This window comes from Rhinoderma darwinii, chromosome 5, assembly GCF_050947455.1.
Source record: "Rhinoderma darwinii isolate aRhiDar2 chromosome 5, aRhiDar2.hap1, whole genome shotgun sequence".
NCBI lineage: Eukaryota > Metazoa > Chordata > Amphibia > Anura > Rhinodermatidae > Rhinoderma > Rhinoderma darwinii.
In genome coordinates this window covers 6,175,890-6,247,978 of record NC_134691.1, presented here as the reverse complement: position 1 = coordinate 6,247,978, position 72,089 = coordinate 6,175,890, and positions in this window count along the sequence as shown.

The following is a 72,089-nucleotide window of genomic DNA, read 5'->3' as shown; positions in this document are numbered from 1 at the left end:
AAAAAACAGTCCCTCGGTATGTCTACACCCACCAAATGCCCCTCTAGTACCCCAATCCTACAATCAGGGGGCAGTTTGTTTTCCTGCATTTTAAGAGTAGAAATTTCTTCCAGACGAGCCCTCTTGGTGCATCTGATTGGTCGATGGGCTTTTCCAGGGTAATTTGCATATGGAATCCATATACAATATACCCCTATTTGGAGGATTGGGGAGGCCTTTGGTGTGTTCAGCTGCCTTCACAGACTTGTAGACGTCTCATAGATGCCATAACAAGAAGAAGTCTGTTTGGTGACCAATGCCCTTTAATTGTTCACAATGACCGCTATCCGCCTTCTAGTGCTAGAAGATGATGAATGTGCAGTGCCCACAACCCACCTGGCATCAAAACCCTGCATCTTCTATATGGGTTCTAGCTTTACATTACAATGCCCCTCGTCTGTGAAATTTTCACCTTGGAATTAGACTCGACCTGTCTTGACCACTTCTATGCCTTTAACCCTTTCCCATCACTAATATGACTATTTGCGTTGGGAAAAAGTATTTAAAAATGGGGCCCGCTCAGAAGCCGAATGGGCGCCATTCCCGCCTGGTCTCTGCTTTGTTGCACAGCAGGGGCCCAGCGGCAATGCTTGTCTGATTGCAAGCATTTAACCCAAAAGATGCCGGTATCAGATGTGACCACTGGCATCTGAGGAGTTTTTACTGCCCATTTTACTTTGGGCCGGTCATTGACTCCCGTGCCGTTATATAGCGATGTACTAATTTTGCCATAGACTGCAATATTGTGATATTGCAGTATATGGCATAAGCAATTTAATGATCGCAGGTTCAAGCCCCCTAGGGGGGACTAAATAAAAATAAAAATAAATTAAAAAAGATTTTAAAAAATATAATAAAATAATTAAAAAAAATATCTAAAAATTAAAATCTCCCCCCTTTCCCTTGATCGCATATAAAAATAAACAAACAAAAATAAATATAAACATATTAGGTAACCCCGCGTCCAAAAATGTCCGAACTATAAAAATATATAAATATTTTTCCAATATGATGAACACTAGCGGGAAAAAAGGTCAAAATAGCTGAATCGCAGTTTCTTTGTCATTTCAACCCCAAAAAAAATTTCATAAAAAGTGATCAAAATGCCAGACATTCCCCAAAACTACATCTTTCCACGTACAAAAAGAGGCCTCACACAGCTCTGTACAAAGAAATATAAAAAAGTTACGGGGGTCACAATATGTTTTTTTTTTCAAACTTTTCCATTTTTATTTAAAAACTAGATAAATTTGGTATCACCGTGATCGTGCTGACCCACAGAATAAAGATAACGTGTCATTATCACCGTAAAGTGCACACCGTAAAAACTAAACGCATAAGAAAATGGTGGGACCGCTGTTAATTTCCAGCTTCCCAGCACGTACATTGCACATAATATTACATAATACCATCAGAAAGTACAATTTGTCCTGTAAAAATTAAGCCCTCGTATGACCGTGTCAACTAAAACATAAAAAAGTTATGACTTTTGAAGGCAGGGAGGAAAAAACAAAAGCATAAAAACGGAAATGAGTCTGGTCATGAAAGGGTTAAGGCCTGGCTAGCTGGCATTTTGGGCTTATCCACAGGATATACCATATAGGTCTTTTTTTTTTGTGGGTCCCATGTGCTCGGCTGTTTCTGTAACTCCCATAGAAGTGATTGAAGAGCCACCTCTCAATTTATTCTTTGCCTGGATGCCACAGATGCCTCACCAGCCGGGACGGGGTCGGGTGCTCCCTCTATCACTCCCAGAGTCCGGGAGGGGAATGGCATGATATACCAGCCCTATTTTTAAATTGATTAATACAGAAATTTGAATTAAATGTGACAGATACTCCTGAATTCTGTAAATAAACTGCATTAAATGCAAAGTCGACGTCTCAGGGTGTTGAGGGAAGATGTGAGTCATCCGTTTCTACAAGCGATCGCAGCGCCAATGGTTTTCTACATGACCCCACCGCCTCCTCTTCTGTCTCCCCCGTCCTTACAGTCTAATGTACTGTTTGCTCTCTCCTCCGCTTTCCTTTAAGTCACCTGAAATAATGACTCCCTGATCTCTTCCCTAATTAGGTGACATTCTGCGGCTATTACTTCTGTATCGCACCTTTGAGTTTTTAAGACTCCAGTGAGATCCTCTGTACTTTTAACCATTAAAGTGTAATTGATGGACTCATGTTAAACCCTTTAATAAACTTAATGGATATTGCTTTCCAACAGGGAAAAAAGCCGAAGAAAGTCATTGTCACGACTAACTGTTAACCACTGAGCAGACAGGACAGATGTGAGAACGTTACGAGATGTTATTATACAGAATATACCGTATTTTTCGGACTATAAGACGCACCCAGGTTTTAGACAACAGAAAATAGGAAAAAAATTAATTTGTTAAAAAATAATTTATTCTGTTTCACCGCAAAACTTTTTTTTCTATATTTTTCATCGTGTGAGGGCTTATTTTTTGCAGGACGAGCTGTAGTTTTATTGGCACATTTTTTTGGTACATAGGATTTTTTTGATCACTTTTTTATTTTATTTCATTTTTTAAGCGCTAAGGTGACCAAAAAACTATTTTGATGTTTTACACTTTTAAACTCACCGTGCGAGTTAAATAATGGTATATTGTAATAGATACGACTTTTACGGACACGGCGATACCAAATAATTTTATTTTTTACATTGTGCTTGGGGAAAAAGTTGTATTTTTTTGAACTTTTAATATTTTTTTTTTTTTACACTCCTGAGAATTTAGCTAAGGTTTTTTTTTTACAGATCTTATTAGTTCCCCTAGGGGACTTGAACCAGCAGCTACTTGGTTACATGTGGAGTTACTGGAAAAGCGTAACGCGCTGAGCTACGCTGTTTCCCTAACTCCAGTAGTAGTGAATGAAGCATGCGAGCTATGCTGTTTCCGTAACTACTGTTCAGTTCTATGGGAGATACAGAAACAGCGTAGCTCAGCGAGAAAGCTAGAACGGGGTTTAGGGGGCCACGTTCTAGAGAAAGGTGCGGGTCTCAGAGGTGGGACCCGCATCTATCTGACATTTATGACATATCCTGTGGATATGTCATAAATGTCCTTCATAGAAAAACCCCTATAAATGCCGCAGTCGCTATTGACCGCGGCATTTAACTAGTTAAAGGGGTTTGCCATAAAACACATGTATCCCCTATCCACAGGATAGGGGCTACATGTGGGATCACTGGGGGTCCGATCGCTGGGACCCCCAGCTATAAGGAGAACAGGGGACTGAAAGTCACCCAGAGCGTTACAGGAGAAGCCTGGACTTCCGGGTTCTGTGTCCGGCTTATCTGTTCCGCAGCTCCATAGAGATCAATGCAGAGCAGCTCGCGCATGCGCAGAACAATCCCATTCATCTCTATGAAGCTGCCGGACACAACGCGGATGTCACAGCTTCTCATGCAGCGCTCCTGGTAACTTTCGGTCCCCGTTCTCCTTATCGATCACACATGTATCCCCCATCCTGTGGATAGGGGATACATGTGTTTTATGGCACAAGCCATTTAAAATGCCAGGAACAGCGAAATTGCTATTTCTGGCCGTTATAGCAGCGTGTCAGTAGCCGACACCTGCAGTGTATGGAGCGGGCTCAGTGCGTGAGCCCGCTCCATACATCACCCCCCCCCCCGCACTCCATGATGTGCCGGCACGTCAAGGGTCGGGAAGGGGTTAAGTAATGAAACGGTCATCGTCGGGCCCCTTGACTGCGGACTATAAGACGCAGGAACTTTTTAGCAAGATTTATTCTTGCTAAAAACTGCGTCTTATAGTCCAAAAAATACGGTACTAATCATATCACAGTATGAACCGCCTGAAGTCCTATTTCGCTGACAGATTCGTTGTGTACTTACATGACATTACCTATCATGTACTGATCCTGAGTTACATCCTGTATTATACCCCAGAGCTGCACTCACTATTCTGCTGGTGGAGTCACTGTGTACATATATTACATTACTTATCCTGTACTGATCCTGAGTTACATCCTGTATCTCTTTATTTTATATAAATTTACAAAACATAAACTGAAAAACAAATACATAACTAATTCCATATAACCAAAAAGTCACAACCCAATTCTTATAAACAAATTTTCTTATATACATCTCTGTATATGAGAAGAGAAAACGATACCAGACCCGGCCACATACACCCCACTCTTATATACTTACATCTACACTTCATCCGAAGCGAAACAATAACTAGAATATATACAAACATCATATAAACGTAATCCAAAGTACTAACAGAAAATCCCCCGACCCGCGTCAACCAAGGGCCTAAAGAAACAACATAATAATGATGATAATAATAATAAAACAACAACATAATAATAATAAAATAATAATAATAATAACCCCAAAAATCCCAAATATAATAATACTAATCCCAATTTTTTTTTTTTTTTTTTTTTATATATATATATTTTTTAATCACACTATACACATCCTGACTTTCCCTAACCTTACCCTTCTTACCTAAACGCCACCACCCCAGCCAGCATCACGCCTCATGTCCTCTCACGTCCGCATAGTCCAGATGCTGGCCCCCACCACCACACCCAACACCCCAGCCCAGCCCCCCGCCCCATGTCCTCCCATGTCCGCATAGTCCGGGGCTGGGTCAGGCAAACCCCCCCCCCCCCGACCCCCTCCCAACCTATCTATTAACCCCCTTAAGTCTATCCCTATTCTAACAACATTTCTACATTATAATACAATACACGTCACCAACCTGTCCAAATACCAAACCATATACAAAATACACCGTACCCGAAAGCACCAAGTTCGGTCGCTTGTAAACCTTTTTCCTGCCATTTCAATCCTAAACAAAACAAAAATCTTCCAGTGCTTACCTAGCCCATCACCAGATAGAGAGAAGGGAAAGCCCCCCCCAGCTCCCCCCCAGAGGCCAAGGTACCACGTCCACCGCTGCACCCTCCCTATCGCTTGCCCTATCTCCTTACCCTATTACTAACCCTTTCTTGACCCTATTGAAAGCTGACCCTATGCTGACCCTCACCTTTCCCTTATTCCGAGTCCTATCGCTATATTTTTTATTGGTGCCTCAGCGGAACGCAGACCCCCACCTCCAGTTGAGCACCGGTGACGACTCCCCCTCCCTCATGAAGGCAGACACATTAAGGCACCCAAAAGGAAAAGCCCCTCCAAAGACGAGAGGCTTTGGATGCTCCCAATCTGCCAACCTCCAAAGAATGCACCTTCACCAGGTCACCCATGATATTGCTAACAACCTCATCCACTAGGAGGATTTTCTTCTGGGTAGAAACTAGACATCGTGCATTCCACATAAAGTGCCTGACCACTATACTGACTAGAAACAAGGTGCAATGGTCCCTACCACCGAGGTCTCCGAACACTCCATAGGCCCACCCAGCATAGGAGAGGCTGGTTAGGCCTGGCCAACCAATGGAGGCTCCCACCCTTTTGTATACCTCTGTATTGAAAGGGCAATGAAGCAGGAAATGCTCCATGCTTTCCAGCACTCCGCCACACTCCTCCCGGGGGCAATCCCGATCATCAGAGCTTCTGCACTTTAGATTGTCCCTCACATACAGTCTCCCATGGAAGCAACGCCAAGCCAGATCCCAAAACTTCTGGGGAATCCTCGCTGAATTTAAAAGTTTTAATCCCACCCCGAGGTCACTACTTGGGCAGTCTTTGAGCGCCAGGGGCTTCTGGAAGTGGGTCATCAGGACCCTCCTGTCAAGAAATTTTCTCGACATGGTCCTGATCTCCCACACCTCCAGACCCCACCGGCGAACAATCTTCAGCGCCAGGGTGGCATAAGCCGGGAGATGTCCGTGAGGTGTACGCAGGTCTTTCACTTGCCCTCCTCTCTCCCATTCCTGGAAGAAAGGCCGAAACCACCCCCTGCAGGAGGATATCCACCAAGGAGCCCTCTCTTGCCAGAGGTTTGCCAGGTTGATCTTAACAAAGGTGTTCACTAGGAACACCACCGGGTTAACCATACCTAACCCGCCTAGTGTCCTTGGTAGGTAAGTAACCTCCCTCTTGATTAGGTTGAGCCTGTTCCCCCATAACAGCTGGAAGAACAGGCTATAGACCCGAGTCCAGAGAGGTTCTGGCAAGATGCACACACTGCCCAGGTAAAGCAACATGGGCACCAGGTAGGCCTTGGCCAAGTGAACCCTTTCCCTCAGGGTTAAGGACCAACCCTTCCATTGGTCGACCTTCTGGGCAACTAGATTCAGCCTATCCTCCCAGTTCTTCTTGGGGTAATCACCCGGGCCAAATTCGACTCCTAAGATCTTAGCAGACCCCTGAGGCTCTGGAAGGGTGTCCGGGAGATCAAAACCAGGATCTCCTCCTCCCAGCCAGAGACTTTTGCACTTATCCCGGTTGATCTTGGACCCAGATGCCAATGAGTAACGCTCCACTTCCGACATCACCCACTCTGCCTCCCCTCTCGAGGAGACAAAAATGGAGACGTCGTCTGCGTACGCAACCACCCTCTGAGTGGCCTCCGGCCCCTCCAGGCCGGCCCCGACTCCCGCCAATGGCCCACGATCGATCCTTTTAAGAAAAGGATCAATTGCGAACGCATATAGCAAAGGGCTCAAGGGACAACCCTGGCGGACACCAGACCCAACCTCAAAGGGGGTTCCAACCCAACCGTTCACCAGCGCAAAAGTCTCAGCCCCAGTGTATAAGGTCTGTAGCCAATTGACAAACCCCCCCGGTAGGCCGTACCTCAGAAGGACCAACCAGAGGTACTCGTGGTCCACCCGGTCAAAAGCCTTGGCCTGGTACAAGGACAGGATGTACCCCTCCCACCGACCAGAATTTCCCTGCTCCACTGCCTCTCTGACACTGAGGACAGCACTAAATGTGCTGCGGCCTGGAACAGAGCAATGCTGGACCGGCGAAAGGAGCCGGGATGCAAACTTCACCAGCCGATTAAACAGCACCTTTGCGAGAACCTTTCTGTCCGTATTGAGCAGCGCTATGGGACGCCAATTCTCAATACGGGTCGAGTCTTTACCCTTCGATAAAACGATCAAGGCCGACCTCCTCATTGACATTGGCAAAGTACCCGAGGAAAGGCACTCATTAAACACCTCAGTCAAGAGGGGAACTAGGGTTCCTTTAAAAGTCTTATAAAACTCGGATGTTAAGCCATCCGGCCCTGGCGATTTTTTGAGGGCAAGCCCATCAATCGCCAATCCCACTTCCTCTTCCTTGATCGAGTCTATCAAAACACTGAGAGAGGGGTCTACCCCTGGCTCAGGGATGGTTTCAGCCAGGAAAGCCGACATCTCGTCTCGGTTTGGATCTTGCTTCCCCAAGAGGTGCGAGTAGAAGGATCTGACGACCTCCAAGATCCCTGATTTGGATCTCTTCAGAGATCCTGTACTATCAATCAGTCCTGTCACTACCTTACGACTCACTGACATCTTACAGTTCCTGTAGGGGTCGGGCGAGCGGTACTTCCCGAAATCCCTCTCAAGAACTAAAGATGTGTGCCTATCATACTGACACCTCCTGAGCAAAGCTTTCACCACGGAGATCTCCTCCCCACTACCCCCGGTTGAGACCAGATCTTCGAGTTTCCTCCTCAGTTCCTGATATAGGCGGTACCTACTCATGGACCTGAGGCTCGAGAGCCTGCGGAAAAATCCTGCCACCCGGACTTTAAACAACTCCCACCACTCAGACTTAGTACCACTGAGATCCAACAAAGGTACCTGGCTCTGAAGAAAATCCTCAAAGGCCTGTCTTATCTCCGCTTCTTCCAAGAGAGTAGAATTCAGCCTCTATATACCTCTTCCCATCTGGAGGGACTCTGCAATGTTCAAAGAGAAAATAATCATACAGTGATCGGAGAACTCCACCTCAACAACGGACACTGGTGAAGAGATGGCTTCCTCCTTCAAAAAAAACCTGTCTATCCTTGACCTACAACTACCTCTACGATAGGTGAAACCCGAGTGGCCTGGGGTATGCCTGATGTGGATATCCACCAGGCGAGCATCGCTAACTATATTTTTTAATGCTACACTATCATAGGTCAATTTTTTATCTCCGGAACCTCCTCTATCTCGGGGCCTCACGACAGTATTGAAGTCCCCTCCAAAGATAACTTGTCGACCTGAAAAAAGGAAAGGCTTAATCCTCATGAAGAGACTTTTACGGTCCCATTTGCTCTGGGGTCCGTATATATTGATTAGTCTTAATTCCTGTCCCCTCATGAGGACATCTAAGATCAAGCACCTCCCCATTTCTAACTCAATCATCCGTCGGCATGTTACCAATGCGGTGAAAAGGACCGCCACTCCGCTATAGGGCTCAGCCGCAAGAAACCAGTAGGAGGGCCCGCGTCGCCACTCCCTCCTAGATTTAACGACGTCTGCCAAAAGTGACAGCCTGGTCTCCTGCAAAAACAAAATGTCGGCTTCAACTCGGCCAAGAAAATCAAAGGCTGCAAATCTCGCCCTATCTGACTTAATGCTGGCAACGTTAATTGATGCCAGCGTCAACGGAGTGGGTGCCGCCATCATGGATGTTTGAGTTAGACGGCTTTCTTCTCCCCACCCCCCCTCTATCTGATGAGGACCCCCCTTCTTTGCCTCGCTTCTTGCAAACTGAGGAGTCCATACTCACCACCCTATTCCCATCTTCATCCCCAAGTTCCGGGTCAACCTCCCCCTCTGGGGGCAACGGCCCCTGCAGCAGGGGAGGCTCAACGACTCTAGGGTGCCCTACCATGCCCTCCCTCTTAGTATGAGAGGCTGGAATGTCCACGAGAGCATGGTATTGATCAGTAGAGCGCACCAGGGGGGTACAGGATTTACCTTCCTGGGCCAGGGCGGGGCCAGATGTATTTGGCCCTTGGGTTTTGCCCGGTGTCCCTTTTGCTGTAGGCTGAGTCCTCTCTTCCTCTCCCACACTTTCATAGTGGGAGGACTGAGAGTCCTCAGCCCTCTGCTCCCTTTGGATCCTCCTCATCTCCCCGTTCAATTCGGCCTCCCCAGGGGCATCAGCTTCAGGGGGGGGCATCCAGATCCGAATCAGAGGTCGTCCCAGGTTCCTGGAGCGCCCTCCAAATCCTCTCCTTCCTCCGCTTCTCCGCCCTTCTCTGGCGAGAAGGGGGACACTTCTTTGCATTCTTCCCTTGCCCCTGTGCCCCATCGTCCCTGCCCGCACCCTCACCCACGGAGGCCTCCCTCCTTTCATCCTCCACAGGTTTGGAACAAGCATTGACCACAAAGCGAGGACACCGACTGAACGGGTGACCTAAGTCACCACACAGGTTTCAGCGAATACGGTCACACGATGCGGCTAGATGACCAATCCCCCCACAATGAGCACACTTCTGCACCTTGCAGCCTGCACTCAAATGTGAGGGGTCGCCACACCGGTGACACAACTTCGGCTGCCCCTGGTAGAAGACAAGGATCCGATCTCTTCCCAGGAAAGCAGACGATGGTATGTGGGACACCGTCTGTCCCAGACGCTTTAATTTAACCATGAACGTCCAGGCCCCTGACCAGATGCCAAACTCATCCATGTTCTTCCGTGGCATCTCTACTACCTCTCCGTACCTTCCCAACCAGGTCATGATATCAATACAAGAGAGTGACTCATTACGGGTAAGAACGGTCACTCTCTATGGACCACTTTGGCGAGAAATTGCTTGTGCAGCAAAGTCTCGCCAGCCAGGCTCGTCCTTCATCAGCTCGTAGTTCCCCCAGAAGACCCCAAGGCCCCCTAGGTGAACAAAGCTGATGTCAAACTCGACCGAGCCATGAGGATGTATCAAGGCAAAGATGTCACTCGCCTTGAAGCCCATCCCCAGCAGCAGCTCCACAACCCTCTTTCTGGGAGGGCACGCATCATTGCCACGCCACCGGAGACGGACCACATTCCTTCTGGCTACAGCCTGCCCGGCTGTTGGGAGCGACCACTGATCTCCTCGTTGCTCTCGGAAGGCATTTAGACTATATCTGTCTATCCAGAAAGACAGGTCCTTCTGCACTCCCCCTATGGTTAGGGTTTGCTTTCCCTCTCTTAAAGCGTCCAAGAGACGTTGTTGCAAGTTACCGTCCCCGGACCTTGAGGATGAAGATGGGTGGGCCCGCTGTCCCCCCGCTGCCACACCAGCATAAGACCGCTGTCACAGCAAGAGGAGCGCCAGGCCCATTGACCCTGGTTGATACCCCATCCCCACCACTCACCACCTCACCACCTACAGACACAGCACTCAACACCCCATTACCAGCAGACACTCCAGCAACTTTATTTACACACACCTGCATACCCCCAGCAGTTCCCACATCCACAGCCGCAACTTTTTTATTTAACCCACCAGGTCCCCCTGCAGTCATCCTTCTGGCCAGGCCTGGTCCTATGTTATGTATTTTTTCTGTACATTTTGTGTGGGTAGACACTGCTTCAGTCTCCGCATCATCAGGCACCTTTGCAGGGACGCCACCAGATGTTATAAGCGATGTCCCCGCTGTGCCCTCCGCCTCATTAACCTCCATCTGTTCTATGCGCAGAACGTTTTTGGGAAAGGGGCCACCGTCGCCCCCGACGCCAGCAGCCCCCTTCTCGCCTACACCACTTTTCAGCGATGCGGACGAAGGAGCCACTGACGTCACTGGAGCCGCCTCCGGCGCCGGACCACTCCCCCCTCCCACAGAGGAGTGGCCAACAGAGACGGAGCCCCCTCTGTGACCGCCCTTGTCCGGAACGTCTGACGGCTTTACTGCGACACCGACAGACTTCCGGCTTTCAGACACCACATCCGGTTTCTGGTTTACCCGTTCTCCCGACCCCTGACTCGCATCAAAGACCAGTTTCCCGGGCTCGCCATTCACCGGACACGGGGACACACCCCCTGGCGTCACCAGGCCACCAGTACCGCCCCCTTTGCAGGGGTTGGCGTCCGGCGCCATTTTGACCACCACGTGTTCTAATGCCGGACCCGTAACACTCTCCCCGCATTCCCGCTCCAGCCCCACTGCAGAGGCTTGAGCTGGGGTCTTGCGGGACCTGCGCCCTGATCCTGACTTTCATCAGGCTCAGAGCACAGGAAGGATCTTGCTGTATACACAAGTTTAAATGAACCTGTAGCAGATTTTTTTTCCTTTTCCTTTTTTTTCTTCTTAAATTCTTTTTTCTTTTCCTTTTCCTCCTCTGCGGGTAACTCCGCACCGAAACGAAATCCCTGGAAGGATACCGGCGACTCCACATTACGGATCTGAGTGAGTATACATGGAGGCCGCTCACTGTCAGTTTCAAAACACTCCTGATTATTCCCAGCTGTGAGTCCACCCTCCTCCTCCTCACTGCTCCTGGGTGCCTCAGAATCTGTGCCTTCTCTGGACTTTACATTTTCATGCTCCATTGCCTAGACCACATTTTCCTTTGCTGTGTCTTCCTCCATACATTCTATTTTTATAGGTGCTGCCATCTCGGCAAACCTCTCTTCGTTTTTTAATTTTTCTCCAAAACACCCCTCCGCCTGCCACAATCTCATCACGTCTTTCTTCCACTTCTTTTATTTCCTCCAACAAGGATTTCACATTAAAACGGTATCGGGACCTCTTACCTCCTGAGGCCTTTGCAGCCCTTCCTCTGGCGACCGCCAAGTCCGCACTGAGCCGTTGCAGCGACTTCCTGAGGTCCCGATACTCCTCTAACCGCATAGCCATACGGGAGCTGAAGTTCTCCACCGTCTCTCCGGTCCTCAGCTGTCCCTATTCCTCCACATGACCGTCATCCAAATGTCCGGACAATGCTGGTCCTTCTCCAGACGACAACACCTCTATCACCATGCCGGACCGCGTCTCCATACCCTTATCCAGGATTCCAGCCACGGGGGGAGCCAGGATAGCCTTGCCCCGAGATGATCTCCTCACCCCCGCGACCGTTTGCATATTCCCAGCCAGCTGGGATGACCCTCTACCCCCCGCTGGCATGCTCCGGGAGGTAGAGGTCTGAGGCTCCATCCTAGGATGGAACCCCCCTCAGGGTACTTTCCAAGCCCAGGCAGATGGTATGAGGCCTGGGCAGATAGGATAAGGAAAGTCCCTGGATCCAAGGCCTGCACGGAAGTCTCAGCAGCTCTCTCCACACGTCCTACTCCACCCACTCCAGAGCTGCACTGACTATTCTGCTGGGTGAGTCACTGTGTACATACATTACATTACTGATCCTGTACTGATCCTGAGTTATATCCTGTATTATACTCCAGAGCTGCACTCACTATTCTGCTGGTGGAGTCACTGTGTACATACATTACATTACTTATCCTGTACTGATCCTGAGTGACATCCTGTATTATACTCCAGAGCTGCACTCACTATTCTGCTGGTGGAATCACTGTACATACATTACATTACTTATCCTGTACTGATCCTGAGTTACATCCTGTATCTCTTTATTTTATATAAATTTACAAAACATAAACTGAAAAACAAATACATAACTAATTCCATATAACCAAAAAGTCACAACCCAATTCTTATAAACAAATTTTCTTATATACATCTCTGTATATGAGAAGAGAAAACGATACCAGACCCGGCCACATACACCCCACTCTTATATACTTACATCTACACTTCATCCGAAACTAAACAATAACTAGAATATATACAAACATCATATAAACGTAATCCAAAGTACCAACAGAAAATCCCCCGACCCGCGTCAACCAAGGGCCTAAAGAAACAACATAATAATGATGATAATAATAATAAAACAACAACATAATAATAATAAAATAATAATAATAATAACCCCAAAAATCAAAAATATAATAATACTAATCCCAATTTTTTTTTTTTTTTATATATATATATTTTTTAATCACACTATACACATCCTGACTTTCCCTAACCTTACCCTTCTTACCTAAACGCCACCACCCCAGCCAGCATCACGCCTCATGTCCTCTCACGTCCGCATAGTCCAGATGCTGGCCCCCACCACCACACCCAACACCCCAGCCCAGCCCCCCGCCCCATGTCCTCCCATGTCCGCATAGTCCGGGGCTGGGTCAGGCAAACCCCCCCCCCCGACCCCCTCCCAACCTATCTATTAACCCCCTTAAGTCTATCCCTATTCTAACAACATTTCTACATTATAATACAATACACGTCACCAACCTGTCCAAATACCAAACCATATACAAAATACACCGTACCCGAAAGCACCAAGTTCGGTCGCTTGTAAACCTTTTTCCTGCCATTTCAATCCTAAACAAAACAAAAATCTTCCAGTGCTTACCTAGCCCATCACCAGATAGAGAGAAGGGAAAGCCCCCCCCAGCTCCCCCCCAGAGGCCAAGGTACCACGTCCACCGCTGCACCCTCCCTATCGCTTGCCCTATCTCCTTACCCTATTACTAACCCTTTCTTGACCCTATTGAAAGCTGACCCTATGCTGACCCTCACCTTTCCCTTATTCCGAGTCCTATCGCTATATTTTTTATTGGTGCCTCAGCGGAACGCAGACCCCCACCTCCAGTTGAGCACCGGTGACGACTCCCCCTCCCTCATGAAGGCAGACACATTAAGGCACCCAAAAGGAAAAGCCCCTCCAAAGACGAGAGGCTTTGGATGCTCCCAATCTGCCAACCTCCAAAGAATGCACCTTCACCAGGTCACCCATGATATTGCTAACAACCTCATCCACTAGGAGGATTTTCTTCTGGGTAGAAACTAGACATCGTGCATTCCACATAAAGTGCCTGACCACTATACTGACTAGAAACAAGGTGCAATGGTCCCTACCACCGAGGTCTCCGAACACTCCATAGGCCCACCCAGCATAGGAGAGGCTGGTTAGGCCTGGCCAACCAATGGAGGCTCCCACCCTTTTGTATACCTCTGTATTGAAAGGGCAATGAAGCAGGAAATGCTCCATGCTTTCCAGCACTCCGCCACACTCCTCCCGGGGGCAATCCCGATCATCAGAGCTTCTGCACTTTAGATTGTCCCTCACATACAGTCTCCCATGGAAGCAACGCCAAGCCAGATCCCAAAACTTCTGGGGAATCCTCGCTGAATTTAAAAGTTTTAATCCCACCCCGAGGTCACTACTTGGGCAGTCTTTGAGCGCCAGGGGCTTCTGGAAGTGGGTCATCAGGACCCTCCTGTCAAGAAATTTTCTCGACATGGTCCTGATCTCCCACACCTCCAGACCCCACCGGCGAACAATCTTCAGCGCCAGGGTGGCATAAGCCGGGAGATGTCCGTGAGGTGTACGCAGGTCTTTCACTTGCCCTCCTCTCTCCCATTCCTGGAAGAAAGGCCGAAACCACCCCCTGCAGGAGGATATCCACCAAGGAGCCCTCTCTTGCCAGAGGTTTGCCAGGTTGATCTTAACAAAGGTGTTCACTAGGAACACCACCGGGTTAACCATACCTAACCCGCCTAGTGTCCTTGGTAGGTAAGTAACCTCCCTCTTGATTAGGTTGAGCCTGTTCCCCCATAACAGCTGGAAGAACAGGCTATAGACCCGAGTCCAGAGAGGTTCTGGCAAGATGCACACACTGCCCAGGTAAAGCAACATGGGCACCAGGTAGGCCTTGGCCAAGTGAACCCTTTCCCTCAGGGTTAAGGACCAACCCTTCCATTGGTCGACCTTCTGGGCAACTAGATTCAGCCTATCCTCCCAGTTCTTCTTGGGGTAATCACCCGGGCCAAATTCGACTCCTAAGATCTTAGCAGACCCCTGAGGCTCTGGAAGGGTGTCCGGGAGATCAAAACCAGGATCTCCTCCTCCCAGCCAGAGACTTTTGCACTTATCCCGGTTGATCTTGGACCCAGATGCCAATGAGTAACGCTCCACTTCCGACATCACCCACTCTGCCTCCCCTCTCGAGGAGACAAAAATGGAGACGTCGTCTGCGTACGCAACCACCCTCTGAGTGGCCTCCGGCCCCTCCAGGCCGGCCCCGACTCCCGCCAATGGCCCACGATCGATCCTTTTAAGAAAAGGATCAATTGCGAACGCATATAGCAAAGGGCTCAAGGGACAACCCTGGCGGACACCAGACCCAACCTCAAAGGGGGTTCCAACCCAACCGTTCACCAGCGCAAAAGTCTCAGCCCCAGTGTATAAGGTCTGTAGCCAATTGACAAACCCCCCCGGTAGGCCGTACCTCAGAAGGACCAACCAGAGGTACTCGTGGTCCACCCGGTCAAAAGCCTTGGCCTGGTACAAGGACAGGATGTACCCCTCCCACCGACCAGAATTTCCCTGCTCCACTGCCTCTCTGACACTGAGGACAGCACTAAATGTGCTGCGGCCTGGAACAGAGCAATGCTGGACCGGCGAAAGGAGCCGGGATGCAAACTTCACCAGCCGATTAAACAGCACCTTTGCGAGAACCTTTCTGTCCGTATTGAGCAGCGCTATGGGACGCCAATTCTCAATACGGGTCGAGTCTTTACCCTTCGATAAAACGATCAAGGCCGACCTCCTCATTGACATTGGCAAAGTACCCGAGGAAAGGCACTCATTAAACACCTCAGTCAAGAGGGGAACTAGGGTTCCTTTAAAAGTCTTATAAAACTCGGATGTTAAGCCATCCGGCCCTGGCGATTTTTTGAGGGCAAGCCCATCAATCGCCAATCCCACTTCCTCTTCCTTGATCGAGTCTATCAAAACACCGAGAGAGGGGTCTACCCCTGGCTCAGGGATGGTTTCAGCCAGGAAAGCCGACATCTCGTCTCGGTTTGGATCTTGCTTCCCCAAGAGGTGCGAGTAGAAGGATCTGACGACCTCCAAGATCCCTGATTTGGATCTCTTCAGAGATCCTGTACTATCAATCAGTCCTGTCACTACCTTACGACTCACTGACATCTTACAGTTCCTGTAGGGGTCGGGCGAGCGGTACTTCCCGAAATCCCTCTCAAGAACTAAAGATGTGTGCCTATCATACTGACACCTCCTGAGCAAAGCTTTCACCACGGAGATCTCCTCCCCACTACACCCGGTTGAGACCAGATCTTCGAGTTTCCTCCTCAGTTCCTGATATAGGCGGTACCTACTCATGGACCTGAGGCTCGAGAGCCTGCGGAAAAATCCTGCCACCCGGACTTTAAACAACTCCCACCACTCAGACTTAGTACCACTGAGATCCAACAAAGGTACCTGGCTCTGAAGAAAATCCTCAAAGGCCTGTCTTATCTCCGCTTCTTCCAAGAGAGTAGAATTCAGCCTCTATATACCTCTTCCCATCTGGAGGGACTCTGCAATGTTCAAAGAGAAAATAATCATACAGTGATCGGAGAACTCCACCTCAACAACGGACACTGGTGAAGAGATGGCTTCCTCCTTCAAAAAAAACCTGTCTATCCTTGACCTACAACTACCTCTACGATAGGTGAAACCCGAGTGGCCTGGGGTATGCCTGATGTGGATATCCACCAGGCGAGCATCGCTAACTATATTTTTTAATGCTACACTATCATAGGTCAATTTTTTATCTCCGGAACCTCCTCTATCTCGGGGCCTCACGACAGTATTGAAGTCCCCTCCAAAGATAACTTGTCGACCTGAAAAAAGGAAAGGCTTAATCCTCATGAAGAGACTTTTACGGTCCCATTTGCTCTGGGGTCCGTATATATTGATTAGTCTTAATTCCTGTCCCCTCATGAGGACATCTAAGATCAAGCACCTCCCCATTTCTAACTCAATCATCCGTCGGCATGTTACCAATGCGGTGAAAAGGACCGCCACTCCGCTATAGGGCTCAGCCGCAAGAGACCAGTAGGAGAGCCCGCGTCGCCACTCCCTCCTAGATTTAACGACGTCTGCCAAAAGTGACAGCCTGGTCTCCTGCAAAAATAAAATGTCGGCTTCAACTCGGCCAAGAAAATCAAAGGCTGCAAATCTCGCCCTATCTGACTTAATGCTGGCAACGTTAATTGATGCCAGCGTCAACGGAGTGGGTGCCGCCATCATGGATGTTTGAGTTAGACGGCTTTCTTCTCCCCACCCCCCCTCTATCTGATGAGGACCCCCCTTCTTTGCCTCGCTTCTTGCAAACTGAGGAGTCCATACTCACCACCCTATTCCCATCTTCATCCCCAAGTTCCGGGTCAACCTCCCCCTCTGGGGGCAACGGCCCCTGCAGCAGGGGAGGCTCAACGACTCTAGGGTGCCCTACCATGCCCTCCCTCTTAGTATGAGAGGCTGGAATGTCCACGAGAGCATGGTATTGATCAGTAGAGCGCACCAGGGGGGTACAGGATTTACCTTCCTGGGCCAGGGCGGGGCCAGATGTATTTGGCCCTTGGGTTTTGCCCGGTGTCCCTTTTGCTGTAGGCTGAGTCCTCTCTTCCTCTCCCACACTTTCATAGTGGGAGGACTGAGAGTCCTCAGCCCTCTGCTCCCTTTGGATCCTCCTCATCTCCCCGTTCAATTCGGCCTCCCCAGGGGCATCAGCTTCAGGGGGGGCATCCAGATCCGAATCAGAGGTCGTCCCAGGTTCCTGGAGCGCCCTCCAAATCCTCTCCTTCCTCCGCTTCTCCGCCCTTCTCTGGCGAGAAGGGGGACACTTCTTTGCATTCTTCCCTTGCCCCTGTGCCCCATCGTCCCTGCCCGCACCCTCACCCACGGAGGCCTCCCTCCTTTCATCCTCCACAGGTTTGGAACAAGCATTGACCACAAAGCGAGGACACCGACTGAACGGGAGACCTAAGTCACCACACAGGTTTCAGCGAATACGGTCACACGATGCGGCTAGATGACCAATCCCCCCACAATGAGCACACTTCTGCACCTTGCAGCCTGCACTCAAATGTGAGGGGTCGCCACACCGGTGACACAACTTCGGCTGCCCCTGGTAGAAGACAAGGATCCGATCTCTTCCCAGGAAAGCAGACGATGGTATGTGGGACACCGTCTGTCCCAGACGCTTTAATTTAACCATGAATGTCCAGGCCCCTGACCAGATGCCAAACTCATCCATGTTCTTCCGTGGCATCTCTACTACCTCTCCGTACCTTCCCAACCAGGTCATGATATCAATACAAGAGAGTGACTCATTACGGGTAAGAACGGTCACTCTCTATGGACCACTTTGGCGAGAAATTGCTTGTGCAGCAAAGTCTCGCCAGCCAGGCTCGTCCTTCATCAGCTCGTAGTTCCCCCAGAAGACCCCAAGGCCCCCTAGGTGAACAAAGCTGATGTCAAACTCGACCGAGCCATGAGGATGTATCAAGGCAAAGATGTCACTCGCCTTGAAGCCCATCCCCAGCAGCAGCTCCACAACCCTCTTTCTGGGAGGGCACGCATCATTGCCACGCCACCGGAGACGGACCACATTCCTTCTGGCTACAGCCTGCCCGGCTGTTGGGAGCGACCACTGATCTCCTCGTTGCTCTCGGAAGGCATTTAGACTATATCTGTCTATCCAGAAAGACAGGTCCTTCTGCACTCCCCCTATGGTTAGGGTTTGCTTTCCCTCTCTTAAAGCGTCCAAGAGACGTTGTTGCAAGTTACCGTCCCCGGACCTTGAGGATGAAGATGGGTGGGCCCGCTGTCCCCCCGCTGCCACACCAGCATAAGACCGCTGTCACAGCAAGAGGAGCGCCAGGCCCATTGACCCTGGTTGATACCCCATCCCCACCACTCACCACCTCACCACCTACAGACACAGCACTCAACACCCCATTACCAGCAGACACTCCAGCAACTTTATTTACACACACCTGCATACCCCCAGCAGTTCCCACATCCACAGCCGCAACTTTTTTATTTAACCCACCAGGTCCCCCTGCAGTCATCCTTCTGGCCAGGCCTGGTCCTATGTTATGTATTTTTTCTGTACATTTTGTGTGGGTAGACACTGCTTCAGTCTCCGCATCATCAGGCACCTTTGCAGGGACGCCACCAGATGTTATAAGCGATGTCCCCGCTGTGCCCTCCGCCTCATTAACCTCCATCTGTTCTATGCGCAGAACGTTTTTGGGAAAGGGGCCACCGTCGCCCCCGACGCCAGCAGCCCCCTTCTCGCCTACACCACTTTTCAGCGATGCGGACGAAGGAGCCACTGACGTCACTGGAGCCGCCTCCGGCGCCGGACCACTCCCCCCTCCCACAGAGGAGTGGCCAACAGAGACGGAGCCCCCTCTGTGACCGCCCTTGTCCGGAACGTCTGACGGCTTTACTGCGACACCGACAGACTTCCGGCTTTCAGACACCACATCCGGTTTCTGGTTTACCCGTTCTCCCGACCCCTGACTCGCATCAAAGACCAGTTTCCCGGGCTCGCCATTCACCGGACACGGGGACACACCCCCTGGCGTCACCAGGCCACCAGTACCGCCCCCTTTGCAGGGGTTGGCGTCCGGCGCCATTTTGACCACCACGTGTTCTAATGCCGGACCCGTAACACTCTCCCCGCATTCCCGCTCCAGCCCCACTGCAGAGGCTTGAGCTGGGGTCTTGCGGGACCTGCGCCCTGATCCTGACTTTCATCAGGCTCAGAGCACAGGAAGGATCTTGCTGTATACACAAGTTTAAATGAACCTGTAGCAGATTTTTTTTCCTTTTCCTTTTTTTTCTTCTTAAATTCTTTTTTCTTTTCCTTTTCCTCCTCTGCGGGTAACTCCGCACCGAAACAAAATCCCTGGAAGGATACCGGCGACTCCACATTACGGATCTGAGTGAGTATACATGGAGGCCGCTCACTGTCAGTTTCAAAACACTCCTGATTATTCCCAGCTGTGAGTCCACCCTCCTCCTCCTCACTGCTCCTGGGTGCCTCAGAATCTGTGCCTTCTCTGGACTTTACATTTTCATGCTCCATTGCCTAGACCACATTTTCCTTTGCTGTGTCTTCCTCCATACATTCTATTTTTATAGGTGCTGCCATCTCGGCAAACCTCTCTTCGTTTTTTAATTTTTCTCCAAAACACCCCTCCGCCTGCCACAATCTCATCACGTCTTTCTTCCACTTCTTTTATTTCCTCCAACAAGGATTTCACATTAAAACGGTATCGGGACCTCTTACCTCCTGAGGCCTTTGCAGCCCTTCCTCTGGCGACCGCCAAGTCCGCACTGAGCCGTTGCAGCGACTTCCTGAGGTCCCGATACTCCTCTAACCGCATAGCCATACGGGAGCTGAAGTTCTCCACCGTCTCTCCGGTCCTCAGCTGTCCCTATTCCTCCACATGACCGTCATCCAAATGTCCGGACAATGCTGGTCCTTCTCCAGACGACAACACCTCTATCACCATGCCGGACCGCGTCTCCATACCCTTATCCAGGATTCCAGCCACGGGGGGAGCCAGGATAGCCTTGCCCCGAGATGATCTCCTCACCCCCGCGACCGTTTGCATATTCCCAGCCAGCTGGGATGACCCTCTACCCCCCGCTGGCATGCTCCGGGAGGTAGAGGTCTGAGGCTCCATCCTAGGATGGAACCCCCCTCAGGGTACTTTCCAAGCCCAGGCAGATGGTATGAGGCCTGGGCAGATAGGATAAGGAAAGTCCCTGGATCCAAGGCCTGCACGGAAGTCTCAGCAGCTCTCTCCACACGTCCTACTCCACCCACTCCAGAGCTGCACTGACTATTCTGCTGGGTGAGTCACTGTGTACATACATTACATTACTGATCCTGTACTGATCCTGAGTTATATCCTGTATTATACTCCAGAGCTGCACTCACTATTCTGCTGGTGGAGTCACTGTGTACATACATTACATTACTTATCCTGTACTGATCCTGAGTGACATCCTGTATTATACTCCAGAGCTGCACTCACTATTCTGCTGGTGGAATCACTGTACATACATTACATTACTTATCCTGTACTGATCCTGAGTTACATCCTGTATCTCTTTATTTTATATAAATTTACAAAACATAAACTGAAAAACAAATACATAACTAATTCCATATAACCAAAAAGTCACAACCCAATTCTTATAAACAAATTTTCTTATATACATCTCTGTATATGAGAAGAGAAAACGATACCAGACCCGGCCACATACACCCCACTCTTATATACTTACATCTACACTTCATCCGAAACTAAACAATAACTAGAATATATACAAACATCATATAAACGTAATCCAAAGTACCAACAGAAAATCCCCCGACCCGCGTCAACCAAGGGCCTAAAGAAACAACATAATAATGATGATAATAATAATAAAACAACAACATAATAATAATAAAATAATAATAATAATAACCCCAAAAATCAAAAATATAATAATACTAATCCCAATTTTTTTTTTATCCTTTTTTTTTTTTTTTATATATATATATTTTTTAATCACACTATACACATCCTGACTTTCCCTAACCTTACCCTTCTTACCTAAACTCCACCACCCCAGCCAGCATCTCGCCTCATGTCCTCTCACGTCCGCATAGTCCAGATGCTGGCCCCCACCACCACACCCAACACCCCAGCCCAGCCCCCCGCCCCATGTCCTCCCATGTCCGCATAGTCCGGGGCTGGGTCAGGCAAACCCCCCCGACCCCCTCCCAACCTATCTATTAACCCCCTTAAGTCTATCCCTATTCTAACAACATTTCTACATTATAATACAATACACGTCACCAACCTGTCCAAATACCAAACCATATACAAAATACACCGTACCCGAAAGCACCAAGTTCGGTCGCTTGTAAACCTTTTTCCTGCCATTTCAATCCTAAACAAAACAAAAATCTTCCAGTGCTTACCTAGCCCATCACCAGATAGAGAGAAGGGAAAGCCCCCCCCAGCTCCCCCCCAGAGGCCAAGGTACCACGTCCACCGCTGCACCCTCCCTATCGCTTGCCCTATCTCCTTACCCTATTACTAACCCTTTCTTGACCCTATTGAAAGCTGACCCTATGCTGACCCTCACCTTTCCCTTATTCCGAGTCCTATCGCTATATTTTTTATTGGTGCCTCAGCGGAACGCAGACCCCCACCTCCAGTTGAGCACCGGTGACGACTCCCCCTCCCTCATGAAGGCAGACACATTAAGGCACCCAAAAGGAAAAGCCCCTCCAAAGACGAGAGGCTTTGGATGCTCCCAATCTGCCAACCTCCAAAGAATGCACCTTCACCAGGTCACCCATGATATTGCTAACAACCTCATCCACTAGGAGGATTTTCTTCTGGGTAGAAACTAGACATCGTGCATTCCACATAAAGTGCCTGACCACTATACTGACTAGAAACAAGGTGCAATGGTCCCTACCACCGAGGTCTCCGAACACTCCATAGGCCCACCCAGCATAGGAGAGGCTGGTTAGGCCTGGCCAACCAATGGAGGCTCCCACCCTTTTGTATACCTCTGTATTGAAAGGGCAATGAAGCAGGAAATGCTCCATGCTTTCCAGCACTCCGCCACACTCCTCCCGGGGGCAATCCCGATCATCAGAGCTTCTGCACTTTAGATTGTCCCTCACATACAGTCTCCCATGGAAGCAACGCCAAGCCAGATCCCAAAACTTCTGGGGAATCCTCGCTGAATTTAAAAGTTTTAATCCCACCCCGAGGTCACTACTTGGGCAGTCTTTGAGCGCCAGGGGCTTCTGGAAGTGGGTCATCAGGACCCTCCTGTCAAGAAATTTTCTCGACATGGTCCTGATCTCCCACACCTCCAGACCCCACCGGCGAACAATCTTCAGCGCCAGGGTGGCATAAGCCGGGAGATGTCCGTGAGGTGTACGCAGGTCTTTCACTTGCCCTCCTCTCTCCCATTCCTGGAAGAAAGGCCGAAACCACCCCCTGCAGGAGGATATCCACCAAGGAGCCCTCTCTTGCCAGAGGTTTGCCAGGTTGATCTTAACAAAGGTGTTCACTAGGAACACCACCGGGTTAACCATACCTAACCCGCCTAGTGTCCTTGGTAGGTAAGTAACCTCCCTCTTGATTAGGTTGAGCCTGTTCCCCCATAACAGCTGGAAGAAAAGGCTATAGACCCGAGTCCAGAGAGGTTCTGGCAAGATGCACACACTGCCCAGGTAAAGCAACATGGGCACCAGGTAGGCCTTGGCCAAGTGAACCCTTTCCCTCAGGGTTAAGGACCAACCCTTCCATTGGTCGACCTTCTGGGCAACTAGATTCAGCCTATCCTCCCAGTTCTTCTTGGGGTAATCACCCGGGCCAAATTCGACCCCTAAGATCTTAGCAGACCCCTGAGGCTCTGGAAGGGTGTCCGGGAGATCAAAACCAGGATCTCCTCCTCCCAGCCAGAGACTTTTGCACTTATCCCGGTTGATCTTGGACCCAGATGCCAATGAGTAACGCTCCACTTCCGACATCACCCACTCTGCCTCCCCTCTCGAGGAGACAAAAATGGAGACGTCGTCTGCGTACGCAACCACCCTCTGAGTGGCCTCCGGCCCCTCCAGGCCGGCCCCGACTCCCGCCAATGGCCCACGATCGATCCTTTTAAGAAAAGGATCAATTGCGAACGCATATAGCAAAGGGCTCAAGGGACAACCCTGGCGGACACCAGACCCAACCTCAAAGGGGGTTCCAACCCAACCGTTCACCAGCGCAAAAGTCTCAGCCCCAGTGTATAAGGTCTGTAGCCAATTGACAAACCCCCCCGGTAGGCCGTACCTCAGAAGGACCGACCAGAGGTACTCGTGGTCCACCCGGTCAAAAGCCTTGGCCTGGTCCAAGGACAGGATGTACCCCTCCCACCGACCAGAATTTCCCTGCTCCACTGCCTCTCTGACACTGAGGACAGCACTAAATGTGCTGCGGCCTGGAACAGAGCAATGCTGGACCGGCGAAAGGAGCCGGGATGCAAACTTCACCAGCCGATTAAACAGCACCTTTGCGAGAACCTTTCTGTCCGTATTGAGCAGCGCTATGGGACGCCAATTCTCAATACGGGTCGAGTCTTTACCCTTCGATAAAACGATCAAGGCTGACCTCCTCATTGACATTGGCAAAGTACCCGAGGAAAGGCACTCATTAAACACCTCAGTCAAGAGGGGAACTAGGGTTCCTTTAAAAGTCTTATAAAACTCGGATGTTAAGCCATCCGGCCCTGGCGATTTTTTGAGGGCAAGCCCATCAATCGCCAATCCCACTTCCTCTTCCTTGATCGAATCTATCAAAACACCGAGAGAGGGGTCTACCCCTGGCTCAGGGATGGTTTCAGCCAGGAAAGCCGACATCTCGTCTCGGTTTGGATCTTGCTTCCCCAAGAGGTGCGAGTAGAAGGATCTGACGACCTCCAAGATCCCTGATTTGGATCTCTTCAGAGATCCTGTACTATCAATCAGTCCTGTCACAACCTTACGACTCACTGACATCTTACAGTTCCTGTAGGGGTCGGGCGAGCGGTACCTCCCGAAATCCCTCTCAAGAACTAAAGATGTGTGCCTATCATACTGACACCTCCTGAGCAAAGCTTTCACCACGGAGATCTCCTCCCCACTACCCCCGGTTGAGACCAGATGTTCGAGTTTCCTCCTCAGTTCCTGATATAGGCGGTACCTACTCATGGACCTGAGGCTCGAGAGCCTGCGGAAAAATCCTGCCACCCGGACTTTAAACAACTCCCACCACTCAGACTTAGTACCACTGAGATCCAACAAAGGTACCTGGCTCTGAAGAAAATCCTCAAAGGCCTGTCTTATCTCCGCTTCTTCCAAGAGAGTAGAATTCAGCCTCCATATACCTCTTCCCATCTGGAGGGACTCTGCAATGTTCAAAGAGAAAATAATCATACAGTGATCGGAGAACTCCACCTCAACAACGGACACTGGTGAAGAGATGGCTTCCTCCTTCAAAAAAAACCTGTCTATCCTAGACCTACAACTACCTCTACGATAGGTGAAACCCGAGTGGCCTGGGGTATGCCTGATGTGGATATCCACCAGGCGAGCATCGCTAACTATATTTTTTAATGCTACACTATCGTAGGTCAATTTTTTATCTCCGGAACTTCCTCTATCTCGGGGTCTCATGACAGTATTGAAGTCCCCTCCAAAGATAACTTGTCGACCTGAAAAAAGGAAAGGCTTAATCCTCATGAAGAGACTTTTACGGTCCCATTTGCTCTGGGGTCCGTATATATTGATTAGTCTTAATTCCTGTCCCCTCATGAGGACATCTAAGATCAAGCACCTCCCCATTTCTAACTCAATCATCCGTCGGCATGTTACCGGTGCGGTGAAAAGGACCGCCACTCCGCTATAGGGCTCAGCCGCAAGAGACCAGTAGGAGGGCCCGCGTCGCCACTCCCTCCTAGATTTAACGACGTCTGCCAAAAGTGACAGCCTGGTCTCCTGCAAAAACAAAATGTCGGCTTCAACTCGGCCAAGAAAATCAAAGGCTGCAAATCTCGCCCTATCTCACTTAATGCTGGCAACGTTAATTGATGCCAGCGTCAACGGAGTGGGTGCCGCCATCATGGATGTTTGAGTTAGACGGCTTTCTTCTTCCCACCCCCCCCTCTATCTGATGAGGACCCCCCTTCTTTGCCTCGCTTCTTGCAAACTGAGGAGTCCATATTCACCACCCTATTCCCATCTTCATCCCCAAGTACCGGGTCAACCTCCCCCTCTGGGGGCAACGGCCCCTGCAGCAGGGGAGGCTCAACGACTCTAGGGTGCCCTACCATGCCCTCCATCTTAGTATGAGAGGCTGGAATGTCCACGAGAGCATGGTATCGATCAGTAGAGCGCACCAGGGGGGTACAGGATTTACCTTCCTGGGCCAGGGCGGGGCCAGATGTATTTGGCCCTTGGGTTTTGCCCGGTGTCCCTTTTGCTGTAGGCTGAGTCCTCTCTTCCTCTCCCACACTTTCATAGTGGGAGGACTGAGAGTCCTCAGCCCTCTGCTCCCTTTGGATCCTCCTCATCTCCCCATTCAATTCGGCCTCCCCAGGGGCATCAGATTCAGGGGGGGCATCCAGATCCGAATCAGAGGTTGTCCCAGTTTCCTGGAGCGCCCTCCAAATCCTCTCCTTCCTTCGCTTCTCCGCCCTTCTCTGGCGAGAAGGGGGACCCTTCTTTGCATTCTTCCCTTGCCCCTGTGCCCCATCGTCCCTGCCCGCACCCTCACCCACGGAGGCCTCCCTCCTTTCATCCTCCGCAGGTTTGGAACAAGCATTGACAACAGAGCGAGGACACCGACTGAACGGGTGACCTAAGTCACCACACAGGTTGCACCGAATACGGTCACACGATGCGGCTAGATGACCAATCCCCCCACAATGAGCACACTTCTGCACCTTGCAGCCTGCACTCAAATGTGAGGGGTCGCCACACCGGTGACACAACTTCGGCTGCCCCTGGTAGAAGACAAGGATCCGATCTCTTCCCAGGAAAGCAGACGATGGTATGTGGGACACCGTCTGTCCCAGACGCTTTAATTTAACCATGAACGTCCAGGCCCCTGACCAGATGCCAAACTCATCCATGTTCTTCCGTGGCATCTCTACTACCTCTCCGTACCTTCCCAACCAGGTCATGATATCAATACAAGAGAGTGACTCATTACGGGTAAGAACGGTCACTCTCTTGGGACCACTTTGGCGAGAAATTGCTTGTGCAGCAAAGTCTCGCCAGCCAGGCTCGTCCTTCATCAGCTCGTAGTTCCCCCAGAAGACCTCAAGGCCCCCTAGGTGAACAAAGCTGATGTCAAACTCGACCGAGCCATGAGGATGTATCAAGGCAAAGATGTCACTCGCCTTGAAGCCCATCCCCAGCAGCAGCTCCACCACCCTCTTTCTGGGAGGGCATGCATCATTGCCACGCCACCGGAGACGGACCACATTCCTCCTGGCTACAGCCTGCCCGGCTGTTGGGAGCGACCACTGATCTCCTCGTTGCTCTCGGAAGGCATTTAGACCATATCTGTCTATCCAGAAAGACAGGTCCTTCTGCACTCCCCCTATGGTTAGGGTTTGCTTTCCCTCTCTTAAAGCGTCCAAGAGACGTTGTTGCAAGTTACCGTCCCCGGACCTTGAGGATGAAGATGGGTGGGCCCGCTGTCCCCCCGCTGCCACACCAGCATAAGACCTGCCGGATGTCACAGCAAGAGGAGCGCCAGGCCCATTGCCCCTGGTTGATACCCCATCCCCACCACCCACCACCTCACCACCTACAGACACAGCACTCAACACCCCATTACCAGCAGACACTCCAGCAACTTTATTTACAGACACCTGCATACCCCCAGCAGTTCCCACATCCACAGCCGCAACTTTTTTATTTAACCCACCAGGTCCCCCTGCAGTCATCCTTCTGGCCAGGCCTGGTCCTATGTTATGTATTTTTCCTGTACATTTTGTGTGGGTAGACACTGCTTCAGTCTCCGCATCATCAGGCACCTTTGCAGGGACGCCACCAGATGTTATAAGCGGTGTCCCCGCTGTGCCCTCCGCCTCATTAACCTCCATCTTTTCTATGTGCGGAACATTTTTGGGAAAGGGGCCACCGCCGCCCCCGACGCCAGCAGCCCCCTTCTCGCCTACACCACTTTTCAGTGATGCGGACGAAGGAGCCACTGATGTCACTGGAGCCGCCTCCGGCGCCGGACCACTCCCCCCTCCCACAGAGGAGTGGCCAACAGAGCCGGAGCCCCCTCTGTGACCGCCCTTGTCCGGAACGTCTGACGGCTTGACACCGACAGACTTCCGGCTTTCAGACACCACATCCGGTTTCTGGTTTACCCGTTCTCCCGACCCCTGACTCGCATCAAAGACCAGTTTCCCGGGCTCGCCATTCACCGGACACGGGGACACACCCCCTGGCGTCACCAGGCCACCAGTACCGCCCCCTTTGCAGGGGTTGGCGTCCGGCGCCATTTTGACCACCACGTGTTCTAATGCCGGACCCGTAACACTCTCCCCGCATTCCCGCTCCAGCCCCACTGCAGAGGCTTGAGCTGGGGTCTTGCGGGACCTGCGCCCTGATCCTGACTTTCATCAGGCTCAGAGCACAGGAAGGATCTTGCTGTATACACAAGTTTAAATGAACCTGTAGCAGATTTTTTTTCCTTTTCCTTTTTTTTCTTCTTAAATTCTTTTTTCTTTTCCTTTTCCTCCTCTGCGGGTAACTCCGCACCGAAACAAAATCCCTGGAAGGATACCGGCGACTCCACATTACGGATCTGAGTGAGTATACATGGAGGCCGCTCACTGTCAGTTTCAAAACACTCCTGATTATTCCCAGCTGTGAGTCCACCCTCCTCCTCCTCACTGCTCCTGGGTGCCTCAGAATCTGTGCCTTCTCTGGACTTTACATTTTCATGCTCCATTGCCTAGACCACATTTTCCTTTGCTGTGTCTTCCTCCATACATTCTATTTTTATAGGTGCTGCCATCTCGGCAAACCTCTCTTCGTTTTTTAATTTTTCTCCAAAACACCCCTCCGCCTGCCACAATCTCATCACGTCTTTCTTCCACTTCTTTTATTTCCTCCAACAAGGATTTCACATTAAAACGGTATCGGGACCTCTTACCTCCTGAGGCCTTTGCAGCCCTTCCTCTGGCGACCGCCAAGTCCGCACTGAGCCGTTGCAGCGACTTCCTGAGGTCCCGATACTCCTCTAACCGCATAGCCATACGGGAGCTGAAGTTCTCCACCGTCTCTCCGGTCCTCAGCTGTCCCTATTCCTCCACATGACCGTCATCCAAATGTCCGGACAATGCTGGTCCTTCTCCAGACGACAACACCTCTATCACCATGCCGGACCGCGTCTCCATACCCTTATCCAGGATTCCAGCCACGGGGGGAGCCAGGATAGCCTTGCCCCGAGATGATCTCCTCACCCCCGCGACCGTTTGCATATTCCCAGCCAGCTGGGATGACCCTCTACCCCCCGCTGGCATGCTCCGGGAGGTAGAGGTCTGAGGCTCCATCCTAGGATGGAACCCCCCTCAGGGTACTTTCCAAGCCCAGGCAGATGGTATGAGGCCTGGGCAGATAGGATAAGGAAAGTCCCTGGATCCAAGGCCTGCACGGAAGTCTCAGCAGCTCTCTCCACACGTCCTACTCCACCCACTCCAGAGCTGCACTGACTATTCTGCTGGGTGAGTCACTGTGTACATACATTACATTACTGATCCTGTACTGATCCTGAGTTATATCCTGTATTATACTCCAGAGCTGCACTCACTATTCTGCTGGTGGAGTCACTGTGTACATACATTACATTACTTATCCTGTACTGATCCTGAGTGACATCCTGTATTATACTCCAGAGCTGCACTCACTATTCTGCTGGTGGAATCACTGTACATACATTACATTACTTATCCTGTACTGATCCTGAGTTACATCCTGTATTATACTCCAGAGCTGCAGTCACTATTCTGCTGGTGGAGTCACTGTGTACATACATTACATTACTTATCCTGTACTGATCCTGAGTTACATCCTGTATTATACTCCAGAGCTGTACTCACTATTCTGCTGGTGGAGTCACTGTGTACATACATTACATTACTTATCCTGTACTGATCCTGAGTTACATCCTGTATTATACTCCAGAGCTGCAGTCACTATTCCGCTGTTTGTTATTGGAAGCAGTCCGCAAGCTTGTCACCATATGCCCCTAACAGCTTGGCAGAGCTCCTATAATGCAGGGGTTGTGGGGGAGGGAGAGGGTTATTACTTCAGAATATTGTAAAGTGTTCAGGGTAACAAGGACATTCCCCAAAATACAAACACAAATATGCAGAGACTGAACAACCAGGGAATGCTGGGAGGCTGCGCTTTGAAGCCTGCAGAAATGTAAAAAGGAATGAATTCGTGACTCTCATTTTATATTGAGCACAAATGACCAGATCCAGCTCATTGGGAAAAAAATGATGATAGGATGAGATGAGGGGAAAAGAGGAAGAGGATGACCAGCAACCGGATAGATGGAAACAATCCCGGGAATCGGATTGGGCATATCTGTGATGTTTTTGTGAGTGTTCCTCTGCGTATCAGGTGGGACCTAAAATGTCCCATTAATGGTTATTAAAATGTTGGAATTTATGCAGATGTGGAATACGTAAAATTATAATTATAAATGAGAAATGTATGGATTGGTGGTGGGGTAAGGGGCAATTCAATGAGAGATTGTCTATCAGATATTCTGAACTTCAGGCGCTATTGGTGTGGGGGTGAGGAGAGCAAAATCTAAAATTCCTACCTTTGGCACAAAAATAGTTTTTCTCTCCACTTGGCCTCATGAATAAAAATTATAGTAACCAATAAGGGTCCAGTTTTAACTTTCTAAACAATATGGACTGGTGGACTATGGACAACAAGGCGTCTTTTTCCTTTATATCTATGAGACCTGACAGTGATAGGGAATGATACGCTTTCGTTTTGAGTATCCCTATGAGATTATTCAGTGCATTTTCTATGTATTTTTGCTTTTCCGTCTATGACTCGGTGGCATTACTCATAGAGATTAGATGCGTAGTCATAACTTTAATGTCTTTCTAGAATAATTTCACAAAATGGTAATAATTTCCCTATTATAGCAATAAGCCATGAAAACGTCACGCCAACACGTTCCCTACGGCAAAAATAGCATCCCCAGAAAAGGTTAATGAGATCATTCACATTACAAGCAGCGAAACGCGATGTGACCCAACCAAAAAAACAGCAACACACTGGATCTACTTATCCAGAGTGCAACCAATAACTCGAAAGGTTGTTACCGCCACTTTGAGGGAGACACTTAATTTATTTCTAGTGTAGTTTATTCAGAAATACCAGATTTCTCAAAGGCCTAAAATACCCTCGGGGATCATAATTAAATACAGAAAAAGTCACAAGAATCTCCATCATCATAAGACCGATTACCTAGAACCTTATCAGCCGTGTAGTAAACCATAGAAAAAAACACTTTATGCAGCATTTCAATGCGCAGGTTGAAGCTAGTGGGGTGTTCCCTATTATCTACACCACATGGTCAAAAGTATGTGCACCCCATTCTTTTTAATTATTAAGTTCCAGTATTTCAGTTACACCCATTGCACACAGCCATGCAATGCTCAGTGACTTTACATGTGGCACTATCGTAGAATGCCACCTTTATCACAAGGCAGTCTATGACTTGTGGTAAAGGTGGCATAAGTCAGTTGCTGACATTTCTGATCTGCCCCGGTCACCTGTGAGTGTTATTATTATCTGCTAGATCTGCCCCGGTCACCTGTAAGTGTTATTATTATATGCTAGTTCTGCCTGTTTTACCTGTAAGTGTTATTATTATCTGCTAGATCTGCCCCGGTCAGATATAAGTGCTATTATTATCTGCTAGATCTGCCCCGGCCACTTGTAAGTATTATTATTATCTACTAGATCTGCCCTGCTCACCTGTAAGTGTTATTATTATCTGCTAGATCTGCCCCGGTCACCTGTAAGTGTTATTATTATCTACTAGATCTGCCCGGTCACCTGTAAGTATTATTATTATCTGCTAGATCTGCCCTGCTCACCTGTAAGTGTTATTATTATCTGCTAGATCTGCCCCGGTCACCTGTAAGTGCTAATATTATCATCTGCTGTATTTGCCCTGCTCATCTGTAAGTGTTATTATTATCTGCTAGATCTGCCCCGGTCACCTGTAAGTATTATTATTATCTACTATGTCTGCCAAGGGTCACAAGTGGTGTTATTAAATGCTAGATCTGCCCGGCCACCTATAAGTGTTATTATTATATGCTAGATCTGCCCTGGTCAGCTGTGTTATTATTATCTGCTAGATCTGCCCTGGTCAACTCTAAGTGTTATTATTACCTGATAGATCTGCCCTGGTCACCTGTGTTAGTATTATCGGCTAGATCTGCCCCGGTCACTTGTAAGTGTTTGTCACGACGCGGGGTGTGGACCCACTGGGACGTACCGCGTAGCGGGGTAGCAGCTGGCCAACAAGGTACAAAACAATGTCTATAGTCCAAAACGGGTACCTGAGGAAATGTAGACAGTAGCGGAAGGCACGACTTGACTTTCACAGCAGGTGGCACCGTGGATGCAGCGGAAGACACGACTTGACTTTTACAGTAGATTCGATAGCACGGGATACAGGGTACAGGCAGCAGGAACGGGTACCACTGAGAGCTGGAAAACACTGGGAGACCGTTTGCAAGACAAACTTAGGTATACAACAACGCTCAGGCAAGGATCAAGTGGGTAGAGCCCCTTTTTATAGTCCAGCAGCCATTTGGACTAATTATTGAGCGATGACAGCTGGACGCGTACTGGCCCTTTAAGGCCGTGCACACGCGGGCGCGCGCGCCCTGCGGGAACCAGTCCGAGGACCCAGAAGTGAGTGCCGGCGTCTCCCTGGAGGGATATGTCGTCGGGAAGACAGATGTCCATGGCCGGGAACATCAGTCGTTAAGTCTGAACGATGGCCCTCGGCCATAGACGTTACAGTGTTATTATTATCTGCTAAATCTGCCCTGGTCACCTGTAAGTGTTATTATATGCTAGATCTGCCCTGCTCACCTGTAAGTGTTATTATTATCTGCTAGATCTGCCCTGGTCACCTGTAAGTGTTATTATTATATGCTAGAGCTTCCCTGGTCAGCTATAAGTGTTATTATTATCTGCTAGATCTGCCCATTTTACCTGTAAGTGTTATTATTATCTGCTACATCTGTCTTGGTCACCTGTAAGTGCTATTATTATTTGCTAGGTCTGCCCTGCTCACCTGTAAGTATTATTATTATCTGCTAGCTCTGCCCTGGTCAGCTGTAAGTGTTATTATTGTCTGCTAGATCTGCCTTGGTCACCTGTAAGTGTTATTATTATCTGCTACATCTGTTCTGGTCACCTGTAAGTTCTATTATTATTTGTTAGATCTGCCCTGGTCACCTGTAAGTGTTATTATTGTGAAGTGGAAGCATCTAGGAGTAACACTAGCTTAGCAACGAAGCAGTAGATCACGTACCATACCAAGTGGGACCCAGAGTGCTGAAGTGTGTGGTGTGTAATTATCGACTATCCTCTGTTGTATTACTCACTGCTGAGATCCACATTGCCTCTGGAAGGGACATCAGTACCAAAAATGTGCGTTCAAGGCTTTATAAAGATGAATTTCCACAAGTCTAAGATCTCTATGACAATCAGGGAATGGCACGATTGTGATGGCGTGTTTGCTATTGATCGCAGCATTCCAAAGGTTAAATGGCCAAGATCAGAAATTTCACTAATCTCGACCATTGTCGCAGGGTTTGGCTCTGAATCACGGCCACTCTCTCTCGGTGATGATATGGGCACAATTGCTGTGCCGCCGCGATCACAGAACCTTAAATATACGGCGCTGGGCGTTAAGTGCTAGCAGCCAGCGCTGTACATTTACGTTAGATTGCGCCAAGGGACTACATTTTTATGTTCTGGATGTATTTATCTACTGTGTCCAGTGAAAGCAGAATAAAATTTAGCAGGGTAAATTGCTCAGTAATTGCAGCTAATTTTCTATAATATGATTTTCGTTTGCTTTGAACTTTTGTACAGTTTCTGCGTAGGTGGATTTTTTGTCTTTTTTCTTACATGTCATTCTTGGAATACCTGATGAAGCAGCCACATAAATGTCATTTTGAAGTGACGGCTCATGAAATGTGGCAAATTAAATACTACGGAATTTCGATTTTCAAGAATTTTAATGTGCGGACCTTGTCCATAGCCTTCGAGCCTCTTACAAGCTGAACTGGAATTCTCCACTGTTCACTACTGTGACCTAAGGACATCCAAGCAGCCTATTAATAAAAGGGGTTGTCTGGTTTAGAAAAACTATTTTCAAGTACCCTATTCAGAAATTCTGAGTCAATAGACAAGGGTCCCTCGTTCAGATCCTCCATCATTTGGCAAGAGCAGATGCAAAGAGCGTCTCTTGCACTGGAAGACTCTGTCTGTCAATGCATTACATGGACAGTCCATAGATGTCAATAGGCACTATGTAATACTTAATTTCTCCTGTGGTGGCACTGCAGGAGAAAAGAACAGGTTCCCCTGCAGATTACAGCAATTGCACACGCTTTAATTAGTTTGTTTTTGAGGGGCCCTTCTTACCCAGCATGCCTTGAAGTCAATATATTGACTCATAGATTATATATACAGTAGAGTCCCATTATTATGAGCAGCAGCTAATATCCAGAGTAACCGCCATGTGCAGCACGGGCAGCAGTAGACGGGCGGGCAGTGGTCAATAAGGTGCTGGTCGGTGGTCTCCGGTATCTGGCACCATGCTTACTGCAGAACATCCCACAATTACTGGAGGGTACGTGGGGGAGGATCCATAGAGCCAACAAGACGATCGAGGTCCCACAGTTGCTCAATTTGGTTCCAGTCCGGAGAATTAGGGGGCACGGGAAGTACTTGCAAGTCTCGGTCATCCTCTTCCAGCCACTGTCGGACATTTCTAGTCGTGTGACATGTCGCATTGTCTTGCTGGAAGATTCCATCTGCCCCAGGGAAGACAATCAGCATGTATGGGGGGACGTGATATGTAGCATATATGGGGGGAAGTGATCTGCAACGATGGATATCACACCCAGATCGCTTTGGAACCGTCCACATGGATGAGTGGCCCAGAGAATGCCACCACCGGCTCGTGTTCTTCCAGCAATGGTTGCCGGGTGTTTGTCCTCTGATGTTTCTCGCCTGACACGCCGACGTCCATCCGTTCCATGAAGCAAAAAACGTGATTCTTCGGAGAAGACGACCCTTTAACAATCATCGGTGGTCCAATTCCGATACTGGCCCGCAAATTGAAGCCTTTTTTACAGATGCACCTTCGTTAGCACAGGAGCAGTGACCGTCGGTCGGCTTCGGAGCCCCATATGCAGTCGGATTCGCTGAGCTGTTGCTTTAGACACACGTCTGGTAGCCCCTGGATGATTTTCATGGTGAGCTCCTCCACTGTAGCGTGTCGTTCGGCCCTCGCACACCTTCCTAGCCGACGTTCACCTCTCACATCAATGGCACGTGGTGCTCCGCAGTTTCCATGTCGGTTATTTCCAATGACGCCATTTGTCCACTCACGATACACGGTCACCACAGCAGCACGAGAACAGTTCACAAACTGCGCCTTTGTGAGAAATATCGCCACTCTGGCCTGAAAGCCAAGAATCAGCCCTCTGCAACTGTGATAAATCGCCCCTGTTACCCATGACAACAACGAGTGATATGTGATCAGACAGCCGACCACACCTCTTATATACCCACCCAGCCCGCCACACATCACCGCCTTCATGGCCTACACGCTGCCGACGTAGAAAGTAGGAGGTGGTCATAATAATGTGACTGGACTGTATATATCTAATTATAAAGTCTCTGGTTATTAAGAAATAAATTATTTTGTCCACATAAGACACATTTTGTTGTAGGGTCCTACAGTTCCATAGCCCAAAATCAAAATGGGGTACTATCTTGTTATTTCCCTTCAGTTACCAGACTTTAGAATTAAAAAAATAATAATTCTCAGGCTTCAGAGCTTTTGTTTTTCCTCCAGATACATAGAATATGCCATAAATGTCTGATTGATAAAGTCCGTCTACAGTTGTCATCACACTGGAGACACAAGGTCAATGTGAAGAGCTCAAGCCTTGAAGAAGATGCAGAGTACGGTCAATGAGAGCAGAAGGGCAACGAAACATAGAATTGCCGCCTTACCCTTTTTGTTTTAGTAATTGTGGGGGGTCTCAGACATCTATGGCATTCTATCATTATGCCATAAATGAATATGGTGAGAAAACTCTTTAAAGTCTTGGAACCAGCATTGTACTTGTGACCCAAACCAAAGACATCAGAAAGTGGGATGGGTACAACAAATAATTTACTGAACTTTTATATAATCACCAAGAATGATTGAAAGAAAATAGAACTGGGTGATAGCTTCAGCTTTACTTACCACTTTTTGCCTCTCTTGCTCCTTCCACCATTCTTCTGGCCAGACATATCCCTCTTAAACATTCATGTACCAATGGAGACACCTTTTGTGCATAGTAGTTGTGACCAGGTGATCTCAGGAACCACATGTGTTCTTGCTAGCTGGCACTCTACATAGACCAGACCAGGTGTAACTTAACCTCACCCGTTGGGGTACCTCATAGTCCTCATCCCACTCCATGGCTTTCATCCTCCTGGCCACCATGGTTCTGGTACCTCCAGACACAGAAGACCCTGTTGACTCTTTTTGGCCTCTTTTAGTTTCCTTAAAGGGAACCTGTCACCAGCATTTCACCTATTAAACCAGCAATGGTGGTAGTGAGTGAACAATCATTGTTATGTAGCCTATAATAATCTTCTCAGTAGCTCTGTACCTTCAGGATTAAATTTTTTAATGTTCCCAGGCCGTATGCTAATGAGCATAAAAGTATCATATCTTCATTCCTCAAGCCTTTTGGAGTTAACTCCACCTCCTTAATTTTGATTGACAGCTCGTCCCCTCCCCCAGCACACACAAAATCTAGATTTGGGTCCCAGACGAAGCAGGGAAATTGTATCGGACCATACATGACGAGATTTAAAGGGAAGTGTCCTATATATTGTGTGATGTCCCATGAGCCAGGGCTGTAGAGACACGGCCCTGGTCACAACAAGGCAGGACAATTAGTCATTGTCCTGCTTTGTTTGGAAGCCATGGAGACAGGAGATACTGTTTGATCTCCTGTCTCCATTTCAAACTTCCCGCGCGCACAGGTGGTCTCGCGCGCGGGCGCTCTCGCGCTCATGGGTCGGCCGGTGACGTCACATCACCGCGCCGACCCATGTTAGTGTTAGCCCGGGCGAGGGGCACTCGCTCCCTGATACGAGCGTATCGGCAGGGTTTAAACAGCCCTGCATAGGTAGGCTCAATAGCATGGTCCTGCCACCACACCACCAACGTTACCTCCAGCTGGGACCAGCCCTCACCACTCCACCAACGCCGGCTCACCTGTCCTGCTGCCTGTCTCCTGCCCTGCGGACCTCCGGACCTCTTCTCTCCGGTTCCACCAACGCTAAGTATCATAGTGTAGCCACAGTTACACTTTAAGGGTATGTTCACACACACACACACACACACACTATTTAAGGACGTAATTCGGGCGTTTTTGCCCCGAATTACGTCCGAAATAGCGGATCAATAGCGTCGGCAAACATCTGCCCATTCATTAGAATGGGTCTTACGATGTTCTGTGCAGACGGTCATTTTTTTTATGCCCCGCTGTCAAAAGGCGGGGCGTAAAAAAGACGCCCGCGTCAAAGAAGTGCCTGTCACTTTTTCAGACGTAAATGGAGCCATTTTCCATTGACTCCATGGAAAACCAGCTCCATTTAACATCCGTAATGGACGCAGCAAAAAGCGCCTCAACATGCCATGACGGCTGAAATTACGGTGCTGTTTTCTCCTGAAAACAGCCTCGTAATTTCAGCCGTTACGGACGCTGCCGTGTGAACATACCCTTACTCTATCTCTCTCTTTCTCCCTGTCTGCCCCTGAGTTAACCCTTTCTGCCCCTGAGTCCCTGAGTTGACCCTTGCTGTCCCTGGGTCCCTGAGTTAACCCTTGCTGCCCCTGAGTTAACCCTTGCTGCCCCTGAGTCCCTGAGTTTACCCTTGCTGCCCCTGAGTCCCTGAGTTAAGCCTTGCTGCCCCTGAGTCCCTGTGTTAACCCTTGCTTCCCCTGAGTTCCTAGTTAACCCTTGCTGACCTACACATCCCCTGTCATATCCCTGGTTAACCCTTTCCCACCTGACATATTACCTGCATTTCCCCTGAGTTAACCCCTTTTCCACCTGCCTTCACAGAACCTAAACCCCTGTTCCCATTGTTAACCCTTTACCTGACTTTCCTGGTAACTCTTTATCCTCCACCTCTCTTGTAAACCCTTAGTGTACAGTGTCAGGTATTTAGAAGTGAGTGGGACAGATATAGTGAGCATGTGAGAATTACAACGTAACTTATGTAACGCAACATATATTTGTATGTTTAGGTAAGTGGGTGGTGGTATAGATTAGGATTGTGATACATTGTTTTACCATGTGTAGGGTTAGTGTATTCAGTACACATTAAGTTATTTATGTGCATTGGGATATACTGATATTATACTGTGATTATTTACTGTGTTTGGTGTATTTTTATATCTAAGGGTGATTATTGTTGTATTACTATTGAGGTAGTAATAGTGGGTGACACTAGCAGGTGAACCCCGCTATTACCCCACCCCCTTTTACACGCAGTAACTAGATTTGAGTCCCGGACGAAGCAGGGAAGTGTATCGGACCATACATGATGGGCACATGCGCGCTATCTCAGATGAGATTTTGGACTTCAGGGCGGGAAAGTTTTCCTCAGTGGGTTGGCATAAGTAGAGGAACGAACGAGACTGCTGGATTATTACCATAAAAGGTGCAAAATGTTTGCAGACCGTTATTTACGGTCGGAGGAGTTTAGGAGAGGGGCTAACAGCGATGAACTTTTGACAGCCGTGGCCAGGGAGGGGTGAGGAGAGTTCAATAGGTGAAATGCCGGGGACAGGTTCCCTTAGTGCCCTATAGTATGACAGCCAAATCTATTCCTCTTGACTGGGATCCATGCCAGAAATTCTGTACCTGCAAAGGACTACGCCTTCGTTTGGCCAGTGCCGAATCTAAGTGCCCATTATGGATTCATATACAGAACCATAACTTGAAGCTTCTGGGGCACAAGGCAAAATCTATAACAGCCCCCCCCCCCCTCACCTACATCTATAATAATTCTGTCTGTATTTGGCAGAAGGACATTTGTGACCCCTCTGGCACCAGGGCTGTATACGACTGCTACCTCTGCACCCCCTTTAGCTACGCCCCTGCTCATAAACTATCATATAATACCATGCACTTTATATTACATTACTCCTGTATTATTATAGTTTTCTCAAATAGAAACAATGCAGCAAAGTCCAAGGCTGCGGCAATGAGTAATTTTGTTATTCGGAGACTTTGTTGCTATGACAAATCCAATTGCTACCATTTAGCACCTGCTCTCTTCGATACATCCCTGGATTGCATACCTGGCCTCAGATACCGATAGAAAGATTTGCCAAGCATAGATGACTGCATGGTGTCGCTTTGTCCTGGCCGCCTTTAGATTTGCATTCCGTTACTCTCGTATAATTTGGGTTGATCACAATAAAGCGTTGGAAATGACTGGTGTTATGAATCATCCTGAGCATCACCGATGACTGGGGGGTGATAACAGATTTCTGTGTTTTTCTGGAAAAAACTGCAGGAAATAAAACAAATGCAAAGAGCTGAATGTGACTGATGGGTTATTCTAGAAGCTTTTCCAAAGTGAACTATATAACCAGCACGTCGCCCCAAAAACTTGTTATACTGTCTGTGTCCAGGAGAGCAGTGTAATTATATTGTCACTATGGTTGAGAAAAAGTCACGAGGGGACCATGGCCGGACTGGGACTGATAATCTGCCCTGGCAGACAGGCCAACTAGCTGTGAGGTGAAGGAGAAATATGTTTGTGAGGTGTCCTTGGGCGGCATGAGTATACAGTGAAGGAAATAAGTATTTGATCCCTTGCTGATTTTGTAAGTTTGCCCACTGTCAAAGTCATGAACAGTCTAGAATTTTTAGGCTAGGTTAATTTTACCAGTGAGAGATAGATTATATAAAAAAAAAAGAAAAGAAAATCACATTGTCAAAATGATATATATTTATTTGCATTGTGCACAGAGAAATAAGTATTTGATCCCTTTGGCAAACAAGACTTAATACTTGGTGGCAAAACCCTTGTTGGCAAGCACAGCAGTCAGACGTTTTTTGTAGTTGATGATGAGGTTTGCACACATGTTAGATGGAATTTTGGCCCACTCCTCTTTGCAGATCATCTGTAAATCATTAAGATTTCGAGGCTGTCGCTTGGCAACTCGGATCTTCAGCTCCCTCCATAAGTTTTCGATGGGATTAAGGTCTGGAGACTGGCTAGGCCACTCCATGACCTTAATGTGCTTCTTTTTGAGCCACTCCTTTGTTGCCTTGGCTGTATGTTTCGGGTCATTGTCGTGCTGGAAGACCCAGCCACGAGCCATTTTTAATGTCCTGGTGGAGGGAAGGAGGTTGTCACTCAGGATTTGACGGTACATGGCTCCATCCATTCTCCCATTGATGCGGTGAAGTAGTCCTGTGCCCTTAGCAGAGAAACACCCCCAAAACATAATGTTTCCACCTCCATGCTTGATAGTGGGGACGGTGTTCTTTGGGTCATAGGCAGCATTTCTCTTCCTCCAAACACGGCGAGTTGGGTTAATGCCAAAGAGCTCAATTTTAGTCTCATCTGACCACAGCACCTTCTCCCAATCACTCTCAGAATCATCCAGATGTTCATTTGCAAACTTCAGACTGGCCTGTACATGTGCCTTCTTGAGCAGGGGGACCTTGCGGGCACTGCAGGATTTGAATCCATTACGGCGTAATGTGTTACCAATGGTTTTCTTGGTGACTGTGGTCCCAGCTGCCTTGAGATCATTAACAAGTTCCCCCCGTGTAGTTTTCGGCTGAGCTCTCACCTTCTTCAGGATCAAGGATACCCCACGAGGTGAGATTTTGCATGGAGCCCCAGATCGATGTCGATTGACAGTCATTTTGTATGTCTTCCATTTTCTTACTATTGCACCAACAGTTGTCTCCTTCTCACCCAGCGTCTTACTTATGGTTTTGTAGCCCATTCCAGCCTTTTGCAGGTCTATGATCTTGTCCCTGACATCCTTAGAAAGCTCTTTGGTCTTGCCCATGTTGTAGAGGTTAGAGTCAGACTGATTCATTGAGTCTGTGGACAGGAGTCTTTTATACAGGTGACCATGTAAGAGCTGTCTATAATGCAGACACCAAGTTGATTTGGAGCGTGTAACTGGTCTGGAGGAGGCTGAACTCTTAATGGTTCACATGGGGTCACATACTTATTTCTCTGTGCACAATGCAAATAAATACATATAATTTTGACAATGTGATTTTCTTTATTTTTTTTTATATAATCTATCTCTCACTGGTAAAATTAACCTAGCCTAAAAATTCTAGACTGTTCATGACTTTGACAGTGGGCAAACTTACAAAATCAGCAAGTCATCAAATACTTATTTCCTTCACTGTATATCATATATGCATATACACTAAATAGAAAAAAGTATTGGGACACCTCCAAATTAGGGGCCGTTCACATATGTCCGTTGCTCCTGTCAGTTTCCCTCCGGCGTGTTGCAGAAACGCCGGAGGGAAACTGATGCTAGAACGGATCCCATAGTTTTCTATGGCATCTGTTCTGGCACATGGGACATAAGTTGTGGGGCCGTACGGCGCTGGACCGGTGCAGGAGCCGGATCCAAAAACTTTACCTGCAGCGTTTTTGGGTCCGGCTCCCAGGGATGTCCGATGCCGTATCGTATCTTAATTCACTGCAGCTGGATGAACGCTGGGTGCTGCCGCATCCACCTTCCGGCAGGACCCGGCATGAGAATCCCCGCCCAGAGCATCGCCGACACTCTGGTTGGGGAGCAGGAGTGGATTTTATTTCCACCCATACCCCTGTAGATAGCACCCCCCCTCTGTATAGCGATACCGCCCCTGTAGATAGCACCACTGTAACTCCCTCTAGCAGTGGAATCCCTGGTCAGAGCATTGCCAACGCTGTGGCCGGGGTAGCGCTATATACAGTGGGGGTGGCGCCATCTGTAGGGGCGCTGGTGGTGCTACCTAAAAGGGGGGCACTGGTGGTGCTATCTACATGGGGCTCTGGTGGTTAAAAATTAGTCAAAAGCGGAAACACAGACAAAAAACGGAAAACAAAACAGATACAAAACGGACGTAAAAATGGACCGAGACAGCTGTTTTTAATGGCTGACACCCAGACCCTGTTGTGTGAATAGAAAAAAAAGCAATCCCTGCGTGGTCTGGGGTGGGTAGGAGATGCGGGTGGGATTGGGTAGCTGTAAAAGCACCAACAACTATCTACTCCCTGAAGTTAGGGCGAGTGTTTGGCATCTTTTCACAAGGCTGCGTCGAAGTTCTGATCTGAGGTCAGGGGACAGCAGCCGCCTTCTGGGCGGTGTCTCTCTCCGCCGGCCTTGGCGCTACTCTGAATATGACAGATGTGACATTACAACGTGTATGCCAGAATTCAGGGTAGCGCTGAGGTCGGAGCAGAGAAGAACCCTGACATGGTACACAACATGTATCTAATCTATCATGTATCCAATGTATCGCAAAGATATTCAGACCCTACACTACTGGACCATTGTGGTAAAAACTGATGTTAAAAAGGGATGGAAAAACTGATGACAACTAACGACAACCGATGACAACTGATGGTTCTGTAGTAAAAAAAATTTAAAAAATCCTGATGGCCACTGATACATTTTTGCATCAGTTGTAATCACTTGAGAGATAAAAAAAACTGATGCTGATGCAACTGATATATGTGAACGCACCTACAGGAGCTTTTTGACGACCATTATAAATTCATAGACATTAATATGGAGCTGGTTCCCCCTTTTGCAGTAAAACATCTTCCACTCTTCTTGGCTATTTACAAAATTTTGGGGTCTGTGGGAATTTTTGCCCCTTCATCCAGAAGATCATTTGTGAGGTCAGACACTGATGTTGGGGGAGGGGGGCCAGGCTCATAATCTCCATTCCAGTTTATCCCAAATGTGTTGGAAGGAGTTGAGGTCAGGACTCTGTGCGGCCGGTCAAGTAATTCCACACCAAACTCCCCAACCAGTCAACCAACCAACAAACTGACCGATCGATCAACCAGCCATGTCTTTATGGACCTTGTGCACTGGGGCGCAGTCATGGGGAGCAGAAAAGGCCAAACCCCAAACTGTTCCCACAAAGTTGGGATCTACAATTGCCCTAAATGTCTTGCATGCTGAAGTATTAAAATTGCCTTTCACTGGAACTAAGGAGCCGACCCCTGAAAAACACCTCATTGTATTACCCCTCGCCCACCAAACTTTACAGCGGGCACAATGCAGTCAGGCGATTAAAGTTCTCCTGGCATCACAAAACCCAGACTCATCATCGGACCCCCAGATAGAGAAGCGTCACTCCACAGAACACGCTTCCGCGGCTTTGCACCCCTCCATCTGACGCTTGGCATTGTGCTTGGTGATGTAAGGCTGGATTGCAGCTGATCGGCCCCATGCCATGAAGCTCCTGGGCACAGTGTGCAGATGTTAATACCAGAGGAGGTCTGTACTCTGCAGTTATGGAGTCAGTAGAACGTTGGCGACTTTTTTGCACTTGATCCTCAGCACTCGGCCCCCCGCTCTGTAACTTTACGTGGTCTGCACTTCGTTTTTGAGTTGCTGCAGTTTTTTCCACATTACAATAATATCGCCCTCAGGTGATGGTCGAATATCTAGAAGGGAACACATTTCTGGAACAGACTTGTTACACCGGTGACATCTTATTACAGGACCGCGCTGGAATTCCGTGATCTCTTTACCACGACCCGTTCTATCACTAATGTCTGTAAAGTGACTGCAGGGCGAGTGCCGGATGTTATACACCAGGGGGGACTGAAGGAAACACCGGAATTCAATGATTCAGAGAGGGGAGCTTAGTTTTCACCATGTAATGCATATCATACGTGACATGGAATGCCCCCACAAGCATATATATATATATATACATTGCCTGAAAAAGTCAGCAATTCACTCCCCTCCATGCGTCAATGAGCCTTGGGTGCCCATGATCCTGTTGTTGGTCCAACGGTTGTTCCTTCCTTGCAGCACTTTTGGTAGATACTAATCACTACATACCGGGAACACCTCACATGACCGGGAACACCCCACAAGACTGGGAACGCCCCACATGACCGAGAACAGCCCACAAGACCGGGAACACCCCACATGACCGAGAACACCCCACAAGACCGGGAACACCACACATGACGAGAACACCCCACATGACCGAGAACACCCCACAAGACCGGAGACACCCCACATGACCGAGAACACCCGATATGACTGGGAACACCACACATGACCGAGAACACCCCACATGACTGGGAACACCCCACATGACTGGGAACACCCCACATGAACGAGAACACCCCACATGACTGGGAACACCCCACATGACTGGGAACACCACACATGACCGAGAACACCCCACATGACTGGGAACACCCCACATGACTAGGGGCACCACACATGACCGAGAACACCCCACAAGACCGGCCGTTCCGGAGATGCTCTGACCCAGTTGTCTACACATCACAATTTGGCCCTTGTCTCACATCCTTACACTTCTCCATTTTTCCTTCTTCCAACATCAACTTCAAGTACTGACTGATCACTTGCTTCAGAATACCCCCCCCGCCCCCCCCCCCTACTCCCCTTGTCAGGCGCCATTGTTACCAGATCATCAATATTCTTCACTTCATCTGTTTTAATGTTATGGCTGATTTCCCATTAATAGAATACAAACTACTGTAAACTGCATTGTGTCATCTGTACACAAAACCAGAGTGACATTATGTGGAATTGGAATCTCCCTCCAGTAAAATGTTGATTTCTCATGAGGGGAGTGGCATGGGGGTGGCCTTGTTTCTCTTCAAGAGCAATGGAAAACGTTGATCCACAGAGACTCATCCGCGCTCAAACTCTACTTCAGTCTCTCCACACCGGCAGCTGCTCTTCCCGATAACTGATGTGGGTGACACAATTTTAAAAAATATTGCAAACCTGTTTAATTTAGACTCCGGTCGAGAGGCTGCCCTTCATATTCAGTTATTTTTTAGTATATCTACTCTTCAATTTTTATATGGGGTTGATGCGGCGGGCAGGCTGTAATAGGAGCTCCTCGCTCTACTCCCTGCTGTCGGAATCTTTCTGCAGGAATAAGAATGGTGAGTCCCCTGCACAGTTCCTGAGAGTCCCAGTGATGGCAGAGATCGTGCAGACTGAAGAGGTCATCCGATCCCTGCACAGTCTATAACAGTTATTCTTCAGCAGGTGTAGGCTGATTTTCGGATCCCGAGCCAACCATCTGGGATTTGCCAGAAGAGCCGGCTGGGTACTGGCCCTGATATATAAACTGTGTTGTCATTATTGTCATGATTCCCTAGCTCCGGTTTATAGTATACTCTTTGTGAGGGATTGTCCAGTTTAGAAAACCCATTGTCATACCCCCTATTAGGGAATTCGGAGTTAATAGAGGGGGGTCGTCTGTTCAGGATTTTCATCTCTTGGAGAGCAGTTACATAGAGCGCTTGTCTCTCTGGAGGTCCTGTCCTGTATTACACAGACAAGACATTTTGATTGAAAATGCTTCATTCACAATCAGACTGTCATGCGCATGGCCGCGGGCCGTCAGGTTAACAAACCTCCTGACGGCCGCAGCCATGAGTCTCCTCCTCAGGAGATGCCAGCGCTCACTTCCCCACACCTTTGCCGGGACCCGTAGGGTGCGCGTGCACGCTCGCGCCCACTCTTAAAGGGGCAGCGCGCGCACCGGACTTTAATGTAAAATTAGCCCATGAGTACCCTGGACTATAAGAGGGGCCCAGCCCCTTCCTTCCTTGCCTGAGTATTGTTGTCATACCCAAAGTTTGTCTATGCAAATGGTCTCCTAGTGTTTTCCAGTTCCCAGTGTTTCCCGTTCCTTTATCCTGTATCCCGTGCTATCCTGGTCAAGTGCCGTGCTGTGCTGTAGTCGTGCTGTGCTGTATTCCACGCCTGACATCTGCCTGCTGCCTAGTCCCAGCCGAGCCTGCCTTGCTACTGTCCGAGCTGCCACAGGTACCCTATACGAACTATAGACTGTGACCTGCGCCCTGTTGGCCAGCTGCCATACCGCCAAGACGGTACGGCCCAGTGGGTCCACAAACCCAACGTGACACAGGCCAAGAAGCAGTAAATAATAAATACACCGTGTTCCAAATTATTATGCACATTGGATTTAAGTGTCATAAACATTTAATTATTAGTTTTTCAATTAAACTCATGGATGGTATTGTGTCTTAGGACTCTTTGGATCATTGTAATCAATCTCAGACACCTGTGATAATTAGTTTGCCAGGTGTGCCCAATCAAAGGAAAACTACTTAAGAAGGACGTTCCACATTATTAAGCAGCCACAGGTTTCAAGCAATATGGGAAAGAAAAAGGATCTCTCTGCTGCCGAAAAGCGTGAAATAGTGCAATACCTTGGACAAGGTATGAAAACATTGGATATTTCAAGAAAACTTAAGCGTGATCATCGTACTGTGAAAGGATTTGTGCCTGATTCAGAGCACAGACGGGTTCGTTTAGCTAAAGGCATAATGAGGAAGGTTTTTGCCAGACAAATTAATAGGATTAGGAGAGCAGCTGCTAAAATGCCATTGCAAAGCAGCAAACAGGTATTTGTAGCCGCTGGTGCCCCTGGAGTCCCGCGAACCTCAAGGTATAGGATCCTCCAGAGGTTTGCAAGTGTGCATAAAGCTATTATTCGGCCACCCCTAAACAATGCTCACAAGCAGAAATGGTTGCAGTGGGCTCAGAAATACATGAAGACTAATTTTCAAACCGTGTTGTTTACTGATGAGTACCGTGCAACCCTGGATGGTCCAGATGGATGGAGTAGTGGATGGTTGGTGAATGGCCACCATGTCCCAACAAGGCTGCGACGTCAGCAAGGAGGTGGCGGAGTCATGTTTTGGCTTGGAATCATGGGGAGGGAGCTGGTAGGCCCCTGTAGGGTCCCTGACGGTGTGAAAATGACCTCTGCAAAGTACGTAGAGTTTATGACTGACCACTTTCTTCCCTGGTACAAAAAGAAGAACTATGCCTTCCGTAGCAAAATTGTCTTCATGCATGACAATGCACCATCTCATGCTGCAAAGAATACCTCTGTGTCATTGGCTGCTATGGGCATAAAAGGAGAGAAACTCATGGTGTGGCCCCCATGTTCCCCTGACCTCAACCCTATTGAGAACCTTTGGAGCATCCTCAAGCAAAATATCTATGAGGGTGGGAGGCAGTTCACATCAAAACAGAAGCTCTGGGAGGCGATTCTGACATCCTGCAAAGATATTCAAGCAGAAACTGTCCAAATACTCACAAATTCAATGGATGCAAGAATTGTGAAGGTGATATCAGAGAAGGGGTCCTATGTTAACATGTAACTTGGCCTGTTAATTTTTTTTTTGATTGAAAGAGCTTTTGATTTCTGTAAATATGACCTCCTGATGCTGCAAATTCAACCAATTACCATTTTAGTCTCTTTACAACCTTTACAATGTTTTGATCTCTGTGAGCAGAGTTCACAGCAGCACAGAATATTTCAGGAGAGGAGCGTGCAGATTCTGTGCTGCTGTGAACTCTGCTCTTACCATTACGTAGCTCAGTCTGTTACCTCTCCTCCACTCCTGTCCTCAATAACACCTTCACATGATTGGCAAGTCACCACCCCGCACAAGATCCGCACGCTCATCTCCTGAAATACTCTGTGCTGCTGTGAACTCTGCTCTTACCATTACGTGGTGACTTGCCAATCATGTGAAGGTGTTCTGGAGGACAGGAGTGGAGGAGAGGTAACAGACTGAGAGCTATGTAATGATAAGAGCAGAGTTCACAGCAGCACTGAATCTGCACGCTCATCTCCTGAAATACTCTGTGCTGCCTTAAACTCTATGGACAGGTCAGGATCCTGTTTCTTTTAAATGCTGCACTGTAGCGCAGCCTTATATAGTGGATCGAGCGGGTTCCCCAGCAGCATTTAAAAGAAACCGTGTTTGTGTATGTGTGTGTTTGTGTATATATGTGTGTTTGTGTATATGTGTGTGTGTTTATGTGTGTTTGTGTATATATGGGTGTGTTTGTGTATATATGGGTGTATTTGTGTATATGTTTGTGTGTAGATGTTTGTGTGTGTTTTTGTATATGTGTGTGTTTGTGTATATGTGTGTATATGGGTGTGTGTTTATGTGTGTGTGTTTGTGTGTATATATGGGTGTGTTTGTGTATATGTGTTTGTGTATATGTGTGTGTTTGGGTATGTGTGTTTTTGTTTGTGTATATGTGTTTGTGTATGTGTGTGTATAACTGTGTGTGTGTGTGTTTGGATGTGTGTTTTTGTTTGTATATGTGTGAGTTCGTGTATATGTGTGTGTGTTTGTCTGTGTGTGTGTGTGTGTGTGTGTGTGTGTATATCTTGTTGTGTTTGTGTATGGTTGTTTGTTTGTGTGTGTGTAGGTGAGTAGAAGTATCGGTATTGTTCACATTGATAACTGTTTTTTTATGTTGTTGCAGATTTTGATGTACCGATTGGACTACATCTTCGATTCGTTGGACTACTGCGTAGATCTACGTTTTTTGAAAATTTTAATAAAATGGTTAACGAGGGTTTTGTTGGGGATTTCTTATTTCAATAAAAAAAATTGTCTTTGTGTTTTTTTTAAACTTTATTAGTGCCTAGATAATGGCAGTTGGCTGATTGACAGCGTCCATTATTAAGGCGGTACTTAGTGTTAGCCGGTGCAGAGGCTAGCACTAACCACCCATTATTACCCCGGTACCCACCACCACCAGGGGTGCCGGGAAGAGCTTGGTACGATCCAGTACCCGACCATCTGTTGTGACGGTCGGGTACTGGGGCGGCCGTAGGCTGGTATTATGAGGCTGGGAAGGGCCAAAATCAGTGGACCTTCCCACCCTTGTAATGCTAGGCTGCTGCTGCTGTGTTGTATCGGGCTGGTTATAAAAATGGGGGGGACCCCCACGTCGTTTTTTTTTTTTGAATTTAACAAATTTAACAATAGACGTTGGGTCCCCCACATTTTTAATAACCAGCTAGATACAAGGCAGCAGCAGCCTGGCATTACATGGGTGGGAAGGGCCACTGGTTTTGTCCATTCCCAGGCTAATAACACTGTGTTGTTTGTGGCTGGTTATGATAAATTGGGTGGAACTCCATGTCTTTTTTAAAACAAAATTAAAATAAATAAATAATTTCAAAAAATGACGTGGGGTCCCCCCCACTTTTATAACCAGCCAGATACAACACAGCAGCAGCAGCCTAGCATTACAAGGGTGGGAAGGTCCACTATTTTTGGCCCTTCCCAGTCTCATAATACCAGCCTGCGGCCGCCCCAGAGCCCGACCATCACAACAGATGGTCGGGTACTGGATCGTACCTGGCTCTTACCGGCACCCCTGGTGGTGGTGGTGGGTACCGGGGTAATAATGGTGGTTAGTGTTAGCCTCTGCACCGGCTAACACTAAGCCTCGCCTTAGTAATGGATGTTGTCACTCAGACAGCAGCCATTACTAAAGTGGTAGTAATAAAATTTGAAAAGAAAAAGACAAAGATATAGATAAAATATTTTATTGAAATAAAGCACCCCCAACACAACACTCATTAACCATTTTATTGTAGAAAAAAAAACGTCATCTAAGTAGTCCTCGAAACCGACGTAGTCCAAACACCAAACCTGTAAAAATGAAATAAAACATGTCGTAGGCTTAGATTCAGTTTAATGTGTGATACTGACTGTTATACCATGTATAGAAGCCTGCCGTGAAGTTGACTTAGATACAGGGCGCCAGCAGACAGTATCATACATGGCCATACAGACATATATACAAACAAACATACATGCAAACATACATACATACATATATACAAACATACATACAAGCATGCACATATATACATGCAAATATACATACATGCAAACATACACACATATATACATGCAAACTATCATACATGCATACACACACATGAAAACATACATACATGCAAACAAACATGCAAAGATACATACATACATACATACATATATACAAGCATGCACAAATATACATGCAAACATAAATACATGCAAACATAATTACATACATGCACATATATATAAACATACATGCAAAAATAAAAACATGCAAACATACATACATGCACATATATACAAACATACATGACAACATACATACATACATACATGCAAACATACATACATACATGCAAACATACATGCAAACATACATACACACATGCAAACATACACACATGAAAACATACACACATGCAAACATATATACATGCAAATATACATACAAACATGCACATGTATACATACATGCCAACATACATGCACATATATACATACATACATACATGACAACATACATACATGCAAATATACATACACACATGCACTTATATACATACATGCCAACATACATGAACATATATACATACATGACAACATACATACATGCCAACATACATACATATATATATATATATATATATATATATATACACACATGCAAATATACATACAAACATGCATACATACATACATTCATGCAAACATACATTCATGCAAACACACATACATGCAAACATACATACATACATTCATGCAAACATACATACATACAAATATACATACACACATGCACATATATACATACATACATGACAACATACATACATACATACATGACAACATACATGCAAAAATACATACATGCAAACATACATACATACATGCAAATATATACATGCAAATATACATACACACATGCACATATATACATACATGCAAACATACATGCACATATATACATACATACATGACAACATACATACATGCCAACATACATACATACATACATACATACATACATACATACATACATACATGACAACATACATACATGCCAACATACATACATACATACATACATACATACATGACAACATACATACATACATGCAAACATACATACATACATGCCAACATACATACATGCCAACATACATACATGCCAACATACATACATGCCAAAAAAAAATAATAATACGTTCATACTTACTTTCCTCCTGTCCGGCCTCCAGCGATGATGTTTCATCCATGTCGCCGCTGCAGCCTGTGATTGGCTGCAGAGGCGGTCACGTGGGATGAAGCATCATCCTGACGTGCGTGACCGCCACTACAGCCTGTGATTGGCTGCAGCGGCGAAAGGGATGAAACGTCATCGCTGGAGGCCGGACAGGAGGAAAGTAAGTACGAACGTATAATTTTTATTTTTTTATTACATTTAAATGGTATTTTCCGCGCGCCGAGCATGTACTGTCAAGGTTGCTGAAAGAGTTAGTGCAGCCCATTAACTCTATCAGCACCCCGGACAGTAGCATACTCGGCGCACGGAAGTGACAGGTTCGGTCCGAACTAGTTCGGTCCGAACCGAACTTTTTTGTGAAATTCGGCGAACTAGCCGAACCGAACTTTTGATAAGTTCGCTCATCTCTAGCACCAACCATGTCCAAGACCTCTCTCTCCCTTCCTGGGGACCCTGCCCATCACGAATATATGCCATATCAGCTGGGTAACCACTCCCCAGCCCCTCCAATACTATCCAGGGTTAAACGCCCCGAGTTCTCTTTCAACAATCTCCATTGTTGCTTCTCCTTCTTGCCATTACGTGCCTCCAAAGACCCCTCCTCCTACCGCCATCGCTACTGTGACAAAAAACCCAACCGTCAAATTCCCATAAACAGGAGAAAATTGCTGGGAGGGCGGACGGGACAAATATTTCTCCTGTTGTCCAGCGGGAAAGAGGGCTGCCTCTTCCCCGCATGGACTTATATACTTTACTCTCCACCCACCACATATAGATACATTTGCCCCATGCCCCTTTCCCTTAGCCCTCCAATCCCTATAACATAGCCTAAAACATAGTAGCCTAAAACATAGTAGCCTAAAACATAGTAGCCTAAAACATAGTAGCCTAGAACTCCCAAACACCTAGTCATGCGCTACCTTCATTACGGCTGTGCCTACATTACGCTGGGCTTACTTGACTTAAGGTATTTTTGATGACTTTCGCTATCTACGGCCTTACACCCCAAACCCCAATAAGAGACCACACATGAATTTTGGTGTAAAGGCCACAGCAGCCATTTATTAAACACACACCTTTTTATGCGATAAAAGAGCATAACCATAAACACATCATAACACTCCATGATAACATCCTGCTCTATTTCCCACATTCTCCAGATAAAGGATCCTTGAAGGCACTTCAATCATTAAATAACAAACTCCATCGTTTCCTAATTAGGTCTGGACCTCTTACCCTACAGCCGTTCTGCACCTGACCCGAGGGCACCAATCATGTCTAAGACCTCTCTCTCCCTTCCTAGGGACCCTGCCCATCAGGAATATATGCCATATCAGCTGGGTAACCACTCCCCAGCCCCTCCAATACTATCCAGGGTTAAACGCCCCGAGTTCTCTTTCAACAATCTCCATTGTTGCTTCTCCTTCTTGCCATTACGTGCCTCCAAAGACCCCTCCTACCGCCACGACAATCATGTGTGACCCCTTACACATGATTGTCCCTCCACAACTGCAGGGCTTTTTCCATGCCCTCCTTGATATCCAGGGTCCACATATCAAGACCCACCTCGTTCAAATGAACGCCATCCGCCCTAAGGAAACCTACCTATCTGCCCTCCAACTCCTTATGCCGCACCACAACCCCGCCATTGCGTGCCACAAACCTGTCAACCAACTTATTCACCTTCGCTCGTGCTTTATTAAGACTATGGACGGAACGGGCCTGCCGCCACATCTTGTGAGCCACAATATCCGACCAGACGATCACCACTCCTGGGAAAGACGACCACAACCGCAACAGATCGATCTTAACATCCCTCACCAAATCCCTGGACGACCGAATGCCCAAATCATTGCCGCCAAGGTGCACCACCAAAATATCCGGCGCCCTGTCCAAACCTGCATAGAAATGTACCTCCGGTAACAGTCTACACCACAGCATGCCCCGCAGACCCAACCATCTGACCTGCACCTCTGCGTGATCCAGGCCCAACTGCCGCCCGGCCGGACGAACATCAGCACGCACACCTCCCCAGTGCACGTAGGAGTGCCCAATAATCCAAATCAAGCAGGGACCTGCACCTAAAACAACACAAAACAGCAATGTAACAACTCCATATCCACCTCCAGCACATCTTATCACCACCTCAAAGCAAGTGAGGCCGCACATACAACCTATATCGGTCTGACTCCCACCTACCGATCTTCTTAACCATCGCCGGGGATAAACCCCACCGAGCTGCTTCCGTAGCTGCGCCAATTCTAAAAGAGTCAGAGCTAAAACCTGCTCCACCTCTGCCAGACAACAGGATACATTTCTTGAACACCTGTGAAAACTGGAATTTAGACAATGACAACCCGTCTGCATGAACCAACAAGGATGCCGGCCCCTCCGGCCTCAGTGCGACAAACTCCCGAAAACAGTGGACCGGGCACACCTGCGACCCTGGTAACTCATACAAACGCACCACAAAACCTCTCCCCTCCTGATCTGTCTTAGATCTACGAAGCAAACAAGAAAGGCAGGAGCCATCCAAATCCACATCCGCGTACAATAAACCCCCTGCCACACTCTTACTGGCCGACACCAACTCCGATATCCGGAATGCCCCAAAGAACGCCAAAGAAAAGGCCAGTGTAAATAGCCGCGCTTCAAACGCCGAAACACAAACATCCCTCAATAAATCACAAATCGCTACCAACAGCTCAAATGACACCGGCTTCCTGTGGTCCCTAACTGCGGAACCCCTCCTGAAACCCTTCATTGCCTGCCGGACCAGAAAGGACTTAGTCACGTCCTCCTCACCTTTCTTCTTAAACCAAAAAGCCAAGGCCGACAAACTCCGAGCAACCGTTGCTGCAGACGCCCCCTCACTGTACGCATTTCCTATAAAATACAGCAAACACGCCGGCCGATCTGCAATACCTGCCTGCGCATTTTCCAACAACGCCTCCCATACCTGCCATACCGCACTGTACCTCTGCCACGTAACCGCACTAACCGACCTTTCCACGAGCGACATCGCCATTGTCACACCACCTTCCACAGATGCTCTGGACAAGGCAGGCCATGAGACTCCGCCCCCGGCGCCAGCAGACGAAACCTGTCCCACTGTTGACGAGAAAGGGAATCAGCCACAGAATTCAGCACCCCAGGAATATGCACTGCCACAAAATGCGCATTCAACATCAGACCTCTCAAAACTAAATGTCGCAATAGTCGCACGACTGGCGGAGAATTAGCTGTCTACGCATTAACAGCTTGAACCACACCCAGATTGTCACATACGAAACGCACTCTCCGGTCCCGCAGACAATCCCCCCACAACTCCGCAGCCACCACAATCGGGAACAGTTCCAGCAGAGCCAAGTTACGGACAAAACCACAATCATGCCATGTATCAGGCCAAACTCCTGCACACCACTGCCCCTGGAAATAAGCCCCAAATCCACAAGCACCTGATGCATCAGTATACAGCTCCAAGTCCACACTAGACACCGGCTGATACATGAGCACCGACCGCCCATTATAGCTCTGCAAAAACTCCCCCCACACCAACAAATCAGCTTTCAACTCCGCCGACAACCTAATGAAATGATGAGGGGAATGCACCCCTGCGGTAGCACTTGCCAATCGCCTGCAAAACACCCGCCCCATGGGCATAATCCTACAAGCAAAATTCAAATGCCCCAACAAGGATTGCAAGTCCCGCAACTGGATCTTCTTCCTGCGCAGCGCACTCGCCACCAACCCTCTCATCTCCAGCAACTTATCATCAGGCAAGCGACACTCCATATTATCTGAATCAATCATGATTCCCAAAAACTTAATGACTGTCGTGGGTCCCTCAGTTTTTTTAGGCGCCAGAGGTACCCCAAAATCCTTTGCCACTCGCTCCATAGTATGTAGCAATCCTGCACACACATAGGTACCCGGCGGCCCGATAAACATGAAATCATCCAGATAATGCGGGCAGATTGCACCTGCGCCTCCCGACGGACCACCCACTCCAAAAACGTGCTAAACATCTCAAAATAAGCACATGAAATGGAGCAGCCCATCGGGAGGCAACAATCCACAAAATATTCCTCCTGCCAATGACATCCCAGCAAACAAAAACCATCCGGATGCACCGGCAATAAACGAAAAGCGGCCTCAATGTCAGTTTTCGCTAACAGAGAGCCCTTCCCGTACTTGCGAACCCAAACAACCGCCGCATCAAAGGAAGTGTAACTGACCGCGCACAAGGCCGGATCAATGCCGTCATTCACCGACTCGCCTTCCGGATACGACAAGTGATGAATAAGGCGGAATTTATTCACCTCCTTTTTTGGAACCAAACCTAACGGGGAAACGCGCAAACTCTGAACAGGCGGGAAGGAAAACGGACCCGCCATACGGCCCAAAGCCACCTCCTTCAGCAGCTTATCCGTAACCAGATCAGGCCGCGCCAAAGCAGACGACAAATTACGGACTACCCCATCACGTCCAGTCGACGCACAAGGAATCCGAAAACCTTCTAAAAATCCTAACCATAAGAACTCCACCACTTTCTTATTTGGATAGCCCCTTAAAAACGGGAGCATCCTTTCCACCCTCACCGGCGTCGCCCCTCTTCTGCTCAGCATCTCCCTGCCTGCCCTTATGCTTCTTGAAGCATCTGGACAAACCATGGGCGCCTCCGCAACCAGAGCACTCGTGCTTATATCTACAGTCTGGGCCAAACTTGCAATGCCCCTCATTATACTGCCAGCAACACCCCTTTCCTGAGGATCCTGACCGACCCGCTGCTGACCCCTGACCGCCGGCCGCATCCCGAAAGGGCTGCTGCCCCTGTTTCGGCGCAGACATCAGACGGATACACAAACGAATATCTTTATGGTCCCATCGCAACGACGGGCGCACCGACTTCCGCTGACGAAACTGTTCGTCATACCGCAACCATGCATTACCACCGTATACGCGATACGCCTCCCCTACTGAATCCATATAACAAAATAGCACCGAACAGTTCTCCGGCGCCTTCTCACCCACCACACTAGCCAAGATAGCGAAGGCCTGCAGCCAATTCGCAAAAGTCAGAGGAATGAAGCGATACCGCCGCCTCTCCTCCTTCTTACTTTCATCCGGTTTCCACCGGTCCAAATTAAACTTCTCTAAAGGCAGCAAAGAAAAAATCTCCACATACTCATCTTTCCAGATCTTTTCCCTAATCTCCACCTTCAAATGTGCCCCCAGCGGGCCCTCAAAGCACACATAAACCTCGCCTTTAGCCGCGTCAGCCAAACGCACATCTTCTACCACTTTCTTAGTTGTACCAGCCGCCGCATCCACCGCTTTTTCCACCGCTACTACGGCACCCACAACCGGCACCACTTCACTAACACCCGCAATCCCTGCCGCAGCTGTACTAGAAATCGCCTCGCTAGCAACCGAACTCCCCGCCGCACTAGCAGGCGCCTCACTAGCAGCGCCCCATACTCTCGCTGGCGACTGCTCTACACCTGGCACAATTCTCATAAAATATTCCTGCATCCCTCTAAACATCAAATGCATTTTAGACAGTGACAACATCCCCCCCACATCCCCCCCACACATCCCCGGCACAACATCCGTGGTAGACTCACCCGGCCGTCCCTGAGGTGACCTCCCAGCGGACGCGTCCACCACTCCGGATGAGCCCGGCATCGATCCTGACGGTCCTGGGGAGTGGTGCTCCTGCACCCCACGCTCCCCGTAGCTCCATGCACTTTCGGTCGCTGAAGTTCTAAGCCCAGCGGAACGCGACCCATCCACGGTCCTGCCACCCGCTGGTGGCGCGACATATTCAGACCGACAGCCCTGCCGATCCAGTCCTTCTGCAGGGCTGACGAAAATAAATCTTCTCCTTGTCGCTGCCTGTATAGCAGATCGCTGTCCCCCCTCGTCCGGATGGGGCCCGGCGTCACTCCCTGAAGCTGCCTGGGTACCTCCGGTTGCTGCCGCCGCCGCACGCCTCGCTGCTCCAGCAGGAGGCGATCTCACTCCCCATCTTGAGCCCGCCCGCCTCTTCCTGCGGGTCGGGCCTGGTCTCTTTACCTCTGCCTGCAGAGCTCCTCCGGCACCTGGAACATCGGTGCCGGAGAAAGCCGTCACTTCCGGTCCAGCGTGCACTTCCGGTCCAGCGTGCACTTCCGGTCTTGTCGTTGAAGACAGGAGGGAGGAAGATGGCCGCCGCGGCCCCCCCCTCCTGTCACCTCTGGTCTCACCCGCCTGATGGGATTCCTCCCTGACCTCCGCGGCCCGTCGCCAGGGTGCGGCTTCGGACCAGCAGGAGGAGGAGGGTCCCTGGAGGGGCTCCCTCGGCGCCGACCAGACAGAGGCGTTTCCGCAGATGAAGGCCTCTCCTGAGGCCTGGAACGCCCATTGCTGCGTCCCTCGCTCTCCTCTCCAGCCGCTGGAACCGGAGGAAGAGCCCCGGCAATCAACAAATCCAGCCAGCCTGCGCCGTGCTGCATCGCTGCATCCCGGATCCTGGCCATCGTCATTTCTATCGCCGCGTCCATTACAGGTAAGTGTAAATTATTATTATATATTTATTTTATTTTTTTAAATATAATGACAGGACAAATATTTCTCCTGTTGTCCAGCGGGAAAGAGGGCTGCCTCTTCCCCGCATGGACTTATATACTTTACTCTCCACCCACCACAGATACATTTGCCCAATGCCCCTTTCCCTTAGCCCTTCAATCCCTATAACATAGCCTAAAACATAGTAGCCTAAAACATAGTAGCCTAAAACATAGTAGCCTAAAACATAGTAGCCTAAAACTCCCAAACACCTAGTCATGCGCTTCCTTCATGACCTGCCTAAGTAGAGTCATGTGTTAGTGCACCTTTAGGAAAAAGACACGTGACACCGAGGTTGGATGTGAAATGGCCACAGCAGCCGTTTTATTAATTTCACAGTTTTAAAACAAATTAAATCCGAACCGTTCGGATAACTAATTAGGAATCCACCAGAGAATTCCTCCTAATAATTCACATGACCCAACATGGGTCAGAATCATAAATAACAATTTAACGTTAACATTAGACCGAGCAGGGGCAGTCCTTGAAGCCATTTTAGATATTCCTTTTTTACACACCTCGAGTTAGCCATCTGCAAACCACCAATTACCTCCAGCCGTAAACCAGCTCGGAGGCACCGCTCACCTCTGCAGATGGCTCCAACCACCAGAAGTCCACTTCAAAGGGATAACACCCGATGAAGCCTTCGAGTGATATACCTTCCACCAGAAGACCACTTCAAAGGGATAACACCCGATGAAGTCTTCAACCATGTACCTTTTTTGGGGGACGCATACTCCCGATGCGACCCCCCCACCAATTTTGTACTGACTGGCCTCAAGGACTCCCCCCGCCAGCTGCCATGACACCAGGACCTACTCCGAATGAAAAGAAAAACATGTTAAATAAGCACACAATAAAATTACCACACTCATAAACGGACTTAATAAAGACCACAAGGGATAACAACAAATGGGCGGGAGGGTGGGAGCTTACTTGTGTGAGTGTTACTTCTCCCGCTGCTTCCGGCTCACTGCCGAAAAACAGCGGGAAGCTCCGTAACGGCCCCCTAACTCCTCCCTGTCCCTCCTCCACCTCTAACTTTCCCTCTAAAGTTAACCCTTTCCCTCCTAGGGCTGTCATGGAGGCTTCCCTCCTAAGCCCTGCAGGCTGCGTCCAGCCTCGTCTTGACCTGCCTAAGTAGAGTCATGTGTTAGTGCACCTTTAGGAAAAAGACACGTGACACCGAGGTTGGATGTGAAATGGCCACAGCAGCCGTTTTATTAATTTCACAGTTTTAAAACAAATTAAATCCGAACCGTTCGGATAACTAATTAGGAATCCACCAGAGAATTCCTCCTAATAATTCACATGACCCAACATGGGTCAGAATCATAAATAACAATTTAACGTTAACATTAGACCGAGCAGGGGCAGTCATTGAAGCCATTTTAGATATTCCTTTTTTACACACCTCGAGTTAGCCATCTGCAAACCACCAATTACCTCCAGCCGTAAACCAGCTCGGAGGCACCGCTCACCTCTGCAGATGGCTCCAACCACCAGAAGTCCACTTCAAAGGTATAACACCCGATGAAGCCTTCAAGTGCTATACCGACCACTAGAAGTCCACTTCAAAGGGATAACACCCGATGAAGCCTTCGAGTGATATACCTTCCACCAGAAGACCACTTCAAAGGGATAACACCCGATGAAGTCTTCAACCATGTACCTTTTTTGGGGGACGCATACCCCCGATGCGACCCCCCCACCAATTTTGTACTGACTGGCCTCAAGGACTCCCCCCGCCACCGCGAAACAGGCCTTGACCACCTTAAGCCTGTGAGTTCCGCCACACCACCACCGCCCTTTCAATTCCTTCTGCTATTGCCAAGCTCCACAGATCAATCCCAACCTCGGTCAAATGAACCCCATCGCTCCTCCAGTAGTTCCCCACTCCTGACTCCAAGTCCCTGTGCCGAACGCAAATGCCCCCGTTTTTGGCTACAAATTGGGACACCGCGCGATTAACCTTAATGCGAGCCTTATTGACTCTTTCCACTGACCTAGCCAGCCGCCAATGTTTTCTTGGGACAATTTCCGACCACACAATTACCAACCTGGGATAAGAAACCCACAAACACAACATATCGTGTTTAATATCCCGCACCAACTCACGAAAAGGGCGGACACCCAAGTCATTCCCACCCACGTGCAAGACCAAGACCTCCGGGACCCTATCAAGCCGGGCATATGTCTGGAATTCCGCTAACACCCTACTCCACGACATACCTCTAAATCCCAGCCAATGCAAAACCGCATCCTGTCGCGGAATGCGCAACTGGCGACCGTCCGGGCGGACGTCCGCCCTCAAAGCCCCCCAATGCACGTAAGAGTGGCCCAGCAACCACACCAAACACGGAGGCGGATCTGAAACGGAAAAGCAAGTTAGATACCACCACACAAAACATTCTTATAAGTACAAACGGCGAAACTCATAACAGATGGGGGCGGACATAAGACCTAAATCTGTTGGACTCCCAACGACCGATGCGCCGCACCCCCTCATCATCCAACCCCCAGCGCCCTGCTTCCGTTGCTGCGCCAATCCTGAAGGAATGAGATGAGTACGCGTCCGCCGCGACACCGACCGCCGCCAAACATTTTTTGAATACCGCTCCAAATTGAAATCTGGACAAAAATAACCCGTCCTCGTGACATAGCAATGGCAACTCCGGAGACCCTACTTGTGGCTTAAAACCCTGCCTGCACGCCACCGGGCACATAGCCGAACCCGGGAGAGCGAACAACACTATCAGCTTCCCCTTTCCTAATTGGTCAGTTTTTGACCGACGCAACCATACCTCCAGCCGATCTGTATATAGGCTCACGTCTCTCAGTCTCAACCCCCCAGCTTGCTTGGTACTCGGCGAAACCAACTCGCCGATTCTAAATGCCCCAAAGAACGCTAAAGAAAAAGCTAACCGAAACAACCTCATCTCGGCCGAAGAACGACAGACCGATGCCAATGATCCGCCCAAAGAGCTCAGCAGAGAAAACGACACAGGCCTTCTACGATCCGCCTCGACCCTACCTCGGCGCAAACCCTTCAAAGCCTGCCCCACTAAGAATTCCTTAGACACATCCCTAAAGCCCCGTAACTTAAAACCAAACGCCACCGCCGACATGAAACGGTTAACCTTCGCCAATGAAAACCCCGCCTCCCAAGCGTCCCCTAACCAGTACAAAAGTGCCACCAACCTGTCTCTATCCGTGTTGACGTCACCCAACTCTCTTACCCACTCCTCCCACTGCCTCCAACAAGCAGAATAAGCACTCCACGTTGTGCGCGCCAAAGACCTTTCCACCAATCGTTCTACGGGACCGAGACCAGATCCCAAAGATGTTCCGGGCAGACCAAACCGAGACGTTCCGCTCCCGGTGCCAATTGCCGAAACCGGTCCCACTGCGAGCGAGAAAGAGCATCAGCGATACAATTCCGTACCCCCGGCACGTGCACCGCCACCACCCACGCGTTCAACGACAAGCACACCAACACTAAATGTCGCAACAACTGAATTACCGGAGGAGAGGACGCCGTGATGTTGTTAATGGCCAGCACCACCCCCATGTTGTCGCAGTAAAAATGAACCTTCTTATCCCTGAGCCTGTCCCCCCAGATGGTCGCCGCAACCACGATGGGGAACAGCTCGAGCAGGGCCAGGTTCCGCGTGAGCCCACTGGACACCCAGCTAGCCGGCCATTGACCTGCGCACCACGGACCCCCCCCATGAGCTCCAAAACCGCCCGCTCCAGCTGCATCCGTAAAAATATTCAAATCACTCGTATCCTGCGCTGGAGCCATCCATAGCGAGCGACCGTTATACTGGCCCAAGAAGTCATCCCATACCTGCAAATCCGCCCGATGCTCCTCCTTGAGCCGTACAAAGTGATGTGCCGCACGCACTCCCGCCGTAGCCGCCGCCAACCGTCTACCAAACACCCTCCCCATTGGCATGATCCGGCAGGCGAAATTCAACTTCCCCAGCAACGACTGAATCTCCCGCAGCGTAATTTTCTTTAACTTGCAAGCCCGACGTACCTCCTGACTCAAAGCCCCCAACTTATCCATAGGAAGACGACACTCCATAGCCACCGAATCTATCTCAATTCCCAAAAAACAAATCGTCGTTACCGGGCCCTAAGTCTTTTCTGGCGCCAAAGGGATCCCAAAATCCCTCGCAACCTTCTGCAGTGCATGAAGCAGATTACCGCAAACCGGCAAACCCCCCGGGCCGACGCACAAGAAATCGTCTAAGTAATGTATCAACGAATCGACCCCGGCCACACCCTTCGTCACCCACTCCACGAAGCTACTAAAAGCCTCGAAGTACGCGCAAGAAAGGGAACACCCCATCGGAAGGCACCGATCCACGTAAAAAACCCCATTCCAAAAACAACCCAACAGCCGTTGGCTTTCTGGATGAACTGGCAACAACCTGAACGCCGCCTCGATGTCGGTTTTTGCGAGCAGCGCGCCTGGACCCGCAGCACGAACTAACCCCACCGCTTTATCGAATGAGGTATACACTACGGAGCACAACTCATGATCAATCCCGTCATTTACCGACGAACCCTTGGGAAACGATAAGTGCTGAATCAACCGGAATTTTTGGGGCTCGCGCTTTGGAATAATACCCAATGGGGACACAACTAAATCCTTTATTGGCGGATCAACAAAAGGCCCCGCCATGCGGCCTAATGAAACTTCTTTAAACAATTTTTTCGACACGACCTCAGCATGCAAGTAGGCCGATTTAAGGTTCCTCCGCGTAACCGGGACCTCATAAGGAGGCGGAGGAATAATAAAACCAACACTAAACCCTTCGTAAAGCAACTTCGCCGCAGCCCTATCCGGATACTCATTTAGATAAGGGGCCTTCCTTTCCACCCTCACCGGTGACAACCCCTTGACCAGCCGAGGAGGACTGGTTCCCTGACCTCTTTTTCCGCATACATTTTGCCGCCCCATGGGATGCACCATTACACTCCGAACACACGTGCTTGAACTTGCACGTGGCCCCGAACTTACACTGGCCATCGTTGAATTGCCAGCAGAATCCCAACTTTGCTCCACCGCCCTGTCCGACCTGACTGGACTGGCCCCCTTGGCCAACGCTCCCGGGAAAGGACTGCCTAACCGGAGCCGTGACCCTTAACCAGAGAGCAATATCCTTCTGGTCCCACTGAATCGCCGGCCGAACCGCTTTACGCTGACGGAATTGCTCATCGTATCTGAGCCAAGCCTGCCCCCCGTACACCCGATGAGCCTCCCCAATGGCGTCAAAATAACAAAACAACGCCGAACAATTTTCCGGCGCCTTTTCTCCTATTACACTGGCTAAGATGGCGAACGCCTGCGACCAATTAACAAACGTCTGCGGGATAAGCCTATACCGCCGACGTTCCTCCTCGTCCTTCTTGCTCTCATCCCGCTTGCTCTTATCCAAATTGAATTTAGCAAGCGGCAGAAGAGAAAAAATCTCAACGTATTCGTCCTTCCAAATACGCTCACGCACCTCCTGCTTTAAGTGCGCCCCCAACGGACCTTCAAAGCAAACATACACCTCCCCGCGAGCACGATCATCGATACGCACCCGATCGCCGTCTTTTTGGGCCTCGGTCTGTACCGACACCGCGACCGCCTCCGTAGCCGCCATTACGGGCCGCGCCTGTAACAATCCCACTTCCCTGGGGCCTTCCCAAACTACCGCCGGGGACACCTCCGTAACTACTGGCGCCGCCGCCCTATCTAGACGCCCGACCAGCTCCCGCAAGCAACCCACCAAGTCCGCTAGACCCGCGCCGTCGCGCCCGCCCGCGCCACTACCGGCCACCGATGCGACGCTAGCAGCCCCCCTGCCGACACCCGACATAAAAATCGCTGGATACGACAAAGATGGAGTTATGCACTCACCGGGCTGCACAGGCGCTGTGTTCCCGTCAGCCGGACCATCCTGCCCTCGCCGATACACGTCTAGTTCACCGTCTTCCAGCTCCTCTCTCGCCGACGAATGGCCATCCCACCGACCTCTCCGAACCGGGGATGATGACGCGCTGGCAGATGGGCCGGCAACCTGCCGCCCGACCGCTGGGATCCAAACTTCCGACCGGACCTGTTGCCTCGACGTCGCTGCAGGTCTAGGCGTCCGTCTCGACGATCCTGATGAAGCCTGCCCCCTGGCCGGAGCATCACCAGGCGGGGCGGCCGTAACTAGTCCTCCCGATCTTGCATCTGATGGGGGGGGTGACAGGGAGCCCGGCCTGCGACTCCCTGAGAACCGCCGGACCCCGTCGCGGCCTGGGATTCCTGCCAGGACGCAGGGCCTGGGAAGGGACGGTCCTCCCAGCTGCCTGGCCTGCAGCGTCCATATTAGGGCTCCCCCTGCGACGCCGTGTCCGCGGGACCACCTCAGGGCTGAGGCGTTCTGGAGGTCGGGACCGCCGGGAGCGACGGGCAGACCCGGCCTGAGTCACCGTCACCCCCGGCGACGCTCTCTGCCTCCTCTGAGCAGGAGCGGGCGTTGTAGACTCCCCCCCGCCGCCAAATTACTGCCAGGAAGGGGGCCGGGGGAGGGGAGCCTGTCCCCCACTGCCACAGACCTCGTATGCCGTGCCTGACGTGGCGAATCGGCGTCCGGGATCATTGTAAGTGCAGCCACGGTCTCCTCCAACCAACCGGGACCGTGGTGCACAGCAGCGGCGCGCAGCCGCGCAAGAATATCAGCCTCAGACATGACGTACAGAGCGGGGCAACGGGAGCTTACTTGTGTGAGTGTTACTTCTCCCGCTGCTTCCGGCTCACTGCCGAAAAACAGCGGGAAGCTCCGTAACGGCCCCCTAACTCCTCCCTGTCCCTCCTCCACCTCTAACGTTCCCTCTAAAGTTAACCCTTTCCCTCCTAGGGCTGTCATGGAGGCTTCCCTCCTAAGCCCTGCAGGCTGCGTCCAGCCTCGTCTTTACGGCTGCGCCTACATTACGCAGGGCTTACTGAATCTCTGTAAATGTTCAGACACTTCCTCAGTAACCAAAAAATGCTTTTCGAGTGTTACAGTAAATAGCAGATAGGTAAGAGCGGGTAGGAGGGGGATGCAGCTTCAGGTCCTCTCTGTCTGTAAGGCTGGGTTCACACGACCTATTTTCAGACGTAAACGAGGCGTATTATGCCTCGTTTTACGTCTGAAAATAGGGCTACAATACGTAGGCAAACATCTGCCCATTCATTTGAATGGGTTTGCCGACGTATTGTGCAGACGACCTGTAATTTACGCGTCGTCGTTTGACAGCTGTCAAACGACGACGCGTAAATGGACTGCCTCGGCAAAGAAGTGCAGGACACTTATATGCGGGACACTTATATACATTATATGCAGGACAATTCTTTGCAACGTAATTTGAGCCGTTCTTCATTGAACTCAATGAAGAGCAGCTCAAGATATACGAGCGTCACAGACGCCTCGTATATTACGAGGAGGAACATTTACAGCTGAAACGACGCAGCTGTTTTCTTCTGAAAACAGGCTGTCATTTCAGCCGTAAAAGCCTGCTATCGTGTGAACATACCCTAAGACGATATGCAGAAGAATTGGCTGAACTGGATGGATTTATGTCTTTATTCACAGCACTAGCATCATAGCAGAAAGTGAGCCCGAACACTTAGCGGAGATGTGGATTGTCAAAAGGCAGAAGGATAGAAAACATATACATAAACACAGGCTAGACACACAATTTCTGACAAAATTCAGTGCTGGATTATAGGGAGGGCACAAGGGGCACATGCCCTGGCGCCTCCAGCAGCTTAGGGACGGACCTAAATGGGAATTCACCATCCACCGTGACCCTCCACGCCCATGTCAACTGGGACTAAGAACCTCACTATTGTAAGGGGGTATACTTTTGTGTCTCTTATGTATTGCATATATATGGGGTTAGTGACTGCCTCCATTTTTTGATCTTCACTGCTCCCATTCTGTCCTGGGTGATTTTAATTAATTTAATGCTGATTCCTACCATCCCCAATTATATGTAGGCTTAGTCCCAGTTCTGGGTGTATGTGCCGCGTAGGTTCCCAACTCATGGAGGTCGCCCTGTCGTGGCAGGTAGGTTCACACAATTTGATCAAAATGTGCGCTAAAAACCTCCCTATTGTAAATAGATCCAGCAGCAATGCATATTTATTTATATTTAGAGGCTTAAGTGGCTTAGACAGATTATAATGTGATGTCACTGAACACGGATTATAATGTGATGTCACTGAAAATGGATTATAATGTGATGTCACTGAACACGGATTATAATGTGATGTCACTGAACACGGATTATAATGTGATGTCACTGAACACGGATTATAATGTGATGTCACTGAACACGGATTATAATGTGATGTCACTGAACACGGATTATAATGTGATGTCACTGAACACGGATTATAATGTGATGTCACTGAAAATGGATTATAATGTGATGTCACTGAACACGGATTATAATGTGATGTCACTGAACACGGATTATAATGTGATGTCACTGAACACGGATTATAATGTGATGTCACTTAACACAGATTATAATGTGATATCACTGAACACGGATTACAATGTGATGTCACTGAACACGGATTATAATGTGATGTCACTGAACACAGATTATAATGTGATGTCACTTAACACAGATTATAATGTGATGTCACTTAACACAGATTATAATGTGATATCACTGAACACAGATTACAATGTGATGTCACTGAACACGGATTATAATGTGATGTCACTGAACACGGATTATAATGTGATGTCACTGAACACGGATTATAATGTGATGTCACTGAACACGGATTATAATGTGATATCACTGAACACGGATTATAATGTGATGTCACTGAACACGGATTATAATGTGATGTCACTGAACACGGATTATAATGTGATGTCACTGAACACGGATTATAATGTGATGTCACTGAACACGGATTATAATGTGATGTCACTGAACACGGATTATAATGTGATGTCACTGAACACGGATTATAATGTGATGTGACTGAACACGGATTATAATGTGATGTCACTGAACACGGATTATAATGTGATGTCACTGAACACGGATTATAATGTGATGTCACTGAACACGGATTATAATGTGATGTCACTGAACACGGATTATAATGTGATGTGACTGAACACGGATTATAATGTGATGTCACTGAACACGGATTATAATGTGATGTCACTGAACACGGATTATAATGTGATGTCACTGAACACGGATTATAATGTGATGTCACTGAACACGGATTATAATGTGATGTCACTGAACACGGATTATAATGTGATGTCACTGAACACGGATTATAATGTGATGTGACTGAACACGGATTATAATGTGATGTCACTGAACACGGATTATAATGTGATGTCACTGAACACGGATTATAATGTGATGTCACTGAACACGGATTATAATGTGATGTCACTGAACACGGATTATAATGTGATGTCACTTGACACGGATTATAAAAGGTCTGCACCTGAGTATGTATTTTATGCTTGACCAAGACCCTTTGAGGGTTGAAACATTGCATGTGATGTTTTGGTGAATAAAAAGAATATTTTTTTTATTGGAGTGCTGCGGTTTTATCCTCCTTATTTGGATTGCCTATTTCCCCTGGACCGGGGTTATCTACTGCGAGCACCCCCTGAAGTTGGGAGTCTTATATTATCCGTATGGTTTGGTTGTTGGCTGTGCTGCTGATTTCTTTTTTCTGCTGTCCATTTATGGATAGTGACATCAGGGGCATCTCCAGTAGTGGAATCCCCGTTCCGAGTGTCGGCCGGGGATTCCACTCCTAGAGAGATCCGCTGACCGCGGACAGTGGCGTCACGGGCTCTCTCTAGAAGCGGAGTGGAAGTTTAGGTGCCGCTATTTACAGGGGGGGGACACTGTTTACAGCGGGGATGGAAAGACGTCGAGGGCTCTCTCTAGGAGGGGAATCGCCGGCCAGAGAGCTGGCCGGGGATTCTGCTCCTAGAGGGAATTTAGGTAGCGCTATCTGCAAGGGGTTTTGCGCTATCTACAGGGGGCTGTGTGTCGCTATCTACAGTGGGCGGTGTAGTCCGGGGCTCTTAAAGCCCCGGCAGACATGAGAGTGCAGCGCTGTTCACACTGAAACAGCACTGCATTTATTAAACACCTTCAAGGCTGTCAACGTTTATACACGTGGCAACTGCACGGGGCATCGGCAGTAGGAACGGATATTGTTGTATGGCAGTCGTGAAAGAGGTTAATCAAATGTAATAAAAAATTATATCTTAAAAAATCTATAAAAAAGGCTACAGAAAGAAACGACAAAAAAGTGATTATTTAGTAGAAAATTAATTTTCTTGTGTTTACAGAAAAATTTATTGAATAGGTTATTCAGTGTAAAATGCTAGGACAAAAATCGCACCAAAAATAATCACAAAAATTACAGTCATTTATATGTACCCCTAAATAACGGCAACAATTTTTTTTTTTACATTTCTTCTACAAAAAACAATCATGTCAATAAAAATATAAAAAAGTTTGGTCTGCTGAAAAGCGGAGAGGCAAAAACGAAAAAAAAATTACTGTTTCTTTAAGGACTAAAGAGACCTGGTCATTAAGGGGTTAAGTGAATGTATTATTTTTAATCAGGGTTTCAAAAATGCTACAATAGAACATCCCTCTAAGTCAGTAACAGAATAGACATTGTCTACCTGGCTCAGAAAAGCATGAACATATGATCATTAATTGGATGCCCTTTACAGATGCATGAAATAATGAATTCTAAAATAAATGAGTCATGTTCTAAACGTGATTCTCTCTCATTCCAAGGTAAATAAGGGAACTCACAAACAGAATATGCCAGACGTGACTACTGCAGAGCAAACATTGGCCTAGACCCAAAATGCTTGCTGAAAAATAAATACTTGGAATTCTAATACATTTATATTATTCTGCATTAATCAGCAATGAAAACTTATCTTTAAAGGAACAGCAAAAAAAAAAACAAGTGACAGCCGATCAAGATAATATAAGAATTATCAATGACCCTGAGTAATGAGTAGTAGTCATGCCCTGAGCCTTCACTAACTATATGACCATTTACATAATAAAGCCATTGTAAAGGTCCTAAATATATAGATACATATAATGTATCTACCCTAGTACTGTTCCATGGACTAAATAAAAACTACTATAATACTGCCCCTATATACAAGAATATAACTACTATAATACTACCCCTATATACAAGAATATAACTACTATAATACTGCCTCCTATATACAAGAATATAACTACTATAATACTGCTCCTATATACAAGAATATAACTACTATAATACTGCTCCTATATACAAGAATATAACTACTATAATACTGCCCCTATATACAAGAATATAACTACTATAATACTGCCTCCTATATACAAGAATATAACTACTATAATACTGCTCCTATATACAAGAATATAACTACTATAATACTGCCCATATATACAAGAATATAACTACTATAATACTGCCCATATATACAAGAATATAACTACTCTAATACTGCCCCCTATATACAAGAGAATAACTACTATAATACTGCTCCTATATACAAGAATATAACTACTATAATACTGCTCCCTATATACAAGAATATAACTACTATAATACTGCCCCTTTATACAAGAATATAACTACTATAATACTGCCCCTATATACAAGAATATAACTACTATAATACTGCCCCTATATACAAGAATATAACTACTATAATACTGCCTCCTATATACAAGAATATAACTACTATAATACTGCCCCTATATACAAGAATATAACTACTATAATACTGCCCCTATATACAAGAATATAACTACTATAATACTGCCCCCTATATACAAGAATATAACTACTATAATACTGCTCCTATATACAAGAATATAACTACTATAATACTGCCCCTATATACAAGAATATAACTACTATAATACTGCCCCCTATATACAAGAATATAACTACTATAATACTGCCCCTATATACAAGAATATAACTACTATAAACTGCTATAATACTGCCCTCTATGTACAAGAATATAACTACTATAATACTGCCCCTATATACAAGAATATATCTACTATAATACTGCTCCTATATACAAGACTATAACTACTATAATACTGCTCCTATATACAAGAATATAACTACTATAATACTGCCCCTATATACAAGAATATAACTACTATAATACTGCCTCCTATATACAAGAATATAACTACTATAATACTGCTCCTAGATACAAGACTATAACTACTATGAGGGCGGGTTCACACGTGGCGGAATTTCACTTAAATTCCGCTGCGGACACTCCGCAGCGTTAATCCGCAGCGGTGCCGTTTGTCCATTGACTTACACTTTAATTTAGCAGTGTTCGTTTAGACGAGGCGTAAAATTCCGCTGCGGAGCATAGGCTGCGGAGCGGAATTTGGTGTCCGCAGCATGCTCTGTCTGTTGCGGAGCAGTGGCGGACTCATGGCGGAATTTCTCCATTGACTTCAATGGAGAGTCAAAATTCTGCGATGAAGTCCGCAGATCTTATGTGTGCTGCGGAGCGTATTGGTTTTACTACCATGACATTTCTTCATTCTGGCTGGACCTATGTATTTCTAGGTCTACAGCCAGACTGAGGAAGTCAATGGGGCTCCCGTAATGACGGGAGCGTTGCTAGGAGACGTCTGTAAATAGTCACTGTCCAGGGTGCTGAAAGAGTTAAGCGATCGGCAGTAACTGTTTCTGCACCCGGGACAGTGACTACCGATCTCAATATACATGTATCTGTAAAAAAACATATAAGTTCATACTTACCGAGAACTCCCTGCGTCTGTCTCCAGTCCGGCCTCCCAGGATGACGTTTCAGTGTAAGTGACGGCTGCAGCCAATCACAGGCCAAGCACAGGCTGCAGCGGTCACATGGACTGGCGCGTCATCCAGGGAGGTCGGGCTGGATGCCGAAAGAGGGACGCGTCACCAAGACAACGGGCGGTAAGTATGAAATTCTTTTACTTTCACTAGGGAAAGTGCTGGCCCTTCTCTCTATCCTGCACTGATAGGGAGAAGGGAAGCACTTTTCCCGCAGTCCGCAGCAGCTAGTCCGCATCAATTTACTGCACATTTTGTGCAGATCCGCAGCAGAATCTGCGACGCAGATTCTGTGCGGCATTGATGCGGACAGTTGCGGAGGAAATCCGCCACGTGTGGTCATGCCCTAATACTGCTCCTATATACAAGAATATAACTACTATAATACTGCCTCCTATATACAAGAATATAACTACTATAATACTGCTCCTATATAGAAGAATATAACTACTATAATACTACCCCCTATATACAAGAATATAACTACTATAATACTGCCCCTATATACAAGAATATAACTACTATAATACTGCCCCTATATACAAGAATATAACTACTATAATACTGCCCCTATATACAAGAATATAACTGCTATAATACTGCTCATATATACAAGAATATAAGTACTATAATACTGCTCCTATATACAAGAATATAACTACTATAATACTGCCCCCTATATTCAAGAATATAACTACTATATTACTGCTCCTATATACAAGAATATAACTACTATAATACTGCCACTATATACAAGAATATAACTACTATAATACTGCCCCCTATATACAAGAATATAACTGCTATATACTGCCCCTATATACAAGAATATAACTGCTATAATACTGCACTCTATATACAAGAATATAACTGCTATATACTGCCCCTATATACAAGAATATAACTGCTATAATACTGCCCTCTATGTACAAGAATATAACTACTATAATACTGCTCCTATATACAAGAATATAACTACTATAATACTGCCCCTATATACAAGAATATAACTACTATAATACTGCTCCTATATACAAGAATATAACTACTATAATACTGCCCCCTATATATAAGAATATAACTACTATAATACTGCTCCTATATACAAGAATATAACTACTATAATACTGCCGCCTATATACAAAAATATAACTACTATAATACTGCTCCTATATACAAGAATATAACTACTATAATACTGCCGCCTATATACAAAAATATAACTACTATAATACTGCTCCCTATATACAGGAATATAACTACTATAATACTGCTCCCTATATACAAGAATATAACTACTATAATACTGGTCCCTATATACAAGAATATACCTACTATAATACTGCCCCCTATATATAAGAATATAACTACTATAATACTGCTCCTATATACAAGAATATAACTACTATAATACTGCCTAATATATACAAGAATATAACTACTATAATACTGCTCCTATATACAAGAATATAACTACTATAATACTGCCTTCTATGTACAAGAATATAACTACTATAATACTGCTCCTATATACAAGAATATAACTACTATAATACTGCCCCTATATACAAGAATATAACTACTATAATACTGCCCCCTATATACAAGAATATAACTACTATAATACTGCCCCCTATATACAAGAATATAACTACTATAATACTGCTCCCATGTACAAGAATATAACT